Genomic DNA, 68,060 nt, shown 5'->3' with positions numbered 1-68,060 from the left:
CAACCAATCAGCCTATTGTGGGGCTAGTTGCTGGCAATGATTTACGGGAGTCGCCAATGTTGGCAGTGCAAACGCTCCACAGACCGAAGGCTCCAGCCGTAGATTGGCGGGACATTAACGATTCAATTAAAACCCTTTAATCCTTATCGACATGGCCGCCGTGCTCGGGAAAGCCTCGCCGGTGCATCACACTCGAAGGCGGACGAAGACTCGATTCAATTAGTCCGGCCCACCCTGTCCGGGGAACGGTCCCAGCAGAAGTGGAACACCATCCGCGTATAACGTCTCAATTAAATCCCCGGTGTTGTGACTTGGCGGTCGGCAGCCGGGGCCATCATAAAACGGCCCCCTGAAGGGGCTTGGTGCCAGGTCTATATAAAAACACGAGCCTCCCAACCACAACCGTTGGGCTGACTTGGGCTCGATTATTATCGATCACTTCGGCGATCGTCGGCGTCCGATTGCGGTAAGCGGCGGAAGACGGATCGAGATCTGATAACCCGGTGACGATCCGTCCGCTGCTCTTTTGCTCCAGTTTTCCGACGGGTTCCGCCGCGCGCGGGTAGAAAGTTTCCTTCAGTCGCCAGGAAAAGTCACGCAAGAAATCCGCACGGTCCGGCCAAAAGAAAGCAAAAGCAATCCTCTGCACGCGCATCATCCACGCGTAACGGATCGGCTGCTGCTGCTGCGTGGCGGCGTATCTAGTTTCCGGCCGTATCGAATCGGGTCCACGATTTGATTTATGCCCCCGCTCGGGAGCGGCGGCACCGCTCCGTCCGTCCGCCACAACAACTGGTCATTTAGTTGTTGTCCATATCTTACTTTTGCTGCCGGTGCTCTTGTTATTATTACTACTTGCAAGCCCGGACCGGGAAGATAAAAGGGTCGTCCGGCCGGTCGACCGTTCCCAGGATCCAGTTACCGGACCAACCGGCCGATCTGCCGGCGAAGCGCAAAGCCAACGCTAACGCCGTCAATCGATCACTGACGTGTCTCTCTGGGTCGGGTGTTCGGAAAAACAACCCCGGGCCCCCAGCGTAAGTGTCGGCCAGAGCGAGTGGCCATTTTTCTTGGACCCGGAGCCAGCTAACGGAAGCCAAAAAATGTATCAAATTCTCACCGCCACTGCATCGATCAACGACACTCGAATCAGACAGGGAATCCATCACGCGCTAGGTACGAGCTGACCGCTGGCGTCTGGCGCTGACCGGGGACCTCTTTTGGGAGTCCGCTCTCTTCCTTTCGATGTCTGCTTTGCGTATGCGCGAAGGGTTATGGGCCCTCGCAAGATAGCATCACCGGCTCGGCACGTAGAGAGCTCCGAATGTTCCGAAACAATCGGGCGGTATCTAATTCCACCGACACGTCCACACCGGTGTCGTGGTATTAAAACGTCATCCCAAACGGGCTACGCGTGCCCCACCAGGGGCCGCGGCACCCCAAAAACCGAAGGCCCTCCACAGGGAGCCTCGCCTGTTGAGCTTCTGTTCGCGTTCCGTTTCATAATCTCGAAGTGGCTCCGGTCCAGGGAAATGGACACTAAAACAGTTGACGATGGTTTCGACCTCGTCACTGCCGCCTCGCCGTAAACCAGATACCAGATGCACTAGTTTGTGAGACCACAGGAAAATGTCAACCCCCCGCCCCGGTGACGCGTGACGAGCTCGTCCGAGATTCCGGTTGAAGAAATTGGAGTTTTGATCCCCACCGAGCGACCGATGATCGGGAGTCGGGAGACAGCGGGCGAACCACAGCCCATCTCCCAAACACTAACGAGCCCTCGGGCCTGTCAACTTCAAGCATCTTCTCCTCGCCGTGGCTCCTTGTGTTTCGGTTTGGTCGCTCCGTCCCCAGCAAGGAAGACATGTAAATGAACACCGCCACCGCCGGGGAACACCACGGATTCCACGGAACGCGGAGCGGGACGGAGGGAGAGAGGGAGCTCGCTCTGTCGGTAGCCCACAACTGGCGCGGTTCCTGACGTGAGCTCGCCACCCCGCTGGAAGTGGAACTTTCAATTTAATTTGATTGTAGAAATTAGATACACTTTTAAACCAGAAAATGTCCATCACTCAATCAAACGAAAGCAGAAGGAAGCCGGCCCGAACCGAAACTCTTCGCCTTCGGCCCCCGGCCCCGCTGATGGACGATCTCATCGCAAGGGGTATCGCGCATGAGAGAGGTCACCACACCGCAAGAGACGGTCGCGGTCAGTGGCAAACAAAGCGCCGGACTCTTCGCCTCGACCGCGGACGATACACCTCCGACGAGTGCAGCGGCATACCCTGGCCGGCTAATGATGATGATGATGATGATGTTCGTACCGCCTAACCGATTGGCCGTATCACCAACTTTCCTTGCTCCGGGTCCGCTCTTCAACCATCTCATATTCCAAGGCCTCGCATTTTTTTCTGCTCGCCTTCCTTGGAGCCGAGTCTTCCGCTGGAGGTAATCCAATACTTGGACCTCCCCCCCCCGAAATCGGTTTTTGGGGGGCGCTCAGGAATTTGTGAAGTGAGGGGCACGGTCGGGATGCTCGTAACTGAAGATGGATTAGTTGAGTTGCAAAAAAAAAAGGCACACGCGTATGTATCACTCAAGCTCCTAGCCAGGCAGCGGGATATTTTTTTTGTTGGTCTGTGGTTACGGTTGGGGTTCGCCGAGACCTAGGCCGCCTAGGTGAATCCTCGCAGAGTTCGGACAAAAGTTCGATTAGAAAAGCTCACCGCATGGCCGCTGGCCGCGGGTTTTCGGCAGCATTCTTGGTAATCAATCATCATTTCATCACGAGTTTCCACCGAGATTCGTCCACGCAGGTTCAGGCCCCGGAGGGCATGGAAGTAGCCCTTGTACCTAGCAAGCAGATATCGTGAGGAATGATCATGAAGATCCCCCAAAAAAAGGCACACGAGTTAATAGGATTAGTGCCTCGGAGGACAGTGGTAGAAAATACTTCTCCAGGCTCGGGATCACGAGATCGACCCGAGACTCGCTGCTCCGACGACTCCGACACAACTCCGACACACAGCCTAACGAACCGGAGGGTCTCCTGGGGGTCTGGGGACATCAAACCCAGCGATGCGGGTGGGCACACTGACACCATCCCGTGCGCCCCCTGTCCGCCACCGGGGGGATCGCTGTCGCCGCTGTGCCTGACTCGTAATGATTATTTATATTTATTCATAATGGAAATCGGTGTAGTTGATTTCTCCCGCGCGCGCCGTCGCACGTGCTTCCCCCCCGCCCCACACTCCCGATGGGCGTCGAGTCCGTCCACGGGTGAGAATCGATACCCGGGGCCAGGAGTCGGGCTCGGGTCGGGTTGTCGTCGGCCGATCATGGCCGGGAGTCACCCTCTTTCGCGCCACGAGGATCAATTCCAGGCCCGGGTTCCGCGGCGTGCAACAAAAACGGCGAATGCGGCTCGTGCTCTCGATTAACCTGAGCCTTTCGTCCGCCAGCCGCACCGTGGTGATGTACCTTCTGCGCTGCGCTCCTCCGTAATAAGTTGGATTCGTATTTATTTATATTTCTCGTCTATTTTCCCGTCCCCTGCCGGCCGGTTTGCATTGTTTCGGTTCGCTTCGGTCGGCGGCGGCGGCGTCTTGTTCACCATCGTCTTGGTGGAACGTGACGTGGAAGGCTGCCCCCAAATGGCTGCCCAGGTCTGGCGACGGACCTCCGTAGCGCGGGCTTCTGCGGCGCCGTTATTTATTATTTTCAAATCAAATTTATATCAATTTTCTGTGCACTCGTCTGGGCCCCGCCAGACTGTTGGGGGGAAGGAGCACGCGGGTAGGATGCGGGCGATTCAACACGGCTCACCTATTTATTAAGGCTATTAGTGCCCATTGCACGGCCCCGGCGGAACCTAACGAACCAACAAAACGATGCCGGCATTGCCGGGGATTGCGCAATCGTCGGCGCAGGAACCTCCGGAGCGATTCGGGTTGGGGATGAAGCGATTTGATAATGTTTTGCGCCGGGAGATGACAAAAATAATATCATTCCTGCCGTCCGGTAATGGCATAGTTTAGCCCTCGCCAGCCAGCAATGTAGGTCTTGGGTCGATGGTGCCCGGTTTCGATGGTAAATTAAAAGGGTCAACTCTGAAAAAGTTGTGCTTATCGAGAGTTGGTCCTTTGAAATTGTAATTAATTTTTTGATATATTTATTGGGTGTAGTAATTAATTCGTGCGTTTTTCTACGACACTTGTGACCTAATTACAACAACAAAACGTATGACCACCTTAATGAAAGTGTTGTCCATCGTTAGCTACTACTTTCTCTCATCTTTTAGGTAGTTCTTCGATTCCGTGTCGATAGAACTTCTTATCTTTAGGAGCGATCTACTCAAGGACCCATTTTACGATACTTTCATAAGAAATGAATCGCTGTACTGTCAAATCGTTACTCATGTAACGGAACAAATACTAGTCCGAAAAAGCAACATTTTGGCATTTTTGGCAAGGCACTTTTGAGATAGGTTTTGAGCGGTTTTGGGATGTGGGGTCATGTCATCATGTCTTTTATCGCCATCATCATCATTGTCAACATGTCATCAATTCGCGAATGGTTTTCCTTGTTTCAATGTCCCTGTTTTTTTCAATTCATGTGGAACCCAAAAGCATTTTTCTAATCATTCCCACGGCACTTAGGCGATAAGAAACTTTCGTGTGGTCAACTCCTAACATTTCTGCAAGTTTTTTTAGCATCTGACATGCATTCCGATCGAGCAATATTGCCAATTCTTCATCACCAATCTTTTTTTTCACTGTTCAGGTCGCTCTTGGTTTGAAAGCCAAAATCACCACCTTTCAACGGTGTAAACCACATCTAACGCGTTTTCTCAGCTAGAACACATTCACCATAGACATCCATAAAAATGTGATGACTTTCGGTAACACTTTTCGTCATATTAAAGTAATCCCCGCAAAAACGCTTTATCAGGAACAAAACTTGACATGTTCAAATGCTCAAAACAGGTGTTGTTTACACTTTGAACAAACAATCTATGCCGCGTTAGATGCGCAATGACAGTAGCTATCAAATACATATTTCATTAAAAAAAATATGTGTTACATTTAGGGAGTAATGCCATCTATTGTACAAGCGCACGAATTAATTGCTACACCTAATAGATATTAGATTTAGTGAGGGATCACCTAGTATTCCGAGTTTTGGGCGAAAGGATTGGGCTGAATTGGAATTTGGGCGAAATCATCTGCTGACTGCATTGCTATACTCGAGTTTTCGATAAAACTTAAACAGTAAAGTTTTTGTCGATATTTTAGCTCATACAATCTTGGTTGTCGAACGATTACAGGTTTCTAATGTTTCTTCTCGGCCCGTTGTGCCGTACATTGTACTCTAGTTCCCAAAGGCCCCCTTACTTTTGGCCGCGTAAATCAAGATCTCAAGAAAGTGTCACCCGGCACGCTCGACAACTTCATCGACCGCCAATTTCACCGAACAACCGAACTGTCCCAAACATAAGCGTGTGCCGCGAAGCCGACCGGCATTATCAAACAATCTCCGGACATCGGTACAAATCATTTTCCCCGGGCTTAACAAACCGAACCCGACCGAAAACTCCGAAACACTCCAGATAATGATCGCATATCACGATTCTCATTTTCGCCATCGTCCAGCTCCGATCCGATCGCTCGGCGCTTCGCATTTCCCCTTCTTCAGTTCCGTCCATTTTCAATTTCCAAACCGTCCGATCCAACGCTGACCGGTCCTGGCCCAGATGAAAATACAAACATACGGTTCCGTGACGAATTTCGACACACACAAATAGGGACCGGGACAGGGATTGATCCCGTTTTCTCCCGAGCTGGGGGGGGAGGGCGAAAGAAAATCCCGGGACTGACACTCGCCGAGTCGAGTGGACAGCAAACACACGATGGGGACTCTGGGTCCCTGCACGCGATCCATTTGAAAACTGTCCGAGGAGCGAGGTGGCCGGAAAGGGGGGGCTACCTGGCAGCAGCAGGCGAAATCGTTCGAATCAACGGAGGCCACCGAGCGCACCCACGTGCCACGGCCGCGATAGTCGTGCGCCACACTTCAGCCGTCTGCCGGTCTTCGACTTGACGGTGGGCAAATAATGGGTTTTCATAAAAGGAAATCTGGAGCGCCCGAGCGAAGATGGCGAAGAGAAAACGGTACGGCGTACGGCAGCCCGGCCAACCCGTGTCTCTTTGTCTTAGGTGCCACTTCCTGCCGCAGCCACACCGCAGCTGCATCATCATCGCCTCGTGCGCCACGCGAGAGAGTCAGCGAAATGGCGGCCTTTTTGATTAACATTCCTGTAGGGCGCGAGCGCTGCCCAACAACCTGACGTTGGTCCGGGGTCCCCGGGGGGGGCTTTCTTTCGCTGGACAGCGACCCACGGGCGCAGGTCCACTAGACAATATCAAACGATGATAGCAAGTCCAATATTTGCCCGGACGACAGTTCCAACGCCAGGCCAGGCAAGTCTTTAAGTCCCTGGTCCGTCGGGGGGTCGGATCTTCAAAACTGGGTCGCAAAAACATCTTCTACGGACAATAGACCGGTGGGGCCATTGTAGCTGAAGAAGTGTCTTCTCCGGAGCTAGACGGACACGTGCGGTCCACACCCGGGGGCGGGGGGAATGAATGGCTCAATTAAGAGGCCGCCTTTCCGCGGGACTGTCCGTAACAATGCAGCTTGCAGCTTCTGACTTGCCTTTCCCTCCTTGCACTCTTTTCCAATACCCCCCCCCCCCCCCCCCCCCCTGAGCCCCCCCCGAGGTAGAGAAGTCCAGAGTGGTCCGACAACGACGAGAGAGAGAGAGATCCTCAAGAACGCGGGCGCGGCCCGGATGCAGTGAGCGGCGCACAAAGATGCGAGAAAAGGACCACTCACCGCGCAAGATGCTGCCAAGTCCCAAGCAAGGGGCGGTCTACCCGCTGCTCGGTCTCGGATCCACGCTGCCGGCCCCGTTCGATCTCTCGCTCGCCAACCGCTCCTCGTCCTCGAACCTGCTGCACCAGCAGCAGCAGCACCAGCAGAGCCTCGCCGAACAGCCGCTCGATCTGCGGGTCGAGCGCAAGAAGTCGTTCCCGGCGAGCGGCACCTCGGCGTCGGCGTCCGACGACGAGGCGGACCCCCACGGACCACCCCGGTCCGGCTCGCCGACCTCCGAGTCCACCAAACCGCTGCCCGCCGGCAATGTGATATTCTTCAACGACAGCAACAACAACAACCACAGCAGTAGCAACAACAACAACAATCACAGCCACAAGCACAGCAGCGGCAAGCAGTCCTCCGATAGCAATAAGAGCCCGAGTCCTACGAACCACCACCATAACAACAACAACAATAACAACAACAGCTCCAAGTACACCAACAACAACCACATCAACATCAAGGACGAGTTCCGAATATCGAACCTGGCGAACCACCACCACGCCGGTTCGGCGGCCCTGTTTCCCCCGCCCGGTCTCAACCCGCTGATGCTGGAGGCGATCGCCAAGGCGGGCCTCCCGCTCCCGTACCGTGGTTCGTTCCTGCCGCCCCGCTCGCCCGTCTCCTACGATCTGCAGCGATTAAAGGAGCGCGAGGCGCTGGCCGCCAGTCTGTCGCAGTTGCGGCAGAACGCCACCAACGGTGCTGCGGCGGGTGGTACTGGCGGCGGTGGCGGTGGGGCGAACGTGCTGAACAACAACAACGCCAACATCATCAACCACAATCTAGCGCCCGGCCCGGGAGGTGGCCCTGGTGGCGGCGGAGGCGGCGGCGGTGGTGGAGTTCCGGGGGCGCACACCAAGAACAAGGATCGCTATGCGTGCAAGTTCTGCGGCAAAGTGTTCCCGCGATCGGCGAACCTGACGCGCCACCTGAGGACCCACACCGGGGAGCAGCCTTACAAGTGCAAGTACTGCGAGCGATCGTTCAGCATCTCGTCCAACCTGCAGCGCCACGTCCGGAACATCCACAACAAGGAGCGTCCGTTCAAGTGTGCGCTCTGCGAGCGGTGCTTCGGTCAGCAGACGAACTTGGACCGGCACCTGAAGAAACACGAGGCGGATGCGGCGGGCCTGGGGCTTGGGCTGGACGAGCGACTCCGGTCGGCTCGGCGGAACTCGCGCGGCATACCGGAGGACTCGTACTTCGAGGAGATCCGCTCGTTCATGGGCAAGGTGACGCAGCTCCCGATACCGCTGCGGCTTCAACAGCAGCAGCAGCAGCATCACCCTCCGACGGCGGTCGCTCCGACCCTTTCGAGTCCGTCCAGCGACGGACGCTCGTACGGCCGGCGTCAGGAGCTCCAGAACGATACGCACTCCTCGCGCAGCTCGTCCCCGTCGGACGATGAACCGGTGTCGCCGGCCGCCAGCATCGGCAGCCAGACGCAGCAGCAGGACGAGCCGATCAAGATGGAGACGAACAACAACGAGGAGGACGGTGATGGGGAACCGTTACAGGTCACCTGACGTCCCCATGGCCCGGTGTAAGATGGTTCCTTCGACACAGTATTCGCAATACTACTTCTAGTACTACGGCCGCCACTAATCCTGCAAGTTGATGTACAAATAATTTATCCGTGTCACCTCGGATGCAGCGAACCACGCGGAGAGAGAGAGCGAGAGAGCGAGAGTACCGGCAAAGTTACGACCGATCCTAAATAGCTTCTAAGCCTCGAGGTGCCGCTCGCTGACGTGACGAGGATCGAGGGCCCATTTACCACTAACCACGCTAGGCCCGGTCCGGCACCTTCAGCGACTAAATAGTATTAGCGTGTTAGGATTACTGTTCTCGTTTATGCCTTCACCTTCACCTTCTACTAGCACCAGCGGAGGGTCTCTCTTTGGAGTAGTTTCGGCACCCCCAAAAAGGTTCCACGAGCACCGAAGGTCCTTCGCTACATTTTACACTTGCCATACCTGCGCTACGTAGAGTTTCGCTTCCTGTCGAAGATCGAATGTTTCCGCTTTTCGCTTACATTTTACATTGTGTTTCTTTCGTTCGTTTTACTTTACTTTTTACGCTTAGCCGCTTTCTGGGTTGCTCCCTGCCCCTGAAAAACTGAGGGAGCACTACTTGTTAGGGGAACTACTAAAGTTAGTGCACGGAAACATGGTACTCAAAAGTAATCGTTCAACCAAAGCCAAATAAAATCTGCTCGCCTGAATTTGTAGTGAGAGAGATGCGCTCCTCGGAACACCTTCGGAGGCGAAGGGTTTCTTGGAAGGCAAAGAAACTCTGAAGACGGACACCTTGCGCAACGACGCGGAATTGCGTGAACCGAAAGGGAGTGTTCCGCGTGGCAAGGCAAGTGTTTGGGAGTGAAATCGTTAAAGTATTGTTGAGTTTTAGTTCTTCTAGTGGGTAAACCGAGAGTGTTTTTTTGGGGGGTTGTTTAGCGTGTAGGCCCTAGACGTTTAGGTTGTGTTGTTACTAATTAGCTAAGTGAACGCAGACCCGGTAAAGCAACGTCGAAAAGAAAGAAAGTCCCCTCGTGCGTCGTGCGCTATGCGCGAAAGACACGTTTTTATGCTGTCCATCGTTAACGGAAGCGCGGGAACCATTTGTGTTCTAATTAAGTTCGAACAACACGAAAACACGCGCGTGCGCTGCTGAAGATGGCGCGAAGTGTCCGTGCCCGGCAAAGCGTCTTCGCGCATAAAACCGGCACTTTTCGCGAACGGTCTCCGCCGTCCGGGGACGTGGAAAAGTGTTCGATCTCGCGGTTCGAGCAAATTAAACAACGCACCGGGAGTAGGGAAATGGAGGCTGGCCGAAGATCGGCCAGCTGTGGACGGGAGCATCAAACAGACATAAAACACGCGTCGTCGCTCGCTGTCGTCGCTGATCTCTCGCTGATACCGTTTCAATGTTTAGCGCTGATCGCGGCCATCGCGACAGGAAACTGGCCGGGCCGCGAGACTTGCGAAACGTTGGCCACGAGCGTCGTACGTTTTTTGTTTTATTTCCTTTGGCTGCTTTTTGAATGCTCACTGCTCAACAGTAGGTCGCCAGCAACCGGTGATGCTCGGCCCCGCTTGATCGTTGATCGCAGCCCCCCGATAGTGTGGCCCGCGATGATGATACGCGAAAAGCGCAACCGAGCACAAGTGTCTTCCCGTCAAGACGCAAGCGGGACAAAAACACTCGGCGGCTGAGAATCGGGGCGGTCGCCAAGAAGACGACCTGCAGCCCATTAAACTAATCCGCGGCGCGCCGTCCGTCCGAACGGATGAGCTCGCGGAACCATAAAATACCTGCGATCTCTGCGCCAGCCGAGATCCGGCCTGGCTGCCCGGAGATAAGATCCCGCAAACCCGGCAGCAACCTGGTTGGGTTGGCGCAACCGCACACTAGTGACACTTACCCTTACAATTAGCAACTCACAACATCGCCACGATATATTCACTGCTGTTACAAATTAGTTACCAATACAATCGTCGGAAGCAGAAGCGACGGAAGGATGCGTTAGTGAGGTAGATATTTTTGTTTTAAATGTACTCATAAACACTCTAAGCCGATAAGAATTGCAAACAACAAAGTTAGATAAGCAAAAGCCGGTGCCCCGGTGCGTAGGACTCACAAGAAAACAACCGGATCAGCGGAGTAACGAGCACTGGGCGGATGTGGCTGGAAGTAAAGTTGTGCTGCGGCGCGACGCGTTGTGCCTTCGAGGACCGGTGGAGTGGCGGGACCGTGATCCAAACTTGCGATCGTAGTGTAGTTTGTTTTATTGATTGAGAAGATTTTATCTGCTTGTTAATTGTACGATTTTTTAGTCCAAATATACACACCAAGTACCGTAGGGCGACGAACCGGAAGAACCGGTCCGGCGGGCACTAGTGAATAGCGAAAAACCATTAATCATAGTTAAACGAAACCGTTTTGTACCATACCATATACGCCGGCGGAGACGAACAAAAATCCGCAACACACGCAATACTCGATCGTTTCCGGTGCACCTTACTAACCGCCCCCATAGAGAGGCAGTTCCAAACGTTATCCTTGCTGTAAAGGATACAAAACACGTAGTTCGCAACGGTTGCAGTGTGGTCGATTGCTTCTTGTTGATCGTGCCGCGATTCTATTTTCGGCTCTACTCAACGCTTGGGCGCCAAAATTTCTAACGGCCCTTTTGAACGGCACAACCCGACCCCGATTCTAACAAACACCCGGCACACAATTGTTAATTGTAAGATGTTTTCTGTACATGTACTTCTAGACGTTACGGTTTTAATATGTATGTAGCGAAAAAACCAAGTGAAAAATAAATATCATGCACGATAGATGAAAACGATACTCATGGCGCCACGGCGCCGCGTGTCATTCGATTGACGACGAAATATCCAAGAGCTTGGTCATGTCAAAGTTTTATTGTAAATCATTCTACGGTACGCCAGGATGCAGCGGGTTTCGCTTGTACGGTTGTATTAGAGTTTATTCTTTCTCTCGTTTGAGCACTGGGCTTGGGTGGCCTAAGTCTGCCGGAGGCGCGAAAACTGTCGATCGTTTCCGCCCGTTCACAATATCACAGTCTAAAATCATATTAACCTAACACGCGAGTAGCACGGAAAACACCGATAGTTGCGCCTTATTGCTGCTAATATCATTCGGGCGAGTCTTTTAAGGGTTGAATTGACAAAAGGTAGTACGAATCGGTAAGAATGAACGGTAAGTAAATGTAGTCCAAAATATGCTAATAAAAATACATCACCATACGTAATACCATTGCGTTCGCGGGAAGAATGTTACTTAAGTTACGTTATGAAATGGTTCGTCTCTACAGTTCTCGTCTTAGTATTACTAAACCGGCTTCAGCATTCCTGCGCTGAAGTCCGATTGAGGTTCGTGAGGCTAATGAAAGTTGGAAGGAGTGCCTCTTTTGGCACTGCGTTCCCCGTTTTGCCTCGCAGACGGTTTTCTGCCAGCTCGCCCTTCTTCTAGTGGTTCCCAGACAATACTTGTTTAAGTAACATTTGCTCTCATTAACTAGTGGTGAAATGGATGGTGTTCCAACATACCTCTCGGGTGTCTGTACTGGAATGAAATCGTTCTGCCATACTCCGTGGGTCCCCCTGGTTTACTTCCACGCCACCGGAAAGAGCATCCACTTTTGCAGTTCGTTCCGGACATCGCACGGCCCTAGAAACAGCTCGTACTTGTCTTCCCCGTCTTCACGCACGAGCGTCGCGCTACGTTCCAAGCAGTCCGTCACACCTGCGCCAATGTTTTTCAGGTGGTACGTGTCCGTTTCGTAGATCCATCGTTGGTTCGGTTTCTGGCTCCCGCACGTGACCATCTTAATCTTCCGGACGCCCTCGACCAGCTCCTCGCCATCGATGGTGGTGCGACGGTACGAATCGAGACAGATGCCCTCGTCCGTCATGATGCGCCCGTAATCGTCGATCACAAACTGCTCGTCGAGCACGTTGATCAGCAGCGAGCACTTCTGCAGGAAGCACTGACCGTACGGCTGGTTGATGGCCGCATTCGTCTTCGGTTTGTGCAAACAGAAGGGCGTATGTTTGGCCGCCTTCATCGCGTCCCCGATACGCCGCACGTTCTCGGTGAGGTATTTGATCAGAAACTTCCACTGCAGCTCCGGGTTGAGGTGCTTGATGATCAGCGTGATCTTCTTCATCAACGTCAGGTACTCCTGGTAGTCGAACGACGCCGTGAGGTCGATCGGCTGTATGCGGCCAAAGAATTTGTTCGGTGCGGGGAAAAAGTTTTGCGGCCAAACGCGCCTCAGATACCAATCGAACGACTTGCAGTTCAGTGACCGTTTCAACGCCAACCGGTTCGAGACGTTCTAATGGTGGAAAAGAAAGAGAACGTAATGACGACAAACATGTCCCGTTTGTGGAATCCGAAAACGGCTTACCAAACTTTTAAACTCCTCCGTTCCTTTGTTGAATTTGAAGAAAAACTTGGCCCAATCGTCCATCCAAACGAGTGCCACGCGGGCAAGATTTTCGTTCAGAATCTGCAATGCAACGGAAATGAGCCTCCTCAAGCGATCTTACGTCGCACCATCGGCAATACTTACCCCGGTAACACCACCCGGGAACGTGTACGGGGAACTCTTCCGAAACAGGTGGCCCACGTGCGAACAGGGCGCGATTTCGATCTCGCCGCCACACTGCCACACGCGGAACGACATTTCCAGATTGTCGCCACCCCAAATCTTGAGCCGCTCGTCGTACGCGCCGATATCGAAAAAGTACTTCCGATTGATCGTAAACAGCCCGCCGGCCATCGCCGGTGTCTTGAAGGGAGTCGTAGTGTCCTTCCGCCGCTCCGCCAGCTCCTCATCACTCAGCGTGTACCAGCGAAAGTGCAGCGGCCAATTGAATGCTCCCCAGTGGAACTCGAAACTTTTGATGTACGAAAAGTTATCGTCCGAAATGATGTCAATCACCGGACAGACCACCTTCTTCGGGTTCTCCTGCACCCGGGCCAGCAGCGGTTCCAGCCATCCCGGTGAACACTCGCAGTGTGCATCGAGAAACGTGAGCGTGTCGCCGGTGGCCATCCGTGCTCCGAGTAGCCGGGCCGCCACAAGCCCTTCCCGTTGACTCAGGCGCAAAATGGTCACCGAAATCGGTAGCTTTTGGACGTAGTTGTCAAGCTCGCGCTTCAAAAACCGCCGATCGCTGGCATCGTCCACCAGCAGAATCTCCCGGATGAGCCCCTTCGGAGAGCGATTGATGGCACTCCAGACCGTGCGCAACAGCACCGACCAGGCCTCGTTGTGAAAGACGATAATGATGGAAGTGGTTGGCAGCTTCGACGGATACTGCTTGACGGCACACTTTGGCTTGCGCACATCCGGCAGACTGCGGTTCAGGGCGATCCGATCACTGGCCAGCAGATTGTAGCGGTTGATCTGAAACAGTTGCTGCATTCGCAACAGATCCTTCGCCTGTATCACCACTGGGTCGCCGTTCTCTCCGACGCCCGGCATCGGGTCGAAGTTGTTGCTGTTCATGAAATCTTTCGACAGATTGCCCACCGAACCGACCCCGACGTAGTGGCCGACGATCTGTGGGATCCGCGGCCGGTCCTGATATTTGCTGCTCCTGGGAACCGAAAGGGACTCGTTTAGAAGGCGACAGAGCGACACGGAATCGGCACAGAACTTACCGCACATGGCGCTGGTAGTTGATAAACTTCTCGAAGGAATATTTTGAGATCAGGTAGAACAGATACACGCTGAACATGAACGAGATAATAATGTAAACGTAGAAAATCTTGACACGCAAGCGGAACATCATTTTGGCTGCTTTTGACCGCTGATCCGGTGTCGCTGGGTTCGGCACTGCGAGAGATTACACTGCTACGGAGACAAACTTTCGCCGCGAACCTTTCACCTTCACAAACCGCTATATTTTGTGCAGCATTTTGGCCAAAGTTTTTGAGCTTTTCCCTGGCGCTAGTCGTTTCCGCGGCATATAAACATTTGGGTTTGCCAAAGCCAAGGAAAAAAGATTCTGACAGTTCCACGCTGCTCGAACGGACAGGGTTGAGCGCACTGCTCGAATCACTTATGAGGTTGCTTTGCTGTGTTGTTCGTACTGCTCGAATAGGAACCGCAGAGTTTTCCGTTAAATGAGCACAAATAACAAGTTGGTTAAAATGTGTTTTAACCCTATTTGTAATGATAAAGTATCATCGTTTAATCATCGATAGCATTTATAGCACATAATCCGAAAGGCAGGCGTATAGTTTTAACGAAGTATTTTAGATGTTGATCGTATCCTTTGATTTTTCCGACAAAAAATGGCAGACAGACCATATTTTACCTACAAAATGAGAATGCCACCAAATAGTATCGCAATTCTATTGAGCTGAGCTTTTCAATTAAACTCAAAGGCACAATTAGGCAGGCTATGTCCCTGTTTACCACAGATTATGGGGCAATCGACTGTTTCGACGGCAAAGCGGACAGTGCGATGAACTCTGCCATTCCCAATGCGCTTGTCCGAGAAGCTGTATCCGAACCATGCCAAAAACGCGTCTGGCGTACGGGTCCACGGGATACGTCATTCCATTCAAGCGGCCAAACCCTTGGCCGGCTCCATCAGCGAGGGCTCCGCGCATGAACTTCGCGCGAAAAGCTGGAACTCAGCGGTCCTGCTTGGTGGTTCATCCTGCGATAGCATTTTCCCGACCTGTTTTCCTCCGTGGACTAATGGCGTTCAGACGCGTTCCCGGCGCGTCTGTTCCGGTTCGTTGTGCCGCCGCACCGACCGGTGTATGGGTGCGCCTGGTATCTCGTATCCGCCTGCTGTGCGTGCCGGGCCGTCGCGCGCGCCTACGTCATTCGACGTTCGCCCGCTGCCGCCGAAAGACGCGAAAAGTGCCGTTTCCTGCGAAGCCGAGCCCTGGTGTCCTTGCGTGCGTGCGTGCGAACTCGTGTGTGTCTGCGAAAGTTGTTATTGTTGTCGTCCGACCCACCGAAGCACGCGCCCCGTAGTGAAAGTCACCGTAGTCCGGGGGTCGCGTCAGGAACATCTTCATCGCAGCGGGACTCGTTCCGACGCCGAAGCGCAAAAACCGTTCGATTTCGTTTATTTGGCGCGCGCCGTGGTGGTGTGGACGCCACGCCATTGGCCACGTTTTTCTCGGGAATTGTTTATCGGATGCCGTCAGCCCGAGCCGGAGAGCGAGCGAGATTGTGTTGCTTATCTCCGTCGAGCCGTGGTGCAGATTACATGGTCCCCGATTGTTGGCGTATTTCATCGACGCGCAAAAAGTGTAGCTAGGGTAGCCAGTGGACAGCAGAAGTGCCACCCTTCCCGGGCCGAGCAAGTTTTGATCGGAAAAGTTTTCGTCGCTGCGGGCGCTGTTGGAAGTCACAGTTCCCCGAGTGCCGCCGCCGTGCCTTTAGTTTAATTAAGTTCACTGTCAGCCTCGGTGACGCATCGCAGTCGTTCGCGGCGTGATAAATTGTAGTTCACTGGCAGCATCCCTCCCCCCCAGCATCATCGGTGCCCATCGTGTCCGCCCGCAGCAACAACAGGGGCGGCCGCACCAGTTACTGCTGGTCGAAGGGGTTGCCTCGGTGTTGCATCACGTTGCACTCCGAACGGAACCGCGCGCACCGGGCGGGGAGCATCATCGCACCACACACCGTCCATCACAACCGGCAGCCAGTAGCGTAAGTAGTAGTAGTAGTAGTAGTAGTACCTGGCGTCTATATTTAAATCCATACTCGAGCGCTTCAATTTGCATTCATCTGGCGCTCACGAGGTGTGCAGTTGCAGCACCCCACCGAAAGACACCGATTGCGTGCGACAAGCAGCGACACGGAGCGCGTTCTCCGTTTACGACGCAGTAAAAGTTCACGGTCAAAGAGGGTATTCGGCCCGAATTCGGGGCGGTGCGCTGTGGCTGGGTTTTTTGGTCCCCGCTAAAGAAGCTTTTCCTGCCGGAATCGTGTCGAGGGTTTTTCTTTTCGCTCTGCGTCTTTTCGCAAATCCCCGCCAGGGCGCTCACGTGGACAGACTTAGCCCGACGAGCAAGACATCAACTTCAATCACTGTACCCCGCGCGGCGTGACACGCTTTTTTCTTCGGCGCGAGTAAGCCCCGTGGACCCATGTGGAGCGCCGTTGCCAATGGCAGCAGACATGACGGGCCTTGGTCGGCATCCGGAACCGGGAAGCCGCCCGCCAAAGGATGATTGATGGTGTGGGGCCATTTCCGGACGTTCGTGAAGCGTTTTGGGCCTTTTAAGAAAGCCTCATGTGGGCGGCCAGGCCGCTTCCGCTTCGGTCTTGTCTGCTGTCTGGGGAATGAAAAATGAATCCCGGTGACCCCTCACGCGAACAGCGGAGTAGCTTAAAATGTGATTTGTAATACGCATACGGTCGTATGTAGGATTTTTTTTGTGATCTGAAAAGGAAAAAGGGTTTTTCCTTCGCACCGCGAAACCAGCATCGGGTGAAAAATCTCATTCGACTGTGCTTTCGAACTCGATCCATTCCGCGACGGCTTTTCACGTTCCACATCGCGGGGTGGCCGTGGGACCATTCGGAAACTTTTTGCTCGGTAAGCAAAGTTCTTACAACTGTCGTAAGAACTACTGCCGGCAACGAAGTCAGCAGTTCGGCCGGTGCTTATGAATAAATATCATGCTACACAGCCCGGTGCCGGCTCACTAATGATGGAATATAAAATCCTTCATTCATTTATTATGTATTCAACTTCTCTACACCGCACAGGCACAGGTTAGTGGAAATAAAAAAGTAACGTCCAACTGGAAATGGGATCGGCTTACCCCCGAGGGGGGGCTGAGGTACCACTGCAACGAAGGTGGGGATAGGGCGGCTCACTCACCGGGAGGCTTCGGGCTTATGCTACGATATACTATGCTGCCCATTTATCCAACTCGTTCCGTTGGCCGTCCGGCGCAACTTCAAATATATTCAATGCTTATTTATCGGCCGTTATTCAGGAGTATCTTTTCGCGTTTCGCAAACTCGAGTAAATAAACAATAATCCCGACAACGAGTGCCGAGTGTGCTTGACCCAGCTGGAGGCCCGCTGGGCAATCCCAGTAATGGTACTGCAGTTTAATTCCACCATAAAGGATTTCCGCAAGGTTTTCGTGATGATTGCGGTTTTAATCGTAAAATTGTGCACAATCGCCCGATCGTTGGATAAAGTGGTACTGATCCGATCACATCCCATGTTAAATTTGATCGGTTTCAAATGGTTTAAATAAATTCGAACAAGGCATGGAATGCATATAATTTCTTTGCCCTGTATTGCGTAATTCTTTTCCCAAAGCATCCGATCGAAACCTCGACTGCGGAGCAAAGCCCACACGGAGACGTCAGGACGTCATCCTCTTTTCCGGTGCTTCACTCTAATTTGCAACCCCTAGCCGAAGCCATTTGGCCCAATTCAATTCAATATTCAGGGCGCACGGGTCACAGGCACCGGAGAGGCGATGCAACTTTATGTAATTCGTTGTGCGTGAGAAGTGATTGTGAACGAAAGAGCCCCTGGAAGGGTCTCCGGCGGCTGGAAGAGAACGACCATTCAGATTCCATCTCGTCAACGCCACCCGGACATTCCTTGGGAATCCAATTTTGGCTACCAGCGACCGGCAAAAGCTCGCTTCGCTTCTAATGAGCATCACACGGACGGGACGGCCGTTTCTTCGGTTCCGCGTTCCGCTGCGACTCGACTTTGTTGGCCGAGTGCCGCCGTTGTGCTTTTCTTGAGGAGCCCGCGTATCCGTTTCCTCGTCTCCGTTCCGGTTCGGTGGTTTCGGCGAAGAAGGACGAACGGCTTCAGCGTTTTAACAAATGAAGCGTGACAATATCGTCATTATCATGAAGACGCCTGCCAAGAGCTGAAGTGGTCGCCGTTTGCCAGAGGAAGGTTGGAAAGAGTGGGTCCCAAAGGTCGACGGCCTTTTTTGGTGACGGTGAAATGAAAAGTCATTTTCAATTCGCCCGCACGAAAGATGGAACAAACAGGGAAAAGCAAAAATGGCTTCGACGGGAGAAAATTGCTTTGCCCGTTGCGGCCATTGTCGCCATTCGGATGGGAAAAATCTGATTAAGACAACTCGAGTAAAACGATCAAATGGGACTAAATTAAATATTGCGGATGTGTTATTGTGTTTACTACATTCACCATTCCAATTCTCAGCTAGTGAGACAATCTAAGGTTTCTGAAAAGTATTACTATAGTTATGTAATTTTTTTGTTGATTTTGATAAATCAGCCAAAGTCTAAAACTTCAATGTATGCCATTTTAGTCGCGGATCAATTTACGGTAAAACAACGTACTGAAATTGTAGCGCTGTACATTGAAAATAATCATTCTATTTGGACCACTGTGAAAACTGTTCGTGCTTATCGTTGCGCAATTTCTTCCAACTTCTTTCTGTGGGGCTATTTGAAGAGTAAGGTGTATGCCAGCTAAAGCTGAAGACTATTGAAAAACTAACTAAATGAAAGCGAAAATTGCTGTTATTACGACCGAAATGTTGTCAAAAACAATGAAAAATGCCCAAAAAAGGACCGCTTTTTGTGTGTCTAATGGCGGTCATTTGATCGATATTGTATTTTGAGTGAATTGTCAATAAACGGTATTCTATACCCTAATAAAATCTTGTTCATTTCTTAAAATCAACTAAAAATTGGCGGAGTTATTTAACATTTTAATCTCTAAGTCTTAATGGAACACCCTGTATTTTTATATTACTATTTTTTATATATTCGGCATGGGTTTGAAAGGCTCACAAAATTACCTATGGGACCATATTTAAAAACATAAATAGAGAACACTATTCATCATCGCCACCGACACTGGGACAGCGATCTATTTTAAAACTTGATTGAAGTGAAAATCGCACGAGGAATAATAAACCATAACACAAACAACAACCGACCGGTAGCACCTTCCCATAACGCCAAGCGAACGTTGGTTTGGTCATTCGGAAAGCAGTCGGGAAAAGAAAACAGGGCCGTTTTGCATCTCACGTTGGCTCACGACGCGCGCGTGACGCATCCCTCACGGAAACCAACAAGTGAGCTGAACCCACACACGCGCCCACACGGCCCACCGTTCCGTGCGAAATGGAAAATGAAAAGTCAGCCCATGTGGAAAATCGTTCCGATCCCCAGCACGGCGGCGGCGGCGACGGCGTGGTTTGTTTTCGTTTGCGGGAAAAGATCGGCGTGAGCGTGAGGAAAAGCGGGAAAATCAAACTCACCATGGTTCGATGCTCTCCGCCCGCGTCGGCTTCTCGGCGCGACGTTGGCGCTGTGAGTAAGCAAACCCCACCGCAAACCCACCTGCCAACCCCACTCTGACCGCTGCCTCTCGCCTCGGCGGGGATGCATTTTGTTTTCCTCGGCCACCTTTCTAGACCGCGCGCGGTGTGGTTAGTTGAGCTCGAACCGTGACTCGGAACGGTTGCAGCGCACGTGCCGGAATCCGTTGAAGGTTTTCGCAACATTCGCCAACCGGTCTTGCCGGACTCGCCATTCCGAGTGTCTCGAACTTGCGCGAATCGAACGCAAACGTTTGCCAAGAATTTAAAGATATTAAACAGTCGTCGGGCAGCGCGCTGCGTTGTTTGTTCTAATTGCGTCACGTAGAAAATTGGTCACGGCTAGTCGGTCACAGTCCGGTGTTCCTGCGGGTGTTCTACAGTGGAAAAGTCACTACAAAATACTAGGGAATCCGAACCAGTTGGAAAGCGCAAAATTATTGAAAGGAAAATCGAAAAGTGAAATCAAGCGTTGAAACGGAAAACGAGGTTCGATCGCCACAATAATTAGCAAAAGCGGCGTGGGGCAACCCTTTGGACGGAAGTCCGTAATCGCGACGGAATCATCGTAGCCGCGCGTTCGGTACCGTGATCGATTAAACAAACGTCCAGCGCAACAGACACCACCAGCCAGCAGCACCCCACCGGCAACGATGTCCTGGCGATACGCGGTATGTGTTTTTGAAGTCGAACCACAAGTTTGAGCCACGGGTTTCGGGACCCCTCCGTTTGTGGTTTGGCCAAACGGAGACCTCAAAAGTTTGGTTTGGAAACGCCCAGAAAGCGCTGTTCGAGAGGGTGGGCTGAGTTGGTGAACTATTTTCTGAGCCCTGAGCTGAGTTGGACTATTTTTTCGGAAATAGCGGACATTACATTATATCAAAGCCTGTGTAAAGACACATTGTAGCCACTAAAATTAGCTTCTCGATAGATCGATCTGATTACGCCGTTACGAGGGCGATACAAAGATGGGGCACTCCCTTCTTTAACCATGATTAACCGACCGATCCCGGGCTGGGCGGCTCCATCGTATTGTTCCGTCGGAATCAGTCACCGTCTTCACTCGCCGATGATTAATCGAACTTGATTGGTGCAACAAAATGTGGTCTGCCAGTGCCCGAAATATATATCCACTTCCGTCACCGACCGGAACAATGGCTTTGTGTCTCCGATTCACTGCGGCGCTCTATTGCGCGAGCATACATCGGGCGGGGTGATGGTACAGATGCTGTCATTGTTCGGACTCACGATGAGCCGGCACATCTTCACCACCCACCCCTTCACGGTGACCAGCGATGACATGCGTTCTAACACAACCCGGGCTGCTGGGGATAGAATTTGGATTTCCGCCACCATTGTTATGCCCGATGGGTGGGTGGAAGCACCGATTGGATGGGTAGCCAATTGCGATCGACGGAACCCCCCGGAGAGACCGGGTGCCATGTGAATCTACGGAAATAGACAAGCGACCGAGGCGCGCCGCGATGATGATGGTGTTCCGATGTGTAATGGAAGCTCTAACCAATCTTGATCGGTTTGGCATCAAACCGACTAAAATGGCCTCTCGGCTGAGGATGGCTCTCTTCGTTTGATTGCTCAAATCAGCGAATTTTTAGTGGGGTCTTTTTTCCAATCATCATCTCACTTCCCAAATTAGCTTTCAGCAACTGTCCGCGTAGGGCGATTGTGCAAAATATTCCACCTGGTGCTGAACGTACAACTGCTGCCGGGCTGCTGAAGCCACTTCGGGTTCCGGTTCCGGGCTGTCTGCTTTTAGCACCGGCTAACCCAAGCCGTCCACAGTCGCCGGTGCCCTTTTCAGGTATAACGCAAACAAACTCTAATTATACCCATTATCACCGTCGGCAAACTAAGCGGCGGATGCCCGGAATGGGCTAGGGTCACAAGACTCACGGCGGATTCACGACCGTGCTGACCGTGAATGGTCGTCGGGTAAACTGACCACTTGGAAATGCCATTTTTAGACGCCACGCGTCGTTGACAAACGATCCATCAACAGTCTGTGGTCGGCCAGTTGGGGCGGGTTGTCGGGTGTAGTCACCGGAAATATGGTAGTGGGCGCCGGGTTTTAAAACGGGCGTTTGAACTTTGTACGGAGTACGAGAATGCAAATGCATTCCGAGCCATGCATTGCGTCGACCTTTGCTCGAAGCTCACCTTTCTCGTACGGTGTAGAGCGACCCAGCGCGAGGAATAAGCGCCCAGAAGTTGTGTGGTTCTATTCCGAGACCTCTACACAGCCGGGACCCCAATTTATCGTCCCATTAATGTGTGTTGTAAAATTAGCACACATCATGTAATGGCTTGTGGTGCTTTTATGAGACGTACATTGCTCTTCACCGTGGCATAATTTAAAGTTCGACCGACTCACGAGCAATACAACTTTTCTTTTTGTCTCAAACTTGGCCAGGGTCCAGCAGATTTGCTAGCGGATCTTATTTTTGAAGTGCAACTCTGCAGACATTAAAATGAATTATTTTTACGAATCAGACAAACAAAAGGAATATTATTTATACACAGTATGCAAAAATGTCTTAAAATAGAAGTAACCGATGCCGTTCGGATATAAACATTATCTCGAAGCAGCTGCCCTCGGCTTCGTGGTCATGCACTGCCGCACCATATCGAAACCCATCTGCTCCGATGGTGCACATCCTCCGCCCAGGAGGACTTTCGCTTTCGGTTCACGCAAACTTTATCCATAAATCCCACCGTTGGCCCCCTGGTGTCTATGGCCGCGCTGTGCCTGGTTCGGCCACGAGAGGGGCGATATGTATTTTCACACCTATTACTCACCCGAATGGCGAAGACCCAGACGTACCCGAAGTGGCCAAACACAGGGGTATAAATATTAACAACGGAACAATAACATTAACGATCGTGCATGGCACGCTTCGGGGGGCTAAAATAGACCGCCACCGCTCTGGCGGCCGTTTTCTGGCCCGTTTTGTTGATATTTATTTCACCTCTCTCGTATTGCTCTGGTTGGCCCAAAACTCGCATAAAACGGGGCGAATGGCCGGCAGCCCCGGTATTGGTAGGATCGGGGAGCAGCACAGCGAGAGTGCGATAAACGAAAGTATCACTTGCAATTTGCACCACACTCCGACCGATCGAGACAATAACGATGAACGGTGGGCGAAGATGATGATGAGTGGGTTATACGGCAAGAGGACCGCAATTTAAATCAACACTTGTTAGCCCGATTGAGATAACCGTAACCGGGCTTTATGTCCTTTTAATGGTTCTGTTGAAGTAACCTAAACAAAGCCGTAATTCGTTGTGATTCGTTTACCGTTCGTCGCGCATAAAATTGTGCTTCTAATTCCGTCGTAATTTTGGCACCACATCGCTGTCGATGACATGAATCATGCCTTACTAACAATAAATTGGGCACCTCCTCGCACACGTGAGTCACTAGGCGTCTCCATGCCCGGGTGTCCGGGGCGCCGAATAAAATATTCATTTTAACGACGAGTTTCGGTACGTTTGCGATAAATCAAATAGACCGTTCTTCCCGGAAATGAACGATCGGTTTTTATCACCGTTGGGCTGGACAATTTATCGTTTAATTTTGCTCAAATCCATTAATTTCCCGTGACACCGTTATGCCCTTACTACAATCCAACGGCTCTCTCTCTCTGTCTCGCTCGGTCTGCCGATAGGGGAATATCAATGCGACACGTGCCACTGGGTCTCACCCCCATTGCTCTGCTGGACTTCCGGCGGAACGACAGTCGTTAAAAGCCCACAGAACCGGTGCGACCGGGAAGGATCAATATTTCTTCTCGTCATCCGCAACATCCGCCCCAACAAGGGTCCTCCACTCGGGAATCATCTTTCTGCCAAGAGACGCTTCCTGTGAAGGATGTTAGATAGAGAGCAATAAGGAAAATGTAACGAATGATTGGTGAGGACTATGAGGACTTCGTTCCGAGTTCCGGTGACGGGTACCTGACCTTAAGCGAGTAGAGGACGCGCACCACAAGGGCACCAAACCAGGCTTTTACGTCCTGGAACTAGGCTTCAACGTCCGACCTGCCGAAGCAAGAGCAATCTACCGGAAATGATGCTCAGTTTCCGGTAACTATCTTCAATTAGCCACCGACGGTTTTTCCCATCCAATTCATGGACCAATTAGTCCAGTTCGTCAAGTGGCCGCCACACTAGTGATGCACTTGCGTCGAGTGTTGTTTCTTGAACCGATCTTTGGAGGATTGCGTAATTTCGCTTGCCAACACGTGTTACTCGTTGTGATTGGATGCATTGTTTTAATAACTAAAATTAAACTTGCCCGATGTTTTCCTTTCTTTGAACATTGAAACATTCGAAACCCACGGAACAGCTGGTCTCCAAGGGATGAAGCGAAAGGCACTCGTCGGGCCCGGAGTAGTGCCTGCGGCATATGGCACGCCGCTCATTGAAATACGAAGCGGTGCCTCGCGAGCTTCATCATCTCGGCACACCACCGAAAGTTAATTATAATCCCTCCACGACGATGAGGAGTGTGGCGAAAGACGAGAACCGGCACCGAGGTACCCTTGCTCCGTTATGCTCCATTTCGACCGGCCAAATGGCGGCCGACGGACACCAGCATTCCTGCGTGAAGTTTGGCACATTTACACAAACGGCCAGTGGAAAACTATTTTTAACGCGGCTCAAGCAGCCGCAGAGGCAAACATTTGGGTTGCGCTGGGCGGCGATGAGCGATGGGCGTTGAAAAGCGTGGCGCAACACTGCGAAGCCGCACCGATCATGACATTGGAATGCTGGACCGCGTGCCGAGGAGTAGAACCGCGCCACGAGCGGCTTAGCCTTGACTGGCCGCGTTCTGCGTGGCCAGTTTTATGACTGTCGATTTATGACCCCCTGGCCGGGACTTGACTTTAGAGTGGGTTCATCCTTTCGTGGTTTACAGCGTTGGTGAGCCGTTTCAACATGTGGCTCATAAATCTAACGGATGGTGTTTGAGAGCCGCTCCTTTTTTCCGGGAGTTTTATGTTGGGTTCACAGATTTTGATAATGTTTACAATATCGTAATTGTTTTACGAAAACAAGGAAATTGTGATTTGTAACATTTTATCGTTGTAGTAATGTTTTAAAAAATCGTCCATTTGTGATCTTCCCGCTCATTTCTACGATATCGCAGTCTCGCCGAAGCTCGATCGATTGTTTACGGTCCTCGAAGGATTACCATAATTGTATCTCATCTCCATTTCCGGCGTGTATGTGGAACATTGCGGTTGAATGCATTTTCTCATCAACGGCGACAACTCGATAAGCGAAAAGGACGGGTTTCCGGGGCCCACGGTGCGTAATAAACCCACCGTAACATCAATAATTACATGATCCAGTAGCGGGCCACACACGCGCCGAGCGCTTCACCGAAGACTACAGTAATCAATTATAATCCAATTAAAGCAACCTTCGGCCACAAGTTCGATCGGCCGCTGTTGGCATCGACCACGTGGTTGTGTGAGGTACAGGAAGGAAGGACGTGAACTAATTAGTCCCATCACCTTCGCCCTGGTGGCAACCCGCTTGGGGCGCTTATTTCAGCGCCCTTCGAAACTAGTTTATTGCCCCCCCGATACGGATTGCCCAATCGGTAGAGCCCTTTGCCACCGATGGCCCCGAGAATTGCCCTTATCTCGGGCCCTTCGATAGGGTTTACCCGTTATCGATTGTTTCAGATTTAAATAACGCCCCTGCCACGAACCCGGCTGAGTATGGTCAATTTGAGGTTCAGGGGTCTGGTCTGGTGTCCATCAATCTGGAAGTGCCTATTTACGGACGCCGTATTTATTATTTGCATCGCACCAGACTCGCTGCATGTGGGTTCTCCTGAAATGTGTGCCCACTCAAGCATCAAGTCAAGTCCATTAAGCGCACAATATTTGTCACGAACGCCCATTGTGACCCGGGCACGTGTACAGTGCCCCCTGGGAGACCCATCACGATATATTGCGTTTTTGGTTTCCGCCTGTTTGAGGTGCGTTTTGCGCGAGCTGCACGTGGGAACGTTTGGTATGTTTGCGGTGCTCCAACTATTGCCCCACCGGAAGTGGATTAATGAGCATTCGGTTCAACTCGCTGGAAATGGAGTCGGTTTTTGTTGCATGTTCATCGCAGGGCCCGAAAGGGCTAATTAATTACCTTGAATATGGCAAACTCTCTGCCGTGGACATACTTTCCCAAATTGTTTCGGTCCCCTGGGGGGGGCTCATTCTTTTGCCACCCGGTGTAGAGGCGTTACGCTCGGCGTTACTAGGTCCCCCTCGCTGGAGGAACGGTCCGGAAAATGGAACGAGAATCGGTCGGTAGCCGTCGTCGTCCCAGAGCGTTGAATCGAACGGGGCTGTCGCATTCGATGACCCGACCCGAGCGCGGCCCAATGCCGTGCCGTGCCGCCGTATCGACACACGGACTTCCGGCTGACCTTGTCCCAATAATTTTCCCATTTCTAATCAACCCTGACTTCAGGTGGTCCGTGGGGTGAACTTTGCCCTCCCCCTAACGCCGGCGTGTGAGGTGGGACGGGGGTGTACGCAAAACAACGGCAACTTGGCCATCGCTGGGGCCAAGCGTTAATCGCTCGAGCCAGTTGCAACCGGGGAAACACTGTTTGCTCAACGAAAATGGGGAGGCAGACCTTCAACGCTGGGAGGGTAGCGTTTTGCACACAGAACCCCCCTCCAGTGGAGGTCAGTCCGCCATAATTCCGCCAGCAAGCTCCTGCTGGCGGAGGTTGGTGAGTGGACGCGAACTTACTTGAGAGTTGTTTTATTGGATTTTTCGCGCTCGCTTTGTGCTGCTCACTGGCAGGAGCACGGACACAAATCTGCTGTGGAAGCAGAATAAACAGCAAAACGGTTTCATGTTTTCCCCGGAGGGGTGCCCCGTTCCCGGTCGGTGTAGTATTTACTACGGCATCGCATCAGCATATCGGGTGGATCGGGTGAGAATGGTGGGGCCACTACCGAAAGGACCAGCTTTTCGCAACATCTTAATTGCTTTCATTTACGGGGAACTTTTTGTACGAACGATTAGTGATTTTGCTGCTACGTAACGCTGCCGATAGGTGCTGCGTTGGCATAGTAGGCGCCATAAATGAAAAAACTTTACCAATGTGCGAATGCTAATCGCTTTGTCTGCAATTTGTGAGGTTAGTTTCAGTTGCGCCTCAGCCGAGGACACTGGTAACGATGGCAACAGACACGTACACTTCCAGCAGCCAGCATTTTAATAATTGTAGACATCGTAGTCGACCATGCGCCGTTGGGCCGTCAGTCAGAGAAGGCTGTTACTCAAACCCGTGGGCAGCTTTGGATAGGTTAATAAACCGGCCGAAGGACACTCAACGAAATTAGGTTCGACCTTGAACCGTGGCTTTTCCGCCCGTATCCAAATTCCATGGCTGACGAAGTTTTCGAAGAAATGGAACCCCCGAAGTCCTTGCATAGTAAAACTCCGTAAGTAAGCCAGCGCTGAAGGTCACAACCCGGTTACTTTCACTGGGAGTAACTGGAGAACTCTTGAAGAACTTTACTCGAGGTCGAGTGTACGATTGTGAATAAATTACGCCTTTCGATTTTGGGCTCCTCGATTGAACGTCGGGACACGTAGCGACCCTGTTGGCGCCAACCATCGACGACGACGATGAACGTGTCAAACGCTTGTGGAACCAACTGGGAACCCGGGGGTATCTTGTCGCGTTGACAAGATAATTTTGTAGTGTCCTCCTTCAAACAGAGCTGCTGTGTCGTCAACCCTCATTAAGATGGCTAGCAAGTCGTCCCCCCGGCTAGGTTAGTAGAGGGTTCTGCGAACCCGTTAAATTCATTCCATCGGTCAGAAAAAATGCCAATGTCCGGTGGCCAAACCGGTGCAGATAATTAAGAACACGAGGACCTCGAGTTGAAAGGCGGTTCGGTCCCATAATTCATCGTTATCTCCTAAAATAGCGCGAAGCATAAGCAGCAGATCTCTGGCGGTGGTCCAACAATGCTCGGTGAGCGACGGACGAAGTCCTTTTCATGCAGTTCTCCGAGCAACGCAAAGAGCTTAATTCAATCACGTTCCCTGCTGCGGGCGCAATGCTGCCATTCATCGTGGGTTTGAATAGTTTACGATAAGTTCCAGTCCCGAAACCTCAGCCGGTGGGTTGAGGTCAGCACCGTACAATGGGACTGGGCGTGAAAAATCGGGTCACGCCAGGCTGTGAATAATGGAAAGCACCGGAAAGCGGACAGCGAAAGGCTTACACCGTTCAGTGAGCCCATAAAGAGGGTGTCCTTTGTTGTGCGGTGCCAGTGACGATGCGTGTGTGCATATCGTTACACCCCCCATGTTATCGGCTGTACGTCGATCGTCGACCCCAAGGAGAGTGTCCTGATGCGCACACTATTGGCCCACCGGAAACGTCGGAAAAATCCGCGGCCGCCGTCGATTTGGTTGTATTATTCATTGGAACGAGAATCTGCCCCACCGTTTCGGGGTGAGTTTCATAGGGACCGAACAGCAGTCGTGTCCTGTATCGAACCGAATCGAAATGCGATGGCCCCGAGGAGTCGGTGGGTTGGAGGATCTTTTGAGGACACGAACATAACGATCCGCATTTGAATACCGAGCCGCCCTTTGTTACCTGTCGGATAGAAAGCGAGAAGGGAGATAGAGGGAAAAAGAGAGAGAGAACGAACGGAACTAGAACCCTTCGCTCAGTCACGGTGGCCAGTCATTCGGTTCCGTGACTCTGGTACGAACTGTCGCATAGCGTGTGAGAGGTCCTTGCTGGCCCGGTGCTCCTAACGAATCCTAGAACGAAGCAAAGAGGTTCTCGACCTTGCCGGCCCACAGAGTGAAACTTGTTATCGCGGTGTTGTCCCTTTGCCTTTGCCAAGTGGTCCTTCAAGGAGTGTGAGCGCGCATAGTGCACGTAACAAACCGGTGACACCCAGCATAATGGCCAAAACGATTAAAAAGGTGAAAAGTTCGCTCTAATGTCTGATGGGCCATCCTCCAGGGTGTGTGATGTTTCTTTTCGGATCGCTCAAGGACTTTAAGATTCGAGATTCGATTCGCTAGGTCATTCTCCCCGATGGATCAAACGCTCGCCAGCCAGCGCGCTTTCCATCACTCATCGGTATCGATTCGTCTGAGTTGTATCTACCGTACAGCAAACCCAATCCACCATCATCCACCCGTCGTCCTGATCGAACACAGCGCTTTTCCCAACCGTCACGGCGGTTCCTTCGTTTGCTATTCAAACACCCGGGACTACCGGGGTGATGTGTATCCATCATGGTAATGGATTAGTTTTGTCATGTTTATCGATGAAATGACAACGAATAATATACTGATAGTGCCTGGAAACAAAGCTCCTGGCCCTGTGTGCATGTGTGCGTTTGTTTGTGTGCATCTGATTGCAGTGCTCGGGGCCGGATCGGAACGGCGGGTGCCTTTTATGGCGCACCGAAGGCACGTGGCAGCTCGCCCCGACGAGATAGACACTACTGCAAATAAATAAATACCACCGTAGTGTGTGATCAACTCGACAGCATTATCATGGTTTTATGGAGCGCCCCAGGAACTACCTTCTCGAGACGGTGGGATGAACGTGAGAGCGCTAATCGATTGTGACGGCTGTGGGGCCGAGGCGCCTCCCAGGGCTTATCGCATCCCCCGGCCCCAACCTATCTAACCCGCTGCCATTTTCGATGACTCACTCGGCCGGGTAACACTTTCGTTCGAAGTGTCGAGCGTGAAGTGGTCCGCCAGAGAGCTATCCATCTTTCGGGAGAACGCAAAAACCGCCAAAAGCAGTACGGACTAGTTCCGGTTGATGATGTTGATGATGATGACGAGGGCGATTAGTGAGCTTTTGGCTCGTGGCTCTCATGAACCTCCACTGTGCACTGGGTATATTGGGTCGATTAACTTCTGCTTTGCCTCTCTGCCTGCAGTATCTGACCCACTACCGGCAAAATAACGACAAAATGGCCGACCAGACGACCGGTCGGCAGCTGCAGCGGATCCTCCACTACTCGGTCACCCCGTGCCGGCCCATGCTGGGCTTACGACGCTCCGAATGTGCATTATACGACGTGGACTGTGATGAAGTGTACCCAAGGCTGTACATTGGCGATGCGTAAGTTACCCCCTTCCGGCCGTAGGACGGACTCTCTTGATCACTGGCCATTAACCACCGTGGTGTCCTTGGTGTAGAAACTCGGCCCGTAACAAACAGTATTTGCGACTGATCGGTGTCACGCACGTCCTCAATACGGCGGAAGGCACCCGGTTCGGGCAGGTGGATACGGGCCACAGCTACTACCGTGACATGTCCGGCATCAGGTAAGTCGCAAGCCTGGGGCGCCTCCTGGGGAGCAATGCTATCTGCAAATAGTTAGGCAACCATGGCACCAAACTGGAAACTCTCGCACACTCGCAACTTTGGCAAACCGGTGGTCGGGACACATCCAATGAAAAGGCACATCCATCCCTGTTCCAAAACCCAAGTTCCCAAGTAGTAGTGCGCCGGGGGTTTGTACAGTATTGCCTACCATCACTGAATACGCAAGGTGCACCTTCAGGTACATGGGCTTCCCGATGATTGACCAGCCGTCGACGGACATCAGCCGGTACTTTTACATCGCGTCGAAGTTCATCGAGAATGGCATCAACAGTGGCGGTAGGTGGCCTCGCTCCCCCCAGTACTTGTTCGCTGATACTTACAGAACTCCGTCTTACAGGGAAGGTGCTGGTACACTGCATGATGGGCATGTCGCGGTCCGCGACGTGCGTCCTGGCGTACCTGATGATTGCCCGCAAGATGTCGGCCGCCGAGGCGATCCGTACCGTGCGGATGCACCGCGACATTCGCCCGAACGAGGGCTTCCTGCAGCAGCTGGCCGATCTGGACAACGAGCTGAAGCGGGACCGTCTGTACTATTGACTCGAGTGTGGCCAGCGCTTCAAGAAGAAATAATCAAGCCGCTGACGAAGATGATGATGATGATGATGATGATGATGATGAGTGTATTAATCCTAAACCGTTAACCGATAACTCACGACAGGTCCTGGTCCGGCCGGGGGCTGGGGCCAGGATGGGAAAATGGAAACCAAAAAGCAGCGAAAAAACTTAGAAACACCCGGAGGCAGCGCTCTACCCAATCAGAACCCCCCTACCGCTTGCGGTGGCAATCGCAATCATCAATCTCTCGCTCCTGGACTCGCCCTATAAATCAGACTGCGTGCGCCGCCGGCGGCTCTCGGACACGCAAACCCCACGGCGGGCTGCTGCTGCAAGGTTTCACATGCGTGCCATCACATCAGGGACTAATGAGACTTTTCTCGTGAGACACGACCCGCCGCCACGCCGGGTTCGCCACTGATTCATTATCTCACCCCTAAAAGATTCATTCCGTCGACGCGGGCGACCGAGGGCCAAAAACCGATGGAAGGATGAAGGTGAAGGATCGAGAAATGCCGGCCACAATCTGTCCGTGATGTTTGATACCCCTCCCGAATTAACGACATTACTTCAGCGCTGGGTGGGTCGAGTTTATTGTTTGAGTGCACAACGCACATTCACCCACACAGACACTGGCACCAGATATTTACATTTGCCAGCGCCACCACCAACGCGCCCGATGAATCCGTTCGGCACCGATCTCCGCCACGACGACGAAGAAGAGTTGGAAGAGTTTGTTTGTAAGATTTATGGGCAAAGATTATTCATCGATTCCGTGCCACAGGAATGTCACTGCAAGGACCCGACATCAGTGGAAGAAAGAAAACCATTGTCTATAAAACCGGCCATCATCATCAGGCGATCCCGCGAACAACTCGAATAGAAACAACACAGCAATAGCACTCGGTACCTACTCGGAACGGATCGATCCAGGGCAACGCAAACATACCAGAACCGATTGTAGTTGTTAGAGAGTCCTTTTGCTAAGAGTTCTTACAACACTTAGAATGCCGCAACATTACTAGCCCCCAGACAGGCTGTCCGCCGATGTTCCAATCTACCCACAGTCGCTCTGTAGCCCATCGACCAATAGACACCAGGAAAGGTCCTAGCGAGGCCCAGGAAAGGGTGGTCGTTTTCGGTAGACCAAAGCAAACGGAGTCACGTTATCGAGTCAAGGTGCAACCTTTACACTGAGCACACTATAACCCTGCGAACCCAAGCTCGGAACGGACCGGTGATGCGATGTGATGAAAGTATTTTTTCCACAAAACAATTGGGACTCGAATCGTATCGTGCGGATTCGTACCAGGTTTATGTAAACCTCCTGCAGTAGTGTGTAAAATTTTTATTCTCAAAACCATTGCCATACTAGCGTCGGCTGGCTGGACCCCCGGGGGCCTAGTCACCTACGGTCAGGGTCCACACAACCACGTGGCCAAGGCGGGAAACCCAAACGGTAGGGCACATAAGGCAGGCTAGCATTTGGACCGAGAAGGGCCATTTTTTCACTCTTGAAAAGAACGAAACGAATCCAGCAGCACCCAGAATGGTAGTGAAGTTTTAAAGCGCAGGATTTAGCGGACGAATAGATGAATGCTGGAACGGGTGGAAACGTTTGTTGTGGCTGGTGGCCAGGCGTAGAACGGCGGCTATTTACAAAATAGCGTCGGCCGGCTGGCGACGTTATTAGACGAGTTGTTAGGAATGGTTTTAAATCATCGATCGTGTTACAAAGGTTACAATAACGGAAGTGTATTTTAAAAATAGAACAGAAACCGGACTAATGAGCAGGGTGTTTGCCGTTTTCCGGTGCGTTGCAAAAAGAGTAGTGGAAAGAAAAACCGATGGGTGACCAAATAAAAGCCGCGAGCAAAATGGTTCTAAAATCACGGCGATGTTGTCGAGCGGTGTCATTCCCAGTGGTTCTTGGGGCCCGATTTCGATCACGGCATTACGTCGACGAGGTGTTTACTGATGACTCGTGGGTTGATTTCCAGTAAGGAAGCGCACAGGCACCGTGCCAGGCTGGTCCGACAATCGGCCGACTCGATCTGGCACCCAATCACAGTGGTGCTGGGCTGTGGAAAAACATCCCTCCATTCACTGCATTCCAGAGATCGTTAGCAGGCCGTACGCTAGAAACCGGGGAGCCCGTTATTCCCGGGCGGGATCTCGTGCCGTAGATTAACGCAGCGTTGGGCCGATAGGGTGGGCAAAATAATTGGCCTCGAGAACCCCGGGGCAGCTCGTGTTTTCGATAAGCCCATCACGGCCATAAACTACCCTCTGGACCCGATGGACCAGACAAAATAATAGAGCGTTCCAGCGGGTGTCATCACTGGCGGCTAGAGAAGCGGAATGAATTGGACACGGTGCCGCTCAAATCAGGATCGAACTGGACCGGACGATTGGAGACGGAGTGGATCGTAATCTTTTGCCTCGCAGCAGCCAACGTTCGGCGCGTCCGCGTCCTTCCAGTGTCAATCGTACCGACGGCCGCAGGCGGCTATCCACCCGACCACCGTTTGACCCCCGAAATCTCGCCCTACTTTCGCCCGATCCGTGTGCGTGCTACCTCCGATAACCCGAGACCTCCGAGGTGGTGGCGTCCGAAAACCCGCGGTCCACGATGGCACAAAGCGACCGGCCACAGAACCACACCCCACCGGGGCTGGCCAATAGGACAAGGTACGTCATCGGCCTTCGACGGCCACGGCCTGCAATCTTCTTCTTTTCTTTCCGAGCGCGCACGGCAATTGACCGGACCAAAGTGCGTCTTCTGGGATCGCGCCGCTTATCACTGCGAAAAAGGCTACGATTGGCCACGGGGACGAACAACAACGCATACATCACATGGATGGCGACGTCAGTTGGGCCGTCAGGAATCGATCGATTTTCGGAGTTTTAGGAGGCAACGTTTAGCCGTGTCTCGCAGGTGGTTCAGCTGGATTGATCCGCTTTTTCGACGGGTGAGCCTTGGGACGGGTCTCCTCACAGGGCTCGGTGAGGAGCAAAATCGGCTTATCTCACGGTTCATCATGGCGCGCTGGCCGCCGTTTGTCCAATCGGCCACCACGCACACTGGCAAACCTGGGTGCGTACACGGGCCAACAAAAACACCCGACCCGGCTGTGGCCATATCAAATCCGCTGATAAGCGCCACTCAACGTGAGCGCGAAAGGTGGTCTCGTGGGCCGTCTCGCTCGCTCTCGGCTCAGGACCGGCGACCTGGCCCCTGCTTTGGGGCCGCTGGCCCTTCGGCTGCTGGCTCCGGTTTGGGCAATTGGGAAATAAATAAAATCCTACGATTTGTTGTGATTAAACAAATCGAGCCCACGCACACCAGTGTCAGCCATTCGGCTTGGCACGCTTCGGAGGCTGTGCGAGATTGATCTGACTCGATCTGATCCCTGTGTGTAACGGTCACGGTGTTGTTTGTTATTGTGCTGCGCTTCCCACATCTTGCTCGCTCCCCCCTCTCGACGGGTTCCTCATCGTCCCGCGGCGCACGAGCTTTAAAGTGTCCTTTATCAGCTGGCAGCACACAGTGTCCGGGGCTCAGTTGAATCTCGACTGCTCCAACGAATAGGCCAACTATCCCCGAGAGGAACCGAGTGAGCGCCGAACAGGGCCGTGGCGATAATAGGAAGCTGCAAGGTGTGCGTGACGGGAAGTGTGTGCCCAACCTAGAGACCTAGAGCTCCAGAACATTCATCGACGCTACCGAAAAGGACTGTCGTTTACTTCCGATCGGGGCCCTTGTGCTATGAGGAGGTAGAAGCCCGAAAGCGGAAACCAAAGTATCGGGGTGCAGAGCGATCCTCCCGATCGGTCGATCGTCGAACCGGAACGGGTTGAGTGAATGTCAGCGTGTCCCCCGGAATCCAGAGCAGCAATGTCATCGAATTGTGAAATAACCATCACCGGACCGCAGGAGGCGCACGCCAAGAGCAGCCTGATTGTCGTCTCCAACCGGTTGCCGTTCGTGCTGAAGCGGGACCCGAAGACGGGCCAACTGAGCCGTCATGCTAGGTAAGGACACACGGTGGGCGCCGTCTAGGGGTGTGTTTTGGCCGTGCAGCGGACAGCTGGCCGTCCGAGAAATCCGGTACTAGAGGTAATCCGGTGTGTCGGGCTGATTGCGGAACACACTCCCTGGTGGAGCTGATGATAAGCCTCTGCCCGTCCGCTGTTGGAACTGTGGAGCTACAAAGTGTTGCTGGTGCTGTGACCTTCGTTTCTCGCTGAGTGGCCCCGTTTGGCTCTCTTCCATCGGGAACTGGTTGCGCAAATGGTTCCGGGCATCTGGTAGAAGTCCTTTTGTTTACTTTTTTACTACGTTGAGTTCTGGTTTTTTAATGCGATTCGTTGGTTCCGTTTTTTATAGCTTCTGCTGCTCGCAGAACCCTTTGGAAGAGTGATCAAAAGTGTGTCAGTGTGTTGGCTGACTTTTGGGTTCGTGGTGAAACTCTCCTGGAGGGTCCACTCACAATCACTTTCTTCGTTTCGATTCTTCCATTCAAGATCGTCCCGTGCCGTAATCCTTGCGCTGAAACATATCAATCCATATCATTATTGAAGCACATTTACCCATCAACCACAGCCACTTCACGTGATCGTAGCGGGATTTTAGAACCCCCTGGCGAAAGCTCCTTATAAACAAAAGGCACAGCGGGAAGCCATGAGCCGAGAGTCGCGATTTACGCTTATCAGTAGGAAGCCACGACAGCCATCGTAATTCTTCATAATATTGATTTTGCTCATCGCACCCATCATCATCATCAACAACATCATCAACGGTGCTGGCACTGACTTTTTTTACCGCCGGCCGCCGTCGTAACTTCCGACCCGCGTTTGCCCGATGACTTTGAAGAGTTGCGTTGATTGTGGGGACGCGGACGGGCGTTTACTTGTTTGCCTACCGAGGCTTAGGCTTAGCGGGCAGGGCAGGGCTGCGGGACGGCGATGTCACTCTACCGTCGGCTGATAGACGGGGCGCGTGCTCGTGGACAGCTTCTTATCTCGGGATCGAATCACACCCTTGGAAGCCCTTTATTCACTTACCACCCCATGATGATCTGTTCTTTCCGCGCAGTGCCGGTGGATTAGTCACGGCGGTGGCCCCGGTCGTGATCAAGGGCAAGGGGCTGTGGGTCGGCTGGTCCGGCATAACGCTGACGGACGACAACGAGCCGATCCCGGAGTCGGATCCGTCGGACAACACGCCGACGGCCGGGCTGCTGTCGGAACAGGTGGTCTCGGTGAACGTGGAACCGAAGCTGTTCGACAGCTACTACAATGGCTGCTGCAACGGCACGTTCTGGCCACTGTTCCACTCGATGCCAGGGCGGGCCACGTTCTGTGCCGACCACTGGCGCTCGTACTACACGGTCAACAAAGAGTTCGCCTCGCGGACGATCGAGGCGCTCGAGAAGTGTCTGAAGAAAAACACTCACTCCGGTGTGCCGCTCATCTGGATCCACGACTACCACCTGATGCTGGCCGCGAACTGGATCCGCGAGGAGGCCGACGAGAAGAACCTCCCGTACCAGATGGCGTTCTTCCTGCACATCCCGTTCCCGCCGTGGGACATCTTCCGCCTGTACCCGTGGTCGGACGAGATCCTGCAGGGGATGCTGGCGTGCGATATGATCGGGTTCCACATACGGGACTACTGTCTCAACTTTGTCGACTGCTGCCAGCGCAACCTGGGCTGCCGGGTGGATCGCAAGAATCTGCTCGTCGAGCACGGTGGTCGATCGGTGCGCGTGCGCCCTCTACCGATCGGTATCCCGTTCGATCGGTTCGTGGAACTTGCGCACTCGGCGCGCAAGGTGATCAACACCAACCAGAAGATCATTCTCGGTGTCGACCGGCTGGACTACACCAAGGGGTTGGTGAACCGTCTGAAGGCGTTCGAGGTGTTGCTGGAGCGACATCCCGAGCACCGGGAGAACGTCAGCCTGCTGCAGATCTCGGTGCCGTCGCGTACTGACGTCAAGGAGTACCAGGAATTAAAGGAGGAGATGGACCAGCTAGTCGGGCGGATCAACGGTCGCTTCACAACCGCCAACTGGTCTCCGATCCGTTACATTTATGGGTGCGTTGGACAGGAAGAGTTGGCCGCCTTCTACCGGGAGGCATCCGTGTGCCTCGTTACTCCGCTGCGGGACGGCATGAATCTGGTGGCGAAAGAGTTTGTCGCCTGCCAGATCAACGAGCCACCGGGGGTGTTGATCGTGTCCCCGTTTGCTGGAGCCGGCGAAACCATGCACGAGGCGCTACTCTGCAACCCGTACGAGCTGGATGCGGCGGCGGAAGTCATACACCGAGCGCTCACGATGCCGGAGGACGAACGAACGCTGCGGATGTCGCGCATGCGAAGGCGTGAAATGCAGCACGACGTCAACACGTGGATGCGGCAGTTCCTGAAGGCGATGGGTTCGCTGGAGGAGGACGACATCGGCACGACCACGATGCAACCGGTCAGCGTGGACGACTTCGATGACTATCTGCTAAAGTAGGTGCTGTTTTTTCACCTGCTGGAGATGCCCTTAAAATTATCCTCTTTGCCCCCATCTCATTCTGTATGTGAAGTTACATCGGATACAACCACAAACTGGCGCTGCTGCTCGATTACGATGGAACACTGGCACCGATTGCACCGCACCCGGATCTGGCCATCCTTCCGCCGGAAACTAAAAATGTCCTCCAACGGCTCTCGAACCACTCGGACGTGTACGTGTCCATCATTTCCGGGCGCAACGTGGACAACGTGAAGAAGATGGTCGGCATCGAGGGCATCACCTACGCCGGTAACCACGGGCTCGAGATTCTGCATCCGGACGGTAGCAAGTTCGTTCACCCGATGCCGATCGAGTACGAGGACAAAGTTAGTGGATTGCTAAAGTCACTCCAGGATTCGGTGAGTACGAATGAAGGGTCCGTCAGTTTGTGGTATCGGCTAAAGCGCGCTCTCCGGTGGACAGGTTTGTGGCGATGGAGCTTGGGTGGAGAACAAGGGACCACTGCTGACGTACCACTACCGGGAGACACCCTTGGAGCTGCGTCCGGCTATGGTGGAAAAGGCACGGGAACTAATCATCCGGTTTGGTTTCCGTGCGGCCGAAGCACACTGTGCCATCGAGGCGAAGCCTCCGGTGCAGTGGAATAAGGGCCGAGCCTCGATCTACATTCTGCGCACGGCTTTCGGTGTCGATTGGAGTGAACGTATTAAAATCATTTACGCCGGTGACGACATGACCGACGAAGATGCCATGATGGTATGTGGCGAAGGGGAAGGCTCCGAATCGCTCGATTTATCAGCATCGTGTTCCGGTTTATTTCACAGGCACTCAAGGGTATGGCGGCCACGTTCCGTGTCACAAACTCGCAGATCATTAAAACTTCCGCCGAGCGGCGTTTACCATCCACCGACTCCGTGCTCACCATGCTGAAGTGGGTCGAACGGCACTTTATGCGCCGCAAACCGCGTGCCAACAGTCTCACGTACCGGGGCAAGAAGAAGGACGGCGTCCGGATGCAGATGGCGTTCGATCTGGTGCCGAACGCTAGTGCGGCCAACAGTGCCGCCAGCAGTTCCGATGAGCGCGACTAACATTGCGGCAACGCATGGCTTCCGTTGGGGTGTTACGTTTAAATTTTAGCTAACAAAAACATGTTGAATATTTTATTACTTCCAGGTTTCCAAATTATGGTTCATGCAATGGAAACACTTGCAATGTTCCGTGTGCCGCAAAACGAAACATTTATGAGTTGGTAACTCAGAGCGTTCGTTGTCGTTGGGGCAATGAAACTTATGTTACGTGCAAATCGATGATGTTCTTGGAATGTCCTTTCTAGGGTTAGTTTAGAGAAAATAAATTTGCAGTGGCTTTTGAGCCAAAAGGGCGCACTCATTACGCACAGCAGCGTTTCTTTTACGACTCGTGTTCACTGTGACTAATTGCATAGAGCATCGTGACCCGAATCCGTGTTACGAATGTGTTGGTTTTATTACTCTAAGCTGTGGAAAGATTTATAATACAAAAGGTGTTGGCCATAGACAGTAGTAGCGCTTACTCTTAGTGGATCGTGTTCAGCTTTTTCGTCTTGCGGCCAATCTGGTCAATGAATGGCCATGGTGTGATGTGTCACCCTTGCCATCGCCGATTTTTTCCTCATATGCTGGAATGTACCGTAGGTGCGGCGGCGTTTCACAGTGCGTGCGAGATCCGATCCGGCAACGTTCTAGTCAGTCACGCACTTCTTGGCCATACATGTTTCTCAGGCAAATTGCACCCCTTAGTGCATTACACGTTACTGTGCGAAATTACTAACCATGAGATAATAAAATAGAACAGGAATATCGGATACACTGCCAACGCTTTCCGGTTCGCCGGCTGACTATCGCCGAGGAAGATGATCGAAGCTGCAAAACGATATGATGGTGGGTTATTAAGTGAACGGTATTGCCAAAAACGCTTCACTCACCGTATGTGGCCCAGCCGAACCCCGTCGCTGCGATGAGAAATCGGAGAAAAAATAGAAACGTCGTTTGGTTCGCGAGCAGCACGATCCGACACAGCAGCAGAGCGATCGCACACGGCGTTAAGCAGTATCCGAGGACACAAACCGACTGGAAGAAAGATCTGAAAGGGGCAGAAGGTACACATTACGCGGCTGATGAGTCGTTGGTGCGTTACACAAACCGTACATATTGCCACCGAGCAACTTCGAGTTGAGAGTCACTATCAGCGCCCCGATCCACACGATCACGAACACTTGCGCAAACTCTGGCCCACCGTCGTACATGTCGTCGGAGGTGCCCTGTAAAATGGTGGCCATGAAGGTGCACAGCACCAGCGGTCCCCACAGATCCCATTCCTTTAGCAGGGTATTTTTCTCCTTCGGGATGAGGACGTGGTAAAATTTGACACCGACTGCTTTGACGTCACGCAGCTGTAAGCAAACGGGGGAAGGTGTTCGTTAGGCAAAATGTGTCCTTCCTCATGCAGTGCCGTCTGGTGCTTCTTACAATTGTGTCCCTTATCGGTTCGTCGAGAGTGTTAAAGTGGGGCGCTCCTGGGTTGTTCGAGTTTCGCTGCTGGGCACTGGTCACAGTCATATCGCCGTGCATCGATTCGGACGCCGAAACATCCTCATCGTACAGCTGCAATTCAAGAGCGGGGACCGATTAAGCAAAGCAGCCATCGCTTCCTACCTCGTTTCAACTCACATCTAACTTGGTTTCCGGAGAGGACATTTCCTGGCGGGTGTGGCAAGTACTGTAATAAATTATTTACATGCAACTACAAAAAATGCCCAGATTTTCGGGGACACAGGTTTTGTTTTCTTTCGGCCTCTGCTTTCGTGTTACTTTTGACGTTTGTGTTGCGATTATTTTGACAGCTCGAATGATGACGACTGCTCGAATGTGCTCGGCGCGATAATTCGAGTGGATGGCAAAGCTCGAAAGAAAAGAAGTTTTTCCGAAGCGATCGATTAATTTGAAAATTATTGTGAGAACTTTAACAACGAGAATCATTATCATGTGCAAATATCAATTTAATGGTTTGTTTTCCTTTTTCTTCAACTGTCAAGAACCTTCAAATATAAAAACCAGCGACATGCACAATTATGCAAAAACCGTAAGTAATTTACCTTCTCCACACATCCTGGTGCAAAATAGGTGCAAAAAAGGACGTCAGAGATCCTTAACCTTATTTTCTCATCCGTGATGCGAATGTGTTGTTGTTACTGATAAAGCGATAAGAACTGCGTTTTGTTTACAAACAACAACCGATTTGTCTCCGGCTCACGGGCCCGGAAAAGAAAACAACCCTCTTTATTGCGCTCCTGACAGCGATTTGCTCCAGTTAACACAGTCCCAGCTGGCCCGTTTAGCCGGCGAGCCTCGATTCGATCCACTTGAGCAGGTGGTAAACGGCGCCGACCGAGGGAATCTTGTAATCGGCGTTCGTCACCAGCGCCTTATCTTTGGTCACCCGGAACGACCTTCCACTGCCCTTGATCATCTTCATCACGTCCTCGTCAGTGGTGTCGTCCCCGGCAAAGATTACCTTCCGCTGGCGCCAGCTGGGATCGAAGCTCGTCCCGAGGATGTACTCGGCCGCCAGCCCCTTGTTCCACTGCACCGGTGGTTTGCCTTCGACCGAGGCGTGCGCTTCGTTCGCCCGGTAACCGTACGACTCGATGATCTCCTTCGCCCGTGCGGCCATGTCCCCAACGTACTGTGGCTCAGTTTCCCGGAAGTGGAATGTTATCGATACGCGCTTGTTCTCTACCCAGGAACCATGGTGGACAACCTGGGCGGTGGGAACAGTATTCGATCACTGCATCGCTCGATCACTTCACAGTACCATCCTCTCGCTTACCTCTCGATTGAGATGATCGATCATTTTGTCAAAGTTGTCGGCCACATTGGCCGGAATGCCCTGGTTGTGACGCGTCCCATTCGGGTACAGGACCTCCAGCCCGTGATTGCCCGAGTAGATGATATTTTCCAGACCGATCTTCGCTTTCACGCCATCGACATCACGCCCCGAGATGACGGCCACGAAGGCCTTGCCGCTGTCGGCAATATTTCCCAGCGCCTGGCGCATCTCGGAGCTCATCTGCGTCAGGTTCGGGTGGGAGGTCAGCTCGGCCAACGTACCATCGTAGTCCAGCAGCAAGGCCAAACGGTCCCCTGGCTTGATGTACCTACAAAACAGAGTACCAATCAGATCGTTACAGGGTTCCCTTCGTGACGCGTGCCGTGCGGTCAACCCATCGCGTACTCGCCAAGATACTGATCGTAGTCGGGAAGCGACATCTCGGAAGCGTCTTTGTCGTTCGGCTGCCAGCTTATCACTGGCTTCGGACAGCTATTAAGCAATATCAGACAAGAAAGCGCTGGTGCCAGCAATAACATGGTGGCGCTTCACGGTGTTGGTGACTGAGTAGTGTCCCGATCCGAAGGCGTCAATATGCGATTTCTAAACGACGATGTTATTTTTGTAGTGTCTACGTCGCCTCCACACAAAACAACACTATTCTAATGATCGATTACGGGTGCGCGGGTACAACTACTTCCTACTAGACCACGCCGCGTCGACTACACGCGCCCACTGTCCCTCACTGATTGCCACGATCGAGCGCGAGGTCGAAGTTCTAATCAGACGCCCTAGACTTTGGCGATCTTTTCGGTAAATTTGTTCCTCTTTTAATGTAAAGCGCAGTGGAGCGAAGCGGACCTTTGGCCCGCTGATTGATATTGGTGGCCTTGGCAGTGACCTTCATGCAGATAAGTAAGAGTAACGGAGGCCGCTACCAAAATTCTTCCCGCAAGAAGAAGACAAAACTAGGATTTTTATTGAAATCTGACTTCCTCGATAATCTTCCAATCGTCTTCCGCCTTCGCACGGCTGCCGATCCGATATGTCCGGTAGCGTAAACAATTCAAAAATAGCTTCCAGCGTGAAGCGCGGACATCTTCTTTTTGCTGACCGACCGAACAGTTGTATATTTTCGTGGCTTTTGAAAAATATTTTCTTCCCGCGTTGATGGAATGCGTTTCGCGCTATGACAGACCCACCGATGCAGTGGTGCGATAAGGAACATTACAGTTGACTCATCCGACTGGTCAAGGTTTATGACATTTTCTCTTTCGAAGGGATGGTTCAATTGATTGGCAAAGATTTAGGAATTAGTCACGTGTGTAGTCACGTGTGTACCTGAGATGATCGTCCCACTCTGAAGGCTATCGGACACCGAACGGCTACCGTCAAGCTTATTCTCTCAACTAGAACAAAGTGATCCTCGTGATGTTCACGAGTTTCTGGATCTTGTTACGTACAATATTTGTTGCGAACGATAAACAATATTTGTTGCGAACGAAAGGTTATCCAAGAGGAACGATCGAATCAGTAAGTTACTTGCGGTTGCGATCAAGCGCAACACTACGATACTTGCGATATGCCTGATCAGTGTGTGCAGTATGCGTTACAGGATGAAGATTATGCGGATCGAAGGGAGTGGAAAGCGGAAGTAAACGGAAAGTAGAGTAGGAAAAAACACCCTAATCATTCAAAAAAATTCATCAAAAAAATATTAACTATTAACGATGAATGAACATTAATATCGACTTGGACTTCGATTAATTTTACTTCATTTTTTCAATAAAAAATGTCCCAATTAAGTTTGGTCAAAAAAAGCGGTGAAGTATATAAGCTGTAATAAAATTGTGGCGTTGAAATAAAAAGTAACAGACGGCACATAATTGCAATTCATAAGAAATGACAATCACGAACCGCTCGGAAGTTTTTCTATCGGTTTCCTTTCCTGCTGCACATGACAATGCATTTCTTGCGAGACGAGTTATTAGCGCATCGAAGCGCAGGATGCTTTTGGAAGCGGCCAAAGCGGCCGTTCCCACGATAAAACTTCCGTTTTTATCTTCCACAAAGCATAATTGTACTCAGAACGCATTGCCCCATTATTGCCCCACCACAATAAGCCGTTATCAGCCTCCGTGGCAGTTCATAGCCTGATTGCATTTCTGCGGCATCGTATCCCTAGGCTAGTCGGAAGCACTCATCGATCACGGCGATAGTGGCTAAATTAAGGGAAGCATTTTCGTGGCCTTCAGACCACCCGGAGGGCTTCAACCTTACGCTCGGCAACAGTAACCCCTCAGAGAGCGAGAAAGGGCAGCTTATGTTTTATTTAGCGAATGAGTACAGCGATAGGGATAAATCCCGCCAAGACTTTTGGGCTCCGGTCTGCGCTATCATAAATCATGTTTCGCGTACGCCCCGCCGGATTTATTTATATCCTCACGTGTTAGCGACCGCGTCCAGTGTCGCTCCAGCGCACCCGCGACACCGAAGGCCACCGCTTGAAATAATCAATCCGACGTGTGTGCCCCCGCGGCGAACGGGCTTGATCTTCTCCAGTTTCAATCCACACCTCTCGACACCAGACTTCACTTTAATCTCCAGCTCCGGAAATGTGGGCCAGACACCTGAGATAACCTCCACCCTGGTCCACCGGTGGTTTACGCCGTGACCCTCACTCTCCGGCTCCGCGATTAATCATCCGCCGAGCCCCGGGCCAAGTCACCGTCTGATTAGTGTCGCCTCAGTTGTCGCGTAAGCAGATTGCGCTTTTTTGATATCAATTTACATAATGTTCGCCCGCGGTGCGCAGGATGCGGAAGAATGCGATGATGCGTTCCGTACCTGGAACACTGCGGGTGGTGGACCGGGTTGAACGACGAGTTTAATCACACACCGTTGTCCTGCGGTGCGTGTTAACCTACGGCGACAGCCCATGAACTCATGTGTGAAGCGCCATTTTAATGACGTATGGCCGAACAAAGCTGCGTTTGATATGTCTGGCCTCGTTCGAGCGTCTTCGGAATGTCCTGGACTCGGTTTCAGGCGCCCAACCAATCATAGGCGCGAACATGAGCAGCTCCCATCCCAAAGGACATCCCCGTCTTCGAGAGACGCCAGAGGGCCGAATGGCACGCAACCGATTAATTAGAAAGTTGATAGCCTCCCGCTCGATGTTGTTTGTGCGTCCGATTAAGTGCGGCCCGCAAATATTTGGTGCCTCCGAGACGTGGACGTGGTTTTGGCCACACTTTTGGGCCATCGATTTCGTGATTAGCAAAATTCGGGTGAAAGTGCGGTGCGTTATCATATGACAGTGCCGCAGACGATTATGGTTCCGCCACGGAGCGTGATGCTTGTCTCTTCGCCGAAAAAGGACCTTTTGATGGGGAACTAAACTGTAAAGGCACGCCGGAAGCGATGGCACATAATCCGCTTATTGGCCGTTTGAGACCATCTTGAATTTGTTGGGCTGGCCCGGCTGGGTGTCGCCGGGTAACCGTGATGATGGATGATTTCTAATTGAAAATATGGCACGATCCGTCCCGTCCACTCCGGAGCCCCGGGAATGCCGTGACACTTTGTTCGTGCAAAGAAAAAACTAGATTAATTAAACAATTTCCACCGGTCACCTTCGCGCTCCGCGATGGTGATGGTTGGATGATGATTGGAATCATTTGCGCCATCGTTTGCATGCCCCGACAATTGCGACTCAGCGTGAGGCAACAATCTACGGACACGGTTGGGAATGGCCGTGTTGTGTGCTTAGAATAATTGGCACAATGCTCGATACACACCTGCACCTGACACCCTTCGCGGGGACCAAAAGGACCATTTTCCTATCGCACAGCATAACATTGATCAACGGTTGGCGGGGTCACCGACGGTAGTCGGCACCTCCATCATGCGACGAGTTCGACACAATTTATTCTCTGCGTAAGCCGAGCCAGAGTTTCCAATATCAACAGGCGTCAGCCATCGTCAGGCTCTTGGGCCCCAGCCCGATCAACGAATGCTACTTCCGGACGGAGGACCGTAGTAAAGAACCAAAACAGACTGGGCGAGAGAGAGAGAGAGAGAGAATCAACCCAAACAATGCACGGATGTCTGCCGGTGATCTTGGGCAAAGAGAGTCACTAGACGGAACCGTAGTATACTCTCTCGTAACACTACACAACGCGTAATGCCTTGAAGCGTACACTAGGGGGCCATAAATATCAGACCCCATCTGTTAATATTATCTAGATTTTGTTTAGCAAAATAAGATACTTATTGATTTTCGCATTATTTAGTAACTATTGATTTAGATTATCTACACCTTACGGATTTGATTCCTCGCTGCCATCGGTCCTGCTCCTATGACCCATCCGTGTACGCGTTCGCTCTCTCTCTCTCTCTCTCTCTCTGCGTGGCGTCTCCCGTCAATGGGTGGGTGGCTGGGTGAGTCAAGCATTATAAATACTACCGGCAGCGACCGGTACGGCCATCAGATCGCAAACGCGATTCCAACGCATCGGTCACCAGTCACCCGGCACGGCACCTTAATCTTTCCATTCTTTAATTTTCCGCGTACCGCTCATTTCCCGCTCCCAAAAACAAACCGGACCGGAGTGGGCGGACGGGTCTGTCCTGTTTTCCTCCAACCCACGGAATGGATTCCATTTGAGTTGTCCCGGTGTACGGTTAGTCTTTGCCCTAGTTTCGACACCCCATTTTCTTCGTTCGTTTGAGTTTTGGTGGTTTTCCCGAGTTTTCCCAACCCGCGAAGAAGTGCAAATCTGTGTGATCTTCGTCTTGGGAGAAGGTGCTGTGAAGTGTTTAACGTAGTGTGGCCTGGCTATCCAGTGTAGAGGCACCACTTCCGGTTCCGGTTCAGGGCTGGTCAGCCGGATCCGGCGAAGCACTGTTTATTCTGTCTCATCAACGGGCTGTGGACCTTCGTCGGTGGAAGTAGCTGTGTGTGCTCCTATCGCAGATCGTGGCGGTCTCGCAGGTGTTGAGTGTTCAGTGTTCAGCGCGACCTAATCGCCGTTTGTTGTTGTCGTTCATTGTCATTGTCGTCGTCATCTTCGAAACATCCCTCCAGACTACCTCCAACGGGCCTCCGCCCGGGAAGGAACGATAAAGTAAATATAATCCTGCAGACTGTTTGTTGATCGTGAGCTGATGGAAATAAATCGAATCGTGTGAACCAAAGCGTGTGCTATGTTGTGCGGAAGGCCGGACACGACACTGGATGTTGTTGCCGCGGCGGATGGTCTCCCGGATGGTGGCAATCGGACGCTCGTGTGTGCCACACGACCGTCTCCGGCTTGACTAGGACTCGGGCGCGCGTGTCGCTAAACGCACAGGGGACGCACAACCCGGGTTTACCTACCTCGGACGGAACGGTTCCACTGCTACCTCCATGTGATCGTTTGCACACTTCCTGAACGGCAAATTGCTCAGGCGGTAATTGTAATTTTTTGGTGGGGCCATCCCGGCACGAAAATAGCACTCAGCGTGAGGTCATCTTGGCGTTTGGCTACCGTCGGCGAGTCGGCACTGCCAAGGCATGACCAAATTTTTATGACTGACCCACCCGCCGAACTAGACACCATTTTGGACTCACTGCATTGTGCTCACTGCGACCAGTGCCCCGGAAGTTGGCAGTGCCCGGGAACCGACCGGGAAAGATAAAGCACCGCCGTTAATCGTTGTCGCCTGTCTGCCTGTCTGTGTATGTGCTTTCTTCGCCGTAATTGTAATATATCGATGTCGCCTTGGCGAGTTGGGCGTGAACAGGAGGTGCCAGTGCCAGATCATAAATCGTCAACGGGAGCCACATTGATGGTTCGATCCGATCACATCAATAACAATTGAACGGCCCTAGCCCGGTTTAAGATTTCCAAAACCGAAGGATAAAGTATATTTCGGAAGGCCAAACCCCTCAACTATGTGCGCTTATGTTGTGTGATTATGCCAACGGTTTCCGGACGCGAGCAGTTCCAATGAGATCATTAGTGCAGTTGCTCTGCGATCGCGAGATAGACTACAGTGACCGCCAGACGGAGCCGGTCGTCCTGCCGAGGGTCGCGAACGAGCCGCGAGCAGAGCCACAGATCCGTCCAGCGATGAACACCACCTCGCCCAAGTCGTCCCTGGCCAAGCTAGGCCTTCACCCGAAAACGAAGCCATTCCGGGTGATGGTGCTCGGCCAGAGTGGCGTGGGAAAAACAGGTGAGTAACGGGGCCACTTGAAACCGCTGGTGGGCCGAGAAAATGAAAAGGAGTTTCGAGTGTTTAGCGTTTGGGATTTAATCGCCCGGTCGATAGTGGCCCGCGGTGGTGCCATCGTAAACGTAAACACTTCGCGTTGGAAACGGAGCATCATTTTGCGGATCGTTTGTAGAATAAATTCTCAGTTCTTTCTTTCGTCAAAGCGAGTTACAATATGTTAGTTTTCATTTCCAAGGAAATTGAGCATAATAAATGGAAGACACGTTGCTCTCTGGAAAAGGTGATCAATCAATTCACTTTTATTACGGTGCCGCCGGGGGAAGCATTTTGGTTTCGTTTTACGTTTTGGTCAAGTATCTACCCTGCACTACAGCTCCTATCAGTTGCGGTGCTGCGTAAAAGCTTTTCCATAAAAATCAAATAACTCAAAAAATCCATCACAGCCCGCTAGGTGGCAAACCCAGTGGGCTCCCCAGGGTACCATTAAATTTTCGCTATCGCCGAGGGGTCAAAAGTATGCTCCAACCGTTTTTACGCCACACTTTTTTTATTCACTGCGTGGAAGTGAATCCTTTTTCAACGCTTCGAAAGATGAAAATATATTCAAATCCCTTGAATCGAAGCCAATCGATGGGGGGAGGGACGAACCGTCAGCGGAACGAACGGAATCGGCAGCAGACGACACATCTCAGACGCATCCGGTTACAGTTTCACTTCGCCGGCGGAAAGATTGATGAGTCCGGTGTAAAACATAATCCGCCTACGGTGCTGACCGGAAATTAGGTCATCTCCAGCAGATCCCGGTACGGTTTGGACACTAAATATGGATGGTTTTGTGGTTTCCAGTCTCCAGGAACCGTACCATAAGCCTAGACCAGCCACTTGATCGATGATAATGGCGATGCGATGGCAATACATTTTTTCCCTCCCATTGTGTTTTCCCATGAGCCTTTTGTCCAATTATCGCACCAACCAAAGGAACATGTTCGCCGGATGGCTTCCGTGGCAGCAGCGAATGGTATTGCGACGCACGTGAAGTTCAATACCCTTTTGTTTGGGAGAATTTTTGCCGCTCTTTCTTACCGTCCGGAAAACAAAATCCTTTACGAAGGACAATAAACGCAACATACAGAATTCGCGACATGGCGCCAGTAAGCGTTCGACAGGACTTCAACCGGGAGGAAAATCTCTTCTCACAAATCAGTCAACAATGCTCACGCTTCAAGAACTCAATTAAGGCACGGTACGCCAGGTACGCTCCGTCACTGACAGCCTCGCAGCTCCCGACAATGTATTGTCGGGAAGGAAAATGGTCCCCGACCCCAACCGATCGCGTAGTTAGTGGCACTTTTGGCGGATGTTTACGCGAGACTATTCCCGGTGGGGTTGAGAGCCCACAAGGAGCCAGATTGTAGGTCGAGATTGTCGGAGCTGGAAAATGCGCAATACCGGGAACGGGCCCGCGCCACACTCGGGCTTCGGGGAACGGAGTCCCCGCGAACGGTCCGATGGCAGAAAGTGACGGGTGCGAAAAGCAAATATGTGCAATCAACATCGGCTTCCCGCAGTCTTCGGGTGCCGACAGTCTTCCGCTGGTGGTAGACGTGCCGTTGCAAGTCTCTAAGTGTATCGTTTTTCTTGTGGCATTGTCGATTGTCTCGGTGTGTGCTGAACGATCAAAGTCGTGAATGGTAAGAGTTTTCTTTACAAAATAAATCGAAAAACAATTGCACACGCGTACGCGACGGGTTAGACACGTACAATCGGTTGTTTGTCGATTGGCCAAAAGGGCCAATTTGGGGGACAATTACCGTCTGAGTTTGTGACGTGCAAGGCGCCTCCATTAGTACGATTAGTGGGACAGTATTCTGATATTAGGCTCATATTTCCATTGATCAAGTTGAGCTTCAATAATAACCAGAAACGAAATTCAAAAGACGATACATCGACATTCAAACATTAATTAGGACATCTTTTGCAAAAATTGAAATTTATCGAAATCCTTTCGTTTTTTATCCAACTCATCATCAAACGCATCGTCCATTCCGATTCTTGCTCGTGGTAAACAAATTCAAGTCAAGTGCCAACACGTGCCTAGTTTCGAAAACAATAGTTTCCGCAAATGGAACCGTGCGTGAAACAAACCAGATCCACCGCTCGCATCGCGAACCTAATGGTTGATATCATTAAACACTACAGATACTGCACAGAAGTGGCTTTCTGAGAAATTTTCACCGAACCGGCTTCGACCAGTTGATCAATCGATGGCTGCAGCCAATTAGGGCAACTCTACATGCATCGTTATTCAACTGCAATCCTACACCAATTCGCTATCTTATCTTAATTAATAGCCGCCCGGTACCCTTGAGCGTCCCACAGCATAAATCGTCAGATCCAGTCTGTCGAGCTGCTCCTTCCCGTTATATCAATTTCCACGGGCTTACAATTAAACCCCGGACTGAAACAGAGAAGTGTGTTAATGTACGAAATACCAAGGGTCACCACATGGAACTTTCGGGGCTCCATCGTTTCGTTGACTTCCAGTTCGCAGCGTCCGAGCATCAAGAACCGCCGGGTGAGCGTGTTCCACGTTATTCTCCGCTGTCGGAAGATGTCAACCGTTAATGCGACCGATGAATGGGTCACATCGCCCAAATCTCGGTGACACTGATTGAGAGAAATTAGAGCCACTGATGCTGTCCATATTTTTTTCCCCTCCATATCCAAGCCAAGCCAGTGGCCAACGGATGTGAGAAATTGAATTTGCCGTCGGAATGTGACCCCGGGGCCGGCGTCCAGTGGTGCGCAACCCACAGATATCCGACCCATCGACACATCGATCTCTCGGAGTCCGCGTGAGCCTTCGCGGGGTCTTCGCGCCGCAGGGATTGAAATTTCATCCATCACTGTCAGGGGACTGGTTCAGTGGTAACGACACCGCTTCACTCATTCAAAAGTTGTCCTGCGAAGCCCGACCAAAATAGCTTTGTCGGTTTAATTCCACGCCGATGCTCATCTGCGTTCTGCGGAGTCCTTGCGGTGGTGGACGCCATTTGTTTTCCCCCCTTCGCATCTCGAGGGCTTTTCAGCGTTCTACACCCGACGGGGATCCGTTTCTTTATGGCCCTGGCTTTTACGCAATCGGCCACCTAATAGTATTCGAATCGAAAGCGATACGGTTAGAAAGCGATTGCGGTGAGATTAGTGTTTTTTTCCGCTCACTGCCAAGACGCCAAAACCACAGGCTCTGAGATAAGCTGTTGCCCGGTGACTCCCGGTCCCGGTCCTACGGTGTGAGTATATAATCGCCTGCCACCAGAAGTGGTTAGGTTTTGCGGTTGAACCACAAAGCGTACCGCTCGTAATGAGAGATCGTTGTTGCTTTGGGGAGGCACGAAAATCGAGCCATCGGAGTGTCAGTTTCTGGACCGCCGACCGCCATTGTGCCGCATGACGCAGATTGTTGGTGATTATGATAAATTAATTGTCTACCGAGAGCCAGGCTGCCAGGGAACGTTACGCCAGAGTCTACGCGCAGAAACCGAGGGCCGGCCAGTTCGATTAATCAACAATAAGTTCACAATGTTTCGGTGTGTAACCGGAGAACGAATTTTGTCACTCGCTCGAAGACGAAGGCTTAGTGTGGTTTGAGCGAAATGGCTGCCTAACGGATACGGGATTCGAGCGAAACTTTTGTTCGCCGTAGTGCTCGTATTAATTATCGTTCGCCAAATTATTATCCTGTTCTGTCTCGCCACTTGCGTCACTGCACTAGAACTCGACAGCGCGGCTCAAGGCATCGCTTGAGGTCAATCTCACTCAAATATCATACTTTAGCCTTTCGTCTTTCTCTCTGAACGTAAGCATACCTTTATTCACCCGCGTGACGCACGTTCGATCCGATTGCTTTCCGCCGAGCCGACAGCTACCTGTTTCCGGGGAGCATTATTGGCCGAACTTTTCGAATTAGCAACTTGGCGAGATGTCGCTGCGCTGGGAGAAGTGCCATTTTTCTTCGAAGGCAGTCTGCGCCAGGAGGACGCTTGGGAAAGCCAGCTCTACGGGCTACGGCCGTGCTCACGTTACGTCCCGACGATGAGTTCGGGGACGATAAATGGGCCACCTTTTCTCCCGTCTCGCGGTGGGCCATTTTGCCGTCACATCCGGAGAAAAATCTTTTCCTTCGTCAAAATTTTTTTCTTTCTTTGCCCCGAGGGTGCTTTTAGCTTTCGCTGAAAGTGATCTGACAAATTCGCACGTCAAACGAAAATGGTGCTCCACGGCCATCGATAAGACACCCAGGCACGGTCAGAAAGTAGAACAAACACACGCCGGCAATGAATATATGAGCCAGTTTTCCAAAAATATTCAACCCGCGTGGCGTGGGCCACGATGATTTAGTGGATCGTTTCACGTTACCTGCGTCTTCGGTGGCCAACAAACGGGTTGGTTCGCCCTGTCTGTCGCCCACCCATCGCTCTTGAAACCCTTTTTTCTTAAAGATAACCTTCGCAGTGAAAGATAATGCTCCCAGCCACACCGGTCCTTGTGAGTTTTTCAAGAAAAACACTCACCGCTTGTTGCACTTTCTTATTACCATCGGCAGAGGCAGCAGTTAATGAGCCTGGTCGACTCGTTGGCGGTATTTTGAAAGCTACACTTAAAACGCCCGCACGGCCAGTCCTTGTTTACAAAAGTGAGGACCACTTTGCACCTGTAAAGGCCAACGGGTCGGCGTCAAGGATAATTTAAATACGAAAACCCACGAATGGAAACAAACACTCGGCACAATGCTTCGACTCCGGTACTCCGATCGACCAGAGTGAGATTAATGGCATCGAAGCCAATCGCGTGGCTTTCGTCCGACAGAAAAACCAATTAGTCCAATACATTGTCCCAACAGTGTTACCAACATTGTACTGTTGTCTTTCCACTTAAACTATGCAACGAAAGCAACTCCTTTTCTGACCATTGTCTCCATAACGTCCTATCGACAATATCTTCTCGGTCGTGGCTAATACACAAAGGTCCTGTGTTGTCCATTCAGGAAGTCACGCCTTTAATACAGCCTATGAAAAGCCTTCTTTTGTCGGGTCTTTAATCAGTGGCATGCAGCGGTGGTTCCGGGAAAATCCGATAAGAAATTGGATTGTGACGGTTCTTGGATATGGATTTGAAAATTCAACTTTTTTAACCAAACAATTTGTGGCTCGTTTGAAGTTGGACGGACACGGACAGCCAGATACGGACCTGAGTATTCCCTAGAGTAATTCCGCGCAACAGTCATCCTTTTTCTTTCATTTCCAGCGATGGTGGTTAGGTTTATAACGAAGCGCTTCATTGGCGAGTACGACCCGAACCTGGAGAAGGTCTACACCTTCAACACCTTGATCGACAACGAGCTGGTACTATTCGAAATATTGGACGCTGCCGGTCAGCCGAATGTGCGTATCCCTGGCGGTGGCAGGATTCGAAAGGATTCATTGTTGACCGTTTTCTCTCTCACCACAGGAAGCCGACTGTCTGACGCTCGAGGCGAACATCCGCTGGGCCGAGGCGTTCATCTTGATGTACTCGGTAGCGGACAAGTGCAGCTTCGACGAGTGCAACCGTCTAAAGTTCCTCATTAACTACAACAAACGGCGCCGTAGGCTTGGCTCCTACAACAAAGTACGTCCTGAGTGGTCCTGGTGGAACAGGATGAACGATGGAAAAAGAAAAAATTATTAGGCCAGCCAATTCAATCAGAACCCATGGCAGGCGGTCGTTTGATGTTGCCCATTTTTGACTGCTGGCGATGTTCACGCACTTTTTAAGGTTCAATTATTTCGTACCTTCCCCTCGGCGAAGGATTTGTTGGGGCGGTCTGCATTTTCTTTCGGTACCTTCCGGCACACTGGGCCCACGGGGTTGAAGTTCGCTTCGCTTTTTGCTCCAGTCGACTAGTCAATTGATTTTCGCCATTTTTTAACCTCACCTTTCGATTTTCAATGTTTCGACCCAAGTTCCGCTGGATGTTTCTTTTTGGCAGGATGAAAAATGAATTTGCCCCAGGATAAGTGGGATGGGACCTGCCGTCCCAAACGGACCGGTCAATCAAATATTGGACGCAAAAATAGTAGCACCAGTTCCCCGTTCCGGGAAGCGAAAAAAGGCGGTCGGTCTATTTTCGGACCTCGCCACCCTGATTTTGGGGTGGCTACATTCGAGTTCATTCACAAATAACCCGGTACCGATCGTGGAATGTTGGGCCATCGTAGCGGATACACGGGACAAATATTGCCCCGACCCAGGCTCTGTTTAGCTGATTCTACAATGCTGCAGTGGACAACCCGTGTTCCGGCTCAATAACATCCAATTGCTGGGTGGGAAATATTGCGGGAAGCGTATTATCCGTTGATTGGTTTCGGCACAGGTTTCGCCAATGTTGTCAGCTCCGGTGCCACTTCGGTGCTGGCAGCAGCAAATGCAGTGCAAATATGGTCGAGATGTTTTTTGTCTATCAAGCAAAAATGCAAATTTATTCATCGCCATTCGGCCACAATCAACGTGATCATAACGGTACGTGCCGGAAATTCACAAACGACTTGCTTGGTGGCCACTCTCTTTTCTGGCGACAACTGTTTCCTAAATCCCTACACTTCGTGTTGAACTTTTGGTTCATCGGGGGACAAAAAACATGAACATCCTGTTTCTGATAGTGACCTTTATTTTCCAGTAAATTAAACATATGCTCGTCTGTTCAAACCCTACGCTACCCTAATTTAAATAAATACTTAAACATACTTTTTATTGTTGCTGATGTGGCGGTTCCCCGTAGGATCCCTTGCTGGACGTGCCGGTGATTCTGGTCGGCAACAAGATCGACCAAACGGGCGACCGGATGGTCAGCACGGAGGACGGGCAGCGGCGGGCGAAGGAAATATCCTGCGCCTGTTTCCACGAGGTGTCGGTGCGCGAGAGCATCGAGCAGGTGAACGGGGTCTTCCGGGACGCGTGCCGCTTCTGGCGTGTCCTGTCGCGCTACCCGAAGCTGAAGCGGTCCACCAGCGACGTCCACGATCTGCACTCGGAGGTCGAACTGATCCTGAGCCCGGACAGTGTGCATCCGTTCTGCAACTGCGATCTGAGCCACGAGAAACGCCAATCCATCATCATACTCGGTACGTGTACCTCCGCGTCCTTTTCAAAGCGATTTAATTCAATTGAGTACGGCACGATGCTCCGACGCTTCCTGTAATTTAGCACCAACCACGAGAAGACAATCGCGTGCCGCCGCCGGGAAAGCGAAATACATTCCGACCTTTCTTACGCTCCGCTGGGGAGTAATGAATTGAATAACATATGCGTGGCAACATAATGGTTCCCCGAGCGCGCATTTTTCCCTCATTTCGCCCCAAGGCTTCAAGAGCCACAGTTGGGTGACCCATTTCGGGACACGTGGGCTAGACGCTAGAACGTTGAAACGAGCGTTCCAGGAAGTGTTTACAATCCGCGTGGCTTTGAACCAGCGTCGTAATTGTGGAGCTTACGTTCTATTATCCTTTCTTGGGGGTTATTTGGCCTCTACGCCACAATCACACATCGTAACATGCGGGTCTGACAGGTGCCCGGAGTACGCGGCGTAGTAGCGAGTAGCTTACTAGCGCTAGCGTACTACGCATCAGAAAGAAAGGCCACCCGGTTCAGTGACCCCAATCGGCAACCTGTCAACCCTGCGGGCGGTGAAGGTGATAATGATTGCGAGCTCACCCACGGAGCCCACGGCGCCGTGAATCAAAAGTTCCGTCCAGAAATCTCATCAAAACATCTTTTTCCCCGTTCGCCGGTTGCCATTTTATTTTCTTCCTTCCTTCCTATCTTCTTCTCTCCTTCGAACGCCAGGCCGACCGTGGACGGAAGAGGAACCGGACGAGACGGACGAGTCGGAGTCGAGTTGCTGCTCGTCGCAAAAGTCCGACATCGAAGAGCCGTTCCGGGGGCGGGCATCCACCGACGGGACGCTCCTGTCACGGCCGCGGCGCTGGCGGTTTGCGCCTCCCGGGTCCCTCGGGCCGCACGTGGGCCGCGTCGAGCGCCGCATGAGCATATCGATGCGGGGCAGCAACGCCAGCTACTGAGTGGATCCGAAGCTCCAACGGACGACACGCGACAGAGTGAGGACAGCGACATTGTGATTCCGTTTATTTTTGTAATGACGTTTACCGACGCGCGCCTCCCTTCCTTCCGAAGCCGCTGGCACCAGAAACGGGAGGAGCATATTTTCCGCGAACGGAGATTATTATCAATGAGTCGGTGGTGTTAAGGACGGAAATTTCCAGTTTATAGTGAGACGTGACGGATACTACATCTTAAGGGATAATAAAGTAAAACAATCGCCATCGCTATTGTGTGGTGCCCAAAAACATCAAACAAACACTCCAAACACTTGCGGTTGCGTTTTCCTGCGGCCCCCGGGGAAGCGTTTCCCCCGCACGCCAAACTGTCCTGTGCTTTTGCGCCGAGCTTTCGCCCTTATTCGCCGTAAAGCTCAAGCTCCTCGGCCCGGAGCGCGAGCTTTCGAATGTTCTGCAAGCACCCGGCGGACGCTTCCTGAAGCTCGCGATCCTTCGAGCCAACCGTTTCGAGGAGGAACGGTACCACGCCGCCCTGCGAAGAGATAGAAGAGGTAGAGTCCGGGATCCCGGACCAGATTCATCGAACCATTGACTCACTTGATGCATCGTGATGCAGTTCTGGGAATCTTCGGACAGCTTCTGCAGAGCCATGGCCGTGGTGCGGTGTACGCGCGGGTTGTTGCTGACCATGTACCCGACGATCGGCGTGACCGTCTTCAGGCGTCCCAGTTCCTGTGTGTTCGTTGAGTACGGCGCACAGCTAGCGATGGCCGCCGCCAGGTGCTCCCGCAGCAGGTCGTCCGTTGTGTAGACGAGATCGGCCAGCATCCGGATCACTTTGTGGTCGGACAGCACCGACAGGTTCTCCCGATCCTTCGCTATCGTCGCGATGGCGGCACAGACCGCCGACAGGACGAAGTTGTCGCGTGACTTCAGCAATCCCACCACGAGCTCCAGTGCTCCCACGAAGCTACGGACGAGCTCTCCGGAGTTCTGCGGAGTGAAAGCGAATGGCACGATGAATGGGATGTCTGACACGAGTCACACCGTTGATGTTACTATTCCATAGGCACACCTTGGCGTTCTCGATGCACGGACACAGGGCCCAGGCGGCGTGAGCCTGCACCTTGGCGTTGGAGTTTTTCAGCAGCGACCAAATGAGCCGCACCGCATCCAGGTCTTCCATCAGCGTCATGCTTTCCGGATCCGAGGCACACTCCTTGAGCGTGCGGGCAATGTTCTCCAGCAGCGGTGCGTGGGTCATGTTGAGCAGGTTCACCAGCAGCGGGATCCCACCGCACGTCCGCAGTATCTCCCGGTTGTTCTGGTACTTGACGCACTCCGAGATCGCGCCCACGACGTTCGTCAGGACCTCTTCGTTCTCGTCGTTCAGCAGCTGCACCAGCACCTGGACCGTTTTCAGCTGATCGAGCTTTTTCACGTTCGCCTCGCTGGCCGCACACTTCCAGATGGCACCGGTCGCGGCCGCCAGGAGCTGCTTGTTGTCCCGCACCGTCTTGTCCCGCGCGATACCTACCAACGGTTCGAGGCCGCCCGATTCGCGCACCATATCGCTGGCCGTCTTTTGGGGGGGTGCACAGGGGGAACGGGTGCTCAGCTCAGGGAGAATCGCCAAACGAGGGCGTGGCGGGAGTGGGCTTACCTTGTCGCTGGCGCACTTGAAGATGGCCGAGCTGCACTGGCGCTTCAGGTCGAGGTTGTCGGACGTCAGATGGGACACGATGTCGAAGATCATGCCCTCGGTCGTGATGGCAAGCTGGTAGTTGGCCTGCGAGGCGCACTGCTGAATGGTACCCATAGTCGGAACGACCACATCGATGTGCACGCTCTTCAGCAACCGGCCCATCAGCGGCACGATGCCACTCTTGCACATCAGCTCCTTGTTGTGGCGGGACTCGGACAGTGACCAGAGGGCTCGGGCGCCCGCCCGCGCCATATCGAGCATCTCGCGTTCCTCCTCCGACAGCTGGTCCCGTTGCGATCGGAGGCAGCTGTCAGCAAAAAAAAAAACGTAGAACTGAGTAACTCCACGGGGGGGAAGTCGGCGGACACTTACTTCATGTTGACGTCCAGCAGGTCGACCAGCCGCGGGATGCCGCTGCACTTGCGCACGAGCTTCCGGGCGAGGCGCACCTTCGCCACGTTGCCGATCGTTTCCGCCGCCATGATCTTCAGGTCACGTCCCGGTTCCGACAGTATCTGCACCAGCAGCGGAATACCTCCCAGGTCGACGATGGCACGCCGAATGTCCAGGTTGAACGAGACCTCCGACAGGACAGACAGTGATCCCAGTCGGCACTTCATATCATTGCTTTCGAGCAGATTGACGAGCACCTCTAGCCCGCCGCAGTCCTGGATGGCACGCTGGTTCATCTGCGTGGTCAGATCGTGGTCCTTCAGGCAGCAGAGCGCCACGATGGTGGCCGTTTGGTTGCCCGCCTTCATGTACTTCACCAGCTTTTGGATGTGCCAGTACTCGGACGGTACGTCGTTCGAAAGCTTCGAGTCCTTCCAGCGCTCCTCCTCGTCCGACGAGGACACCTGGTCCGACGAGTCGGACTCGACGCTCTCGTGTGGCTTCAGCGGTGGCTTATCCTTGGTGGCCACCGCCGTCGCCGCCGCCGCCGCCGCCACCGCCGTACCGTCGACACCGTTCGTACCATTCGTCGCGCCATTCGTCCGAGATTTCGCTTTACCGCCGCGGGAAGCCTTGGCTCCTCCGAGGCTGCCACCACCACGTCCGACATGTCGACGCTGCGCCGCAACGTTCATGTTCAGCAACTCCGAAATGCCGCCGTCGACGCCGCCGATTCCTTCTAGAATTAAACGACACTCACTATTAGCGCTGCGGATGCGGCGACACTTACGCGCGAGCGATGTGCTGGAATGTTTGGCGACGAATGTCGAAGAATTTGGCTCCCAAACTGGGACTGCAAAGCGACGACTATTCGGTCCAGTATCGACCAAACAGGCCTACTGAGCTCGATTGCGGCCGGCCGTCGTCCTGGCAACCGGCGCGCTCGATACTCGATGGTGTCTGCGATTGGCGGGTGCCCGTTTTCCCGGTTTCGGCGAAAAGGGGCAACCGGTCCGTCGTGGCTACAAACTTGTTGATATTTGTTTTCGAATCGCTGTTTGCCTCGCAGATCCGAGAAGCGAAGCGTAGTATTTGTTTTTGATTGGCAGCACACATGTGGCCACTCGGGGGCGGGCGAAGTGTGGAGCAGTGGGGACAGAGGGTGGACGAAATTGCAAACAAACACTTCCCGTGGCTGTTTTCCACGCTCCAACAGGTTGTTTGCAGTGCGTAGGCCGAGTCGCATTTTGCTTTGCTCTTTGCGGAGTTTAGTCCTGATCCTTGATGGTGTTTCAAATTCCGTCGTACTTCCTTTGGGTTGATAAATTTGCGTTGTTTTCTTATAACAGCTTAAAACCAAATTTATTACCTTAATTTCGCTTTGCAATAGAAAATTTAATTGATAATAATAATAATAAAGCAATTCAAGTCATTTACAACGTTGTTGTCGAATGTTGCGGTCCAATGACTTTCGACCAGTTCAAATTAAAATTGTAGCAACGTTTGTTCGACAGGGCTGATGGGATCGGAATGTGGCGAATGCCTTGTGCCACATCAAACTGTCCTTATCAACGAGATGTGCAGGTAATTGAGCTCATCATTCAATGAACCAATCTAAACCGCTCTTTTTGTTTTGTTTTCACTAGCCGATTTTGTCGGGAAACTACGAGCGGAATTGGAATGCGGAGGCGGAGGAGAGAGATGTAATCCGTCGGGTGAGATCCGGTGGGATTCGTGCACTTCCATGACGATCGTCAGACCTTCTGGTCGCGCCAGGAGGAGGATCAACAGATGGACCCCCGTGACTGATTTAATCACGTATCATTGTTTTCGTGGCAAGCAGCACGAATCTACTTTATCTTTTCTTATCAAGTTTCCGACTCTTATTGATTATACCCCGCAGTATCTTATCCTGACCTGAGAAAACAATTTTACCCATCGAGACGATGGGTGAACCGCCCGCAGGCGGTTGCGGGCATTCTGATCACATCGCCGCCGTTTGCTTATTTCTAAACAAAAATCGCCTCGGGAAGACCATATTTAAAACGATCCACTGCGCCTTCGGCTAGTATCCTTCCAGCTTCGATCGGTCGTCGTGCGATGCACTGATGGACGGAATTGCGAGGTCCTCGGTCACCCTCAGTTTTTCTGGAGGGTATTCGGTGTGGTTCCAAAAGGATCGTAATGTTAGTGACGAGTGACGGTTGAAAAGCACAACGATAGCGAAATAAAACGAAACGATTTTATTCAACTCTCTCATCCGACATCTTTCGCTGCTGATCCTCCTGGTCAGTTCCTCAATTCCAGTGATATTCCCGTGAAATCCAGCGAGTACAAGGCCGATCCACCAAATCGAAAGAAGCCATCCTACAATTGCAATTGCTCCTCCTTCAATCGGCATTCCTTTGGTCTTTCTTTTTTTGAGGTCCAACGCTTTTGAACCGATTTTCAACCGATTCGAACTTTTGCAGTTGTAATCCAAGACAACAACTTTTCCGGGATTATAGAAAAACAACTTATCCAAGACAACAACATTTCCGGGGCGCAGTTTGTGCTACTCGCCACCAGTGGCGCTACTAGCGGTCGTATCGATGGTCAGAATTTTTCGCATAAAATTGTCGAAAAATTGCCAACGGCGCTGGGGAAAACCATACCCCCACCCTCCCCCTCCCCCCCCTTCACCATCCCCCACGTCCGTGTGAGATGGGTGGGGGGCTATTTTTACTTGGGGTGAGGGAACGTTGTGCGCTCTGTCTGGCTCGTCTCAGTATGAAAAAACAACGGTTGCTTCATTGTGACGCAAAGGTCGGAATATAAAAAGTATCCTAAAGTATAAAAAGTATCCTAAAGTATCCTAAAGATAGTGTTTAGATATCGTGATGCGGATCACGTTTCACAGCGATGAAAAATGGCTCATAAAAAAAGTGTCACCATGAGTCGTTGGTCAGCAGTTGCGTGACCGTTCGGCCAAAATATTCTGATTTCACATATCGCTCAGTTTAGATTTCGGTCAAACGGCCGTGGGCCGCTTATTAAAAACACAAATTCCGCCGCGTCGCGCTTGGACAGTCGGCTGCGGGAATGTAATAATCCGACACATCACGTCCGTCCGGTTGTCCGGTTAGTTCACGAATCCGTCGGTCGGCAGTAAGACTTTTATGACGCTGGGGAAATTCCCCAAACCGAGTCACCACGATCGTGACGGCAATGGCCAACGGTCAGTCGATTCGGTTCCGGGAGTCGTTGGTAGTGCGGGAGTGGCGAGATAAGAATCGAACCCAGCCGTGCGCAAACGGGGGACCGATGCGGGAAAACTATCACTCCTCGGCAGCCCGAAGAAGGATCAGGAATTGCTCTCTTGGCGCAAAAGTGTTTGCTGCAGGAAGCGAGAAAAGGGGAGTAATTGTGCGCTGCTCTGGAGATTTTATCACTCCACGGGCGCAGAAGGGCCACCGAACAGCTCAAAGCAGACGCGAGAGGTTGGAGTTCGTTCGCTTTCGGAATACGAAGCGAAGGAATAGGGTGGGGAAGAAAAGAAACCCAACGGCCGACGGATTGTAGAACGTCTGTAGATGCGGCCGGTGCCAATCCGACCCGCTTTGAGGATGCTGCAGGTCCGAGACGTTACGATGGGATGAATCTTTTGAAGTTTGAACTACAAGACGTGCTGGGATGGAAATTACAAGTCTCCTACTTTTCCGTGATATCAATTAGACTTGAAGACACGCACCTTAGCATTCCGATGACAGTGGGTCGTAATAAAACACCCCGTTGGTCAGTGCTGCCAAAGGCCCGGCAGGACTCCAGTCTCGATTCATTAGCCTAATTGGAAACGTTCAAACAGAAGCTTACGCACCCCGGACGGGCTCGCAGAACATACGTGACATTAACACCTTTCTCACCCGGTCAAGGAACCGGAGAACCGGGACCGATGGAGCGTTGTGGGTAAGAAAGATAAAAAACGCCCAATGCCCCCTTTGGCCCACCGAACCCTTTCGTCGTGCAGACGACGGAAAACCTGTTTTCATCGTACGTCGCGTCGCTTGCGCTCCGGCCACACTGGCACGGCCACAACAGGCAGCCTGGTCGGAAGCCCCAGAAGGCAGCCATCGGCAGCCGCAGCCGGCCAACATCGAAACGTTTAATTCGAAACGTTAAGACTTATGCTGCGGTCCAGCCTGTGGTCTCCAGCCGGGGTCTGCGTGGCCGCCCGGGACACGGGAAGACATGTTGGCTTAAGTTTCTTGGAAAAATGCTCCAACAGCTCCCAGGGCGATCGGTCGGTCCCGTTCTGGTTCGGTTCGTGTGCAGCTTCCAAATCAAACCCTCTCTTGACCGCACACACGTCCACTGGACCGCTCCAAAGAGCGTTGTTTTTTATCGTTTTCCTGCGGCAAAGACTGCATCTCGTGTGGTTCGTGCTGTTGTCTTTTGCAGGCCTTCTTCCCCAGCCGGCCTCGCGTCTCGGTACTGGCGGAGGTTCCACAGGTTCAACCCTTTGGCCGTGTCTGACTTTCGTTTGCCTTTCTCACTCTTCCGTCCCAAGTGCCGGTGCCGGTGATGGTGTTAGTCCGGATCCCAAACGCGGTGCACTTTCTGTCCTGGCGTTGTCCGCAGGATGCAACGGATTTGCAGACGATGCATCCTCGGGCCCATCGGTCGTGTTGGCCATAATCGTCGCATTACGTCGCTCTTGGGACGCGTATCAGGGCCGGCACCGTTTGTGGCCTTCGTGTGGCCAGTGTGCAGTGTTTCGTTTGGCAGTCCACCACCGGAAGTCCGACCACAGCCGACCGAAAGCCCTCCACGGCACACCAGTCGAGTTGGGTTTGCGTCGCAGTTTTGTAAAAAGTCAACCCACGGAAGCGGCCCGGAGCAACCCGAACGGGCCCGAAAGGACGTCACGCGCCCTATCCCAACTCTGAAATGCAACGAAATGGAATAATTGAACCGACCGGGCGGAGAGACAATTTTGGGCAACCTGATCCGCAGCCACGGCTTAATCCTTCGTCAGGACCTTCATCAGGGGAGCTGCTTCCATTTTGATCCCTTTTTTCGCCTTTCGCCTTCTTCCTTTCGGCCGCAAACCAAAGATAGGGGTAATCGAATCGAAAGAATGGGTCCCGAACGGAGGGCGGCAGTAAACAGGTTGCCTAGTTCTTCGGACGGTTTGGGGACGGAGGGTTAATGTTTGCGTTCGTACGTGTCACTAATTTTGAGTCCAGACTCTGACCCGGTGCGGAGTTGTTGCACGTGCGATTGATGTTGAAGTGGATCCCATAAGAGGATTGCGGGTCCTGGGGATGAGTAACGATTGAAGCGTTTGATGAAAGAGGTTTGATAAGGTTTGATAAGGATCGCAAAAGGTATTGTATTTTATCGAAAAGCAACTTTAGCGGAATATTTTAGTCAGTTAGCGATTGTTGATTAATCGATTCGAAAAGGTTTACAAAGGGAACCGGGAACTATATATTAAATTTGCTTACTAAATTTTTTGTAATAAATATCCCGAATTTGAAAACTATAATTGGAAATTGAACAACGAATACATTTCAAAACTGACTTTGAATTGTTTCTAATCATTTAGCCTCTCACGAGGTTAAACATGAAAAGGGCGGCCAATCTTTTCATAAAATTTAACGTCTTCTCCAAATCCTATCGAAACGTGTTCTCCGTAGTAGAAATTACAGCTTATAGAACGAAAAAACGTGACATGAGACAATGTCTAACGAATGCTAGGGTTTTAACCAAGAACTTCATTAAAATATATATTCTCTGAGGAGCTTTGCATGAAAAAAAATTTGTAACAACAGGAGATTAGTGTATTGATGAACATGTAAAAAACTGAATTGTCCCCATATACGCAATGTGGGCTTTGTTAAAATACAGGACAGCGAAAATTTTGACAAAAGACACCAAAACATGATAAAAACTATAAAAATTGCATCAATTCCATCGGTTCGCTTCATGAATATTCGGATTGCATTTTGGCCCCTTCGAACTCATGCAAAGAGTGTCTCCTCGAGCTGTAACAACGAGGAAAAAGATCGAAACTTTGGATCGGGACGATGCCAACATAAATTTCCGGCCAGCATCAGGCGATTGATTTAGGTACCTTTTTTAAACGAAAAAAAAATAGGATCCTTTCGGAGTATCCTTTGTTCCAACGGGACTGGAAGTGGCACTCACAACATGTCCGACACATCGAAAGGGTCACGCTCGTATACAAGGACGTCGTTGTAGAATCTTCTCTAATTCTTTTTTATAAATTCAATTGACCAGGAAACCGTAGGTCCGAACGCAACAAAAGTGGATCAATCGATAATAAAAAGCGAATCACGGGGCACGCAGGCTGGGAATCACGTCGATATTGACGTGTCGCTGAGACGTGTTGGCATCATAAAAAAGGACGTCGTGTCAACGGCATCATTCTCCGACTCTCGAGATCGCGTTGCGCACGCCTGTCGTGTGCGGTGTCGAACCGTGATTCAATTCCCGGCCCGGCCCGGAATCGCACACGATGTAAACAGTGCCCCAGAGGAGACTGGCCACGATCCGGCCCCGATGGAGGAGTGTCCTTCCAACGCCCGTATCTTTAATTAAATTATGATCATAACCATCCACCGCCATCGGTCGTAAACCTGGCGGTCGGACGATCTTCGCACCGGCCCAGAGAACCGGAACCTGGGCCGGGTCCTCCGATCGGCTGGCCCGAGTTTGTAGAGCGCGCGTTTATTACGCGAACTCCCGCCGAGCCGTGACCGCGGCGTCGTTCGCCGAGAGCTTGCGGTAGAACTCGCCCGATTCGCTTCCCTGATGTCGTGTTGAGGCCAACGCCAACGAGTGGCTCTGCCGAGGCTCATCTTTGATTCGCTACGCGACGCGGTTCCTGGCCGAGCCACCTGGGCAACGGGTTACAAGCCGGACACCCGCCACCACCACATACCGGCCTCAGACGCTGCCGAGAGATGGATGGAGTGCGGTTAAAATGACGCACAGCACACGAAACATAGGTCGGCTCACGGGCTTCGCCACATCAAGATCCAGGCTGGCTGATGGATGGACGGCTGGATGCTGGGCTGCGGCAAAACCCCAGATTCGCCCCGGGACCGGGAATGTGAGAAAACTAATTCACATTTGTGGCAGATCATAAAAGCCAGCGGGTGATAGTAGCTTAAATTTGATTTGCCACTTTTCCTCCACTTCTCCGTGGGGCCACGGTCTCGTCTGGTTAGGGCTGGCCGCTTCTTGTGACTGCGGGCCCCTTGCAGGGCCGTTTAGATTCCGATTCATCTCGAATCTCGCACTTGGAGAAGTCATGCAAATGATGGATCGCTGCCGAGCAAGGCGCAAAGAGAACCTACGATAGCCCACGATAGAGTCAGTGACCCTGGGGGAGTTGTCCTAATTGAATTAATTTTCGGGACGCCCGATGCCCGACCGTCCTAATCTTGATTCGTCATAATTGTTGACATAAAGTTGTGGCCGAGCTCAATCGGACCCTAAATATACACAGGCCGCTCCCGACTGATGAAGTGCGCCGAAACTAAATTTCTAACTCCAAAACGATGTGGGACCAAAATTTAGTGTCCAATTGATCGGCCAGCGGGACGTTCATCAAACCCGAGAACGTTGGGATTCTTGGGCAAAGGTATTTAAGCCCTTAAAGTTTGATAGACCCAGCACCGCATCTCCGGACACTCCACTCGCCGTGGAGTACGCTGCGCCGATTTACGAGCAGCGAAAATGTTGAACGAGGCCGCGCACCGCGTGCAGTGACATAATGGAGGCCTACCGCTCCTTATTTCTGGGCGGCAGGATCTGGTCGTGTTTGCGTGTCGTGTCGTGTGGTGTTCAAGTTTTGTTGCAAAAGTACCGGGCATTCAGTGTTTCCACGCTCGGAGCTGGACAGAGAAAGCACCGGCACCGGCCCGTATGTGTCCCCGTGGTCGGAGTAATGTATGCAAATGAAATCGGTTTGGTAGTAGGTAATGTTAACATTTATCGTTACGTATCTCCCGGGCGGCAGACAGGCTCACGATCGTTCAGGTCGGTCGCGATGGGCCGGAGGCTGACGATCAGTTCCCATCAATTTTATCGTCCTTCTTCGTCCGCGACACCGAGGGCTCGCCGGACCCAGCCGGGACCCCAACCAAAAGTAAAAGACCAGAAGGTAGCGCGGACCACCGTCCCCGTGGAGTACGATGGGAACAAGCGCACGAACGAAGCGGATAAAAATAAAGAGCCGTCACACAGGAACCTTTCACGTCCGTTAAAAACTTCCCCGGGTTGTCCCAGCAAAAACCGTGGCTCCGTAACTCCGGCAGGTTCCGGCGGTGGCCAGCGGGCAACATTACCACTCCCGCGAGCCCGACGAGACGAATGAGTCGCCAACGAGAATGCCTGCGCCGTTTAACCCCGTCTTCCCGGGGGCCTCTGTGTGTCCCTGTTGGTTGCTGCTTTTTTATGCTGCTGCGCTGCCCTTACACTGTTTGCTGTGTGTTCCGTCGGATTCGTTTTGCATTTCGCTGAAATTCTTCTCCGGAACATGCAACAAATCTAAATACCAATGACCCACCCGGAGGAAGCATTCCCATCGCAGCAAAACAAGCAGAAGCGAAAGGAAAAGAATGGACCGAAACGAGCAAGGTCCACAAGAACACATTCACGCCCGTGGGTTTTCCGAGGGAACAGGGGGGGAGTTGAGATCGCTCCGCTTGGTCCATGTACCATGGTCAGATGGAAACGAGAAGTTTTAAATTACACGTACTTTCGGGCGCACAATGGAGTAATTTAAAATTTCAAGAGCCAGCTCCGGGTACGTCCGGATGCAGGGCTTAGAAGTGTGTCTTGTTGCGAAATAGGGAACGACAGCTTGGAGCTTCCAGTTGCCGAAAATGGATCTACACTGCTTACGGAGCCGAGAGTGCCGTGTTTTTCACGTGGACACCATTCTTCAACAAGATGGACTCTCTGTTAGCTGCACACTGCAGCAGCAGACGAGGGGCTTCCAATCGATTTGGAACCAGCGTTTCGGGAGCCCGCACTCGGTCCACTATCTGATAATGAGAGAATCGTTACCTCCCGACCAGCAGTTCCGACCGCCAGAATGGGGCTGGGATTGCGAGCCCGCGAGCCTGTCAAATAATCTCCATAATTATCGCGACGGACCAGGGACGCGGGGCAAAAGTTTTCCAATTCTCACGGTGGACGGCCCGAAATTACACCACGGTGACGGCAATTGGAGTTTGCACCGAGTTTAGATCCCCGCGCGGCCCGGACACAGCTGTTCGGCCGTTGCATCCGCGAGTTCTCGCTGCCGACCAAAATTAAATCACACTTCACTTCAAGTTCCCTTGTCATCGGGTTCGGGGAAGCGTGAAAAAAAGGAATCGAGAAAAGGGCGTCCGTGGAGATAATTTTCCGATTTTCATTATCTTTCTGCAGCGACCCCGTTATGATGTCCACTCGCTCCCGATGTCGGTGTGTTTGTGTGGCCATGGTTTGTCTTGGGTGTTTGTGTAATTATGTCCATGTTGGCCAGCCCAGCTTGGGACAGCTGGGTTGGGTTAATGTCACTGGACCAGGCGGTGCGGTCGTTTCGTAAAATTTGTGACATTTCGGACCAACCTTTTCTGGGTTCGAGGCTGGGCATTGATGAAGGTTGAACCGCCCCAGCAAGGGCGAGCAGGACGCGCTGATATAAAAACACCCCTGACCAGGGTGCAGGGTCCTGCTGCTGTGCTGTCGTCGGGTCGCTAAAGTTCAGTCGCCGGTTGGGTCGCGGGATTCGCAAAAATAGAAGGGCGTCCGCGCTCTTGCACGTGATGAAGTGCACACTCGGGCCACAAATGATGCTATCAAGGTGCTGAGCGATTGATAAGCATCGACACTAATGCAGCTCACGCCGCCCGATGATGGGACAGTGACAAATGTTCGCTACTCGCCTCCTATCGCGCTGGCTCCGCTCCGGGTAAATGTTCATCCACTTTATCATCCTTATCGGTGCTTTTAAGGAGATCCACTTGAACCGTGCCCCGTGCATCCTTTTTTCCCACTTCCTCCAGCTCCAGCGCGGGAGAGCAGAGGACGAAATGGACCACATAATACGTCCATTGCACCGTCCGTCCGTTCAGCTCCAGTCCGCTGTGGAGATCGTCTCGATCATCAATCCACATGTTGCCGTATCTCTGGTGCAGCCCAAACTCGACCGTGAACTGCACTGGCCGACCTCGAAAGGGGGGGACCGAAAGACGGAATCTTAATCTTAACAAAAAGAAAAATCGACACCGAATTCACGCCACGCTGATAGATGATGTCATGCGGCCGGAGTGACTTTGATTGAAAGCTTGCGTCGACAAAACGTACCACTTTCGGTCGCCTCAACGGACTCCGGTCGTTTACGGGAGGTATTCGGACCCCCTTTGAGTACTGCA

The 68,060-nt window shown here is 52.1% G+C and overlaps 8 protein-coding genes across 12 annotated transcripts; 4 read left to right on the top strand and 4 right to left on the bottom strand.

Moving 5' to 3' along the window:
• The first annotated feature begins 6,872 nt into the window (after window positions 1-6,872).
• Window positions 6,873-8,465, top strand: LOC131211009 (probable serine/threonine-protein kinase cdc7). Its single transcript, XM_058204344.1, has one exon. It carries the CDS (start codon window positions 6,873-6,875, stop codon window positions 8,463-8,465), a length of 1,593 nt encoding a protein of 530 aa, XP_058060327.1.
• Window positions 8,466-11,517: 3,052 nt separating this feature from the next.
• LOC131208932 (polypeptide N-acetylgalactosaminyltransferase 3) lies at window positions 11,518-14,425 on the bottom strand. The gene is made up of 4 exons (XM_058201875.1): window positions 14,143-14,425; window positions 13,046-14,078; window positions 12,881-12,982; window positions 11,518-12,808 (listed from the first exon to the last, which is right to left on the bottom strand). The coding sequence occupies exons 1-4, from the start codon at window positions 14,271-14,273 to the stop codon at window positions 12,077-12,079; spliced, it is 1,998 nt and encodes a 665-aa protein (XP_058057858.1). The 5' UTR covers window positions 14,274-14,425; the 3' UTR covers window positions 11,518-12,076.
• Window positions 14,426-19,927: 5,502 nt separating this feature from the next.
• On the top strand, window positions 19,928-31,793 carry LOC131209493 (dual specificity protein phosphatase 3). 4 transcript variants are annotated; one of them, XM_058202576.1, is made up of 6 exons: window positions 19,928-20,465; window positions 20,845-20,860; window positions 29,809-29,962; window positions 30,040-30,168; window positions 30,408-30,505; window positions 30,567-31,793. In XM_058202576.1, the coding sequence occupies exons 1-6, from the start codon at window positions 20,448-20,450 to the stop codon at window positions 30,767-30,769; spliced, it is 618 nt and encodes a 205-aa protein (XP_058058559.1). In that variant the 5' UTR covers window positions 19,928-20,447; the 3' UTR covers window positions 30,770-31,793. The 4 variants fall into 4 exon arrangements, with proteins under 4 accessions (XP_058058559.1, XP_058058556.1, XP_058058555.1 ...); XM_058202573.1 differs by lacking the exon at window positions 20,845-20,860 and having other exon boundaries at window positions 29,778-29,962; XM_058202572.1 differs by lacking the exon at window positions 20,845-20,860 and having other exon boundaries at window positions 29,778-29,962; window positions 30,396-30,505.
• A 2,559-nt stretch (window positions 31,794-34,352) lies between these two features.
• On the top strand, window positions 34,353-38,712 carry LOC131209490 (uncharacterized). The gene is made up of 5 exons (XM_058202570.1): window positions 34,353-34,822; window positions 35,886-37,310; window positions 37,388-37,715; window positions 37,780-38,073; window positions 38,142-38,712. The coding sequence occupies exons 1-5, from the start codon at window positions 34,653-34,655 to the stop codon at window positions 38,406-38,408; spliced, it is 2,484 nt and encodes an 827-aa protein (XP_058058553.1). The 5' UTR covers window positions 34,353-34,652; the 3' UTR covers window positions 38,409-38,712.
• On the bottom strand, window positions 38,147-40,165 carry LOC131209491 (protein YIPF6). 2 transcript variants are annotated; one of them, XR_009156848.1, is made up of 6 exons: window positions 40,029-40,165; window positions 39,828-39,962; window positions 39,507-39,751; window positions 39,284-39,441; window positions 38,873-39,221; window positions 38,147-38,816 (listed from the first exon to the last, which is right to left on the bottom strand). XR_009156848.1 is itself a non-coding variant. In XM_058202571.1 (5 exons), the coding sequence occupies exons 1-5, from the start codon at window positions 40,053-40,055 to the stop codon at window positions 39,103-39,105; spliced, it is 684 nt and encodes a 227-aa protein (XP_058058554.1). In that variant the 5' UTR covers window positions 40,056-40,165; the 3' UTR covers window positions 38,147-39,102. The 2 variants fall into 2 exon arrangements, 1 of the variants encoding a protein (XP_058058554.1); XM_058202571.1 differs by having other exon boundaries at window positions 38,147-39,221.
• A 430-nt stretch (window positions 40,166-40,595) lies between these two features.
• LOC131209273 (uncharacterized) lies at window positions 40,596-41,748 on the bottom strand. The gene is made up of 3 exons (XM_058202300.1): window positions 41,593-41,748; window positions 41,188-41,515; window positions 40,596-41,118 (listed from the first exon to the last, which is right to left on the bottom strand). Exons 1-3 carry the CDS (start codon window positions 41,724-41,726, stop codon window positions 40,693-40,695), a joined length of 888 nt encoding a protein of 295 aa, XP_058058283.1. The 5' UTR covers window positions 41,727-41,748; the 3' UTR covers window positions 40,596-40,692.
• A 5,003-nt stretch (window positions 41,749-46,751) lies between these two features.
• On the top strand, window positions 46,752-55,798 carry LOC131210318 (dexamethasone-induced Ras-related protein 1). The gene is made up of 5 exons (XM_058203547.1): window positions 46,752-47,409; window positions 52,717-52,853; window positions 52,921-53,079; window positions 54,230-54,572; window positions 55,294-55,798. The coding sequence occupies exons 1-5, from the start codon at window positions 47,136-47,138 to the stop codon at window positions 55,527-55,529; spliced, it is 1,149 nt and encodes a 382-aa protein (XP_058059530.1). The 5' UTR covers window positions 46,752-47,135; the 3' UTR covers window positions 55,530-55,798.
• A 125-nt stretch (window positions 55,799-55,923) lies between these two features.
• Window positions 55,924-58,319, bottom strand: LOC131210307 (armadillo repeat-containing protein gudu). The gene is made up of 5 exons (XM_058203535.1): window positions 57,604-58,319; window positions 57,190-57,538; window positions 56,602-57,108; window positions 56,124-56,519; window positions 55,924-56,058 (listed from the first exon to the last, which is right to left on the bottom strand). The coding sequence occupies exons 1-5, from the start codon at window positions 58,317-58,319 to the stop codon at window positions 55,924-55,926; spliced, it is 2,103 nt and encodes a 700-aa protein (XP_058059518.1).
• Between the last annotated feature and the right edge of the window lie 9,741 nt (window positions 58,320-68,060).

This window comes from Anopheles bellator, chromosome 2 (genome assembly GCF_943735745.2).
Source record: "Anopheles bellator chromosome 2, idAnoBellAS_SP24_06.2, whole genome shotgun sequence".
Classification (NCBI taxonomy): Eukaryota; Metazoa; Arthropoda; class Insecta; order Diptera; family Culicidae; genus Anopheles; species Anopheles bellator.
The sequence above is the reverse complement of the archived record's forward strand: the minus strand, read 5'-3'. Positions and strand labels throughout refer to the sequence as shown.

Coding starts and splice junctions, on each gene's coding strand:
- LOC131211009 (XM_058204344.1), top strand. CDS start 6,873: ATGCGAGAAAAGGACCACTCACCGCGCAAGATGCTGCCAAGTCCCAAG.
- LOC131208932 (XM_058201875.1), bottom strand. CDS start 14,273: ATGATGTTCCGCTTGCGTGTCAAGATTTTCTACGTTTACATTATTATC. Junction 14,079..14,142: donor AACTACCAGCGCCATGTGCG/GTAAGTTCTGTG, acceptor TTCGGTTCCCAG/GAGCAGCAAATATCAGGACC. Junction 12,983..13,045: donor TCCCGGGTGGTGTTACCGGG/GTAAGTATTGCC, acceptor GTTGCATTGCAG/ATTCTGAACGAAAATCTTGC.
- LOC131209493 (XM_058202574.1), top strand. CDS start 28,777: ATGGCCAAAACGATTAAAAAG. Junction 28,798..29,777: donor TGGCCAAAACGATTAAAAAG/GTGAAAAGTTCG, acceptor CTCTGCCTGCAG/TATCTGACCCACTACCGGCA. Junction 30,169..30,395: donor CGTGACATGTCCGGCATCAG/GTAAGTCGCAAG, acceptor TGAATACGCAAG/GTGCACCTTCAGGTACATGG.
- LOC131209490 (XM_058202570.1), top strand. CDS start 34,653: ATGTCAGCGTGTCCCCCGGAATCCAGAGCAGCAATGTCATCGAATTGT. Junction 37,311..37,387: donor TTCGATGACTATCTGCTAAA/GTAGGTGCTGTT, acceptor CTGTATGTGAAG/TTACATCGGATACAACCACA. Junction 38,074..38,141: donor CCGACGAAGATGCCATGATG/GTATGTGGCGAA, acceptor TTTATTTCACAG/GCACTCAAGGGTATGGCGGC.
- LOC131209491 (XM_058202571.1), bottom strand. CDS start 40,055: ATGTCCTCTCCGGAAACCAAGTTAGAT. Junction 39,752..39,827: donor AACCGATAAGGGACACAATT/GTAAGAAGCACC, acceptor GTTTGCTTACAG/CTGCGTGACGTCAAAGCAGT. Junction 39,442..39,506: donor AAGTTGCTCGGTGGCAATAT/GTACGGTTTGTG, acceptor TGCCCCTTTCAG/ATCTTTCTTCCAGTCGGTTT.
- LOC131209273 (XM_058202300.1), bottom strand. CDS start 41,726: ATGTTATTGCTGGCACCAGCGCTTTCTTGTCTGATATTGCTTAATAGC. Junction 41,516..41,592: donor TACGATCAGTATCTTGGCGA/GTACGCGATGGG, acceptor TCTGTTTTGTAG/GTACATCAAGCCAGGGGACC. Junction 41,119..41,187: donor TCGATCATCTCAATCGAGAG/GTAAGCGAGAGG, acceptor CCCACCGCCCAG/GTTGTCCACCATGGTTCCTG.
- LOC131210318 (XM_058203547.1), top strand. CDS start 47,136: ATGTTGTGTGATTATGCCAACGGTTTCCGGACGCGAGCAGTTCCAATG. Junction 47,410..52,716: donor GAGTGGCGTGGGAAAAACAG/GTGAGTAACGGG, acceptor TTTCATTTCCAG/CGATGGTGGTTAGGTTTATA. Junction 53,080..54,229: donor GGCTTGGCTCCTACAACAAA/GTACGTCCTGAG, acceptor GGTTCCCCGTAG/GATCCCTTGCTGGACGTGCC.
- LOC131210307 (XM_058203535.1), bottom strand. CDS start 58,319: ATGAACGTTGCGGCGCAGCGTCGACATGTCGGACGTGGTGGTGGCAGC. Junction 56,520..56,601: donor CGTGCATCGAGAACGCCAAG/GTGTGCCTATGG, acceptor TTCACTCCGCAG/AACTCCGGAGAGCTCGTCCG. Junction 56,059..56,123: donor ACTGCATCACGATGCATCAA/GTGAGTCAATGG, acceptor ATCTCTTCGCAG/GGCGGCGTGGTACCGTTCCT.